Here is a 72,089-nt window from a genome sequence, read left to right on the forward strand (position 1 = left end):
TGAGGATTTCTGATTGTTCAATTAAAGATTAGGGCCCCAAAAGATCAACCTCGAATACTAAGTAAGACCAAAAGTGTTAAAGCAAAATTCAACCCACTGATTTTAACTTTTTCCAAAACAGTTATATTTAAAGCAAGCCTATTAGGCATGGCTATTACAACTGCTATTGAGCTTAGGTTAGTCCTCAAAACACACATGTGCAGCACCATGGCTAAAGATTAAACAGAAGCTAAGAAGGCAGCTTCCTTGGCTGTAATGGATAGGAGGGTTTTGTTTCACTCTAAGCTCTGTATTTTCATTTGCATATGTTCACTGTGTGTTTATACCGTTCCTAAAGCAATGTTCTCAGACTTATTGATAGTTGAGACTCAATTCTTAATTCTTACCAAATTCCTCCATACACTAACTTGCTATTGTTGCCATGATAAGAAAATGTACAAAGGCACACAGGACAAGAATAGACCTTAAAATGCCACTTTCAATATGCAATAAAAGCAATAGTTCAATAATTCACAATAGTAGGAATCAATTTCAAAACAGAGCCTTCTTCACTGTATAATATGTACTACTAAAGTACAGGTGCTCGTATGGTTTGCCGAAAGTGAAGCATAGTTAAAAACCCAGTTACAACCCATCAAAAGTTTTCCTAAAATTGCTCAAATGTGGCTAAGTTATCTGAAGAGGCTAAATCACTTGTATAAAATATGACTTACATTATATATTACTAAAACTAGATAGTGGTGTTTCTTTATAGATTATGAATAGTGACTGCATAATAGGCCCTCATGAAATGTTTTATCAAAAGGAATTTATCATCATCTCTTTCATTAAAATACATATGCAAACAGTTCAAAGTTGCCATGATATAAAATAGGGGACTACAATGCATTATTCAGACAGGTATAGCGTAAGCAGAAATGAACTGCAGGCATAATACATTTTATATATCCACCTGGAAGTGCTCTTGTACTTTCACAGCTACAAAGCAATAACTTAAAGTATGTACAACTTAGCTTCTGACCTTTTGTTCTGAAACCTGTGGAAATAGTTATCAAGGAACATTCCTTTGTGAGTAATAATGCAACACTCATATAACTTTAACAAAAATGCAAATTGGAATCCTGTTCCTTAGTCTTGATGTTTTATTCTTTGGAAGAGACATTTTAAGTGAATGACCAACAAGAGACTATTTATGAGGCTGTCTCTTGTGTTTTATATAAAGATGGGAATATATGCCACGACAGATGGTTAAGGCATTGAGATTGTGATGCACCAATCCTACAGCGTAATCAAGTCGGTTATGAATGTAAAAGTATTTTTGCAGATCTGGGATTTCTACAGTTGGCCAGCCTTTATGGTATGTAGTCAGTACAATAGCTTGGAGCAGTACAATTTGATATATATATATATATATATATATATATATATATATACACACACACACATATATACACACACACACACACACACACACACACACACACATACAGTGTTCAGACCCCCTTAATCATTTAAGTTAATTTTTTTTCCTCATTAATGTACACAGCACCCCATATTGACAGAAAAACACAGAATTGTTGATATTTTTGAAGATTTATTAAGATTACCTCTCTCACCAAGGCTCTTCTGCCTCGATAGCTCAGTTTGGCCGGACGGCGAGCTCTAGGAAGGGTTCTGGTCATCCCAAACGTCTTCCATTTAAAGATTATGGAGGCCACTGTGCTCTTAAGAACCTTAAGTGCAGCAGAAATGTTTTTGTAACCTTGGCCAGATCTGTGCCTTGCCACAATTCTGTCTCTGAGCTCTTTAGGCAGTTCCTTTGACCTCATGATTCTCATTTGCTCTGACATGCACTGTGAGCTGTAAGGTCTTATATAGACAGGTGTGTGGCTTTCCTAATCAAGTCCAATCAGTATAATCAAACACAGCTGGACTCAAATGAAGGTGTAGAACCATCTCAAGGATGATCAGAAGAAATGGACAGCACCTATTTACATATATGAGTGTCACAGCAAAGGCTCTGAATACTTAGGACCATGTGATATTTCAGTTTTTCTTTCATAATAAATCTGCAAAAATGTCAACAATTCTATGTTTTTCTGTCAATATGGGGTGCTGTGTGTACATTCATGAGGAAAAAAAATGAACTTAAATGATTTTAGCAAATGGCTGCAATATAACAAAGAGTGAAAAATGTAAGGGGGTCTGAATACTTTCCGTCCCCACTGTATATACACATACGCATACACAGTATCTCACATTTTTGTAAATAATTTATTATATCTTTTCATGTGACAACACTGAAGAAATTACACTTTGTTACATGTAAAGTAGTGAGTGTACAGCTTGTATAAAAGTGTAAATTTGCTGTCCCCTCAAAATAACAACACACAGCCATTAATGTCTAAGCCGCTGGCAACAAAACTGAGTACACCCCTAAGTGAAAATGTCCAAATTGAGCCCAAAGTGTCAATATTTTGTGTGGACACCATTATTTTCCAGCACTGCCTTAACCCTCTTGGGCATGGAGTTCACCAGAGCGTCACAGGTTGCTGGTGGATGTTAGAGACCTTGCGCTCCTCCACCTTCCGTTTGAGGATCCCCCACAGATGCTCAATAGGGTTTAGGTCTGGAGACATGCTTGGCCAGTCAATCACCTTTATCCTTACCTTTTTTAGCAAGGCAGTGGTCATCTTGGAGGTGTATTAGGGGTCGTTATGTTGGAATACTGCCCTGCGGCCCAGTCTCCGAAGGGAGAGGATCATGCTCTGCTTCAGTATGTCACAGTACATGTTGGCATTCATAGTTCCCTCTATGAAACGTAGCTCACCAGTGCCAGCAGCACTCATGCAGCCCCAGACCATGACACTCCCACCACCATGCTAGACTTTGTACTCCTCACCTGGTTGCCGACACACACTCTTGACACTATCTGAACCAAATTATTGGTTTATCGTTTATCTTGGTCTCATCAGACCAAAGGACATGGTTCCAGTAATCCATGTCCTTATTCTGCTTGTCTTCAGCAAACTGTTTGCAGGCTTTCTTGTGCATCATCTTTAGAAGAGGCTTCCTTCTGGGATGACAGCCATGCAGACCAATTTGATGCAGTGTGCGGCGTATGGTCTGAGCACTAACAGGCTGACCCCCCAAACCCCTTCAACCTCTGCAGCAATGCTGTCAGCACTCATACGTCTATTTCCAAAAAACAACCTCGGGATCTGATGCTGAGCATGTGCACTCAGCTTCTTTGGTCGACCATGGCGAGCCCTGTTCTGAGTGGAACCTGTCCTTTTAAACCGCTGTATGGTATTGGCCACTGTGCTGTAGCTCAGTTTCAGGGTCTTGGAGTTCTTTGCCATGAGGTGCCATATTGAACTTCCAGTGACCAGAGAGTGAGAGCAATAACACCAAATTTAACACACCTGCTCCCCATTCACACCTGAGAAAATGACTAATTAGGCCCAATTTGGACCTCTTCACTAAAGGGTGTACTTACTTTTGTTGCCAGCGGTTTAGACATTAATGGATGTGTGTTGAGTTATTTTTAGGGGGCAGCAAATTTACACTGTTATACAAGCTGTACACTCACTACTTTACATTGTAGCAAAGAGTCATTTCTTCAGTGTTGTCACATGAAAATATATAATGAAATAAAATGTGAGGGGTGTACTCACTTCTGTGAGATTATCCATCTATCTATCTTTCTTATCTCACAGAAGTGAGTATATATATATATATATATATATATATATACACACACATACACACACATACACACACACACATTCCTATATACACATACACACACTGTATATCAATGAAAAGCAGCACTGAGCCCCAAGCTAGAGAGCACAAAGAGAAGTGGTAAACTGAATAAAGACTCCAGTATCTACATGAACTGTTACTGGAATCTCTATTCACATGAATAAACCCTGTACCAGGGTATGCACTAGACCAGGGGTCTCCAAACATTCTAAACAAATGGCCAATTTACTGCAGATTTTGAGAGGGCCTTTATTTCAGGAGGAGCTGTATACCCATATAGCCACTTGCCGACCAAGCCTTTTCTGGCCCTTTGTGTTTAGCAAGTTTAAATCAGTATTTTTTGCTAAAAAATTAATTCGAACCCCCAAACATTATATATATATATTTTTTTAGCAGAGACCCTAGTGAATAAAATGGCGATCCTTTCAATATTTTATGTCACTTGGTATTTGTGCAGCGGTTTTTCGAATGCAATTTTTTGGGGGAGAAAATACACTTTAATGAATAAAGAAAAAAGAAAAACAAAATATATACCCCGATTTTTTTGTAAAATAAAAGATGATGGTAGAGTAAGTAGATACCTAACATGTCACACTTTAAAAAAAAAGCGCACGCTGGTGAAATGGTGACAAACTAATATACGTAGCCTCCCTGGCGGTATTCCCGAGTGTGGCTCGGGGTTAAAATTCAGTACCATTAGCGGTAACCCCGAGCCACACTCGGGATCGCATTGCAGGATCCTGGGGCGGCGTTACTTACCTTGTCCCCGGGATCCTGCGATGTCCCCCGCAGTGTCCGAGGGCTCCGTCCTCCTCCGAAGCCTCTCCGTGCCAGGCTCCGTTCCCTGCGAGCGGCGCGACGCACGGGGGCGGAGCCTGGCGGCAAATTCAAAAAACTGTCAAAATCATAACACATACAGTACTGTAATCTTACAGATTACAGTACTGTATGAAATGATTTCACATCCCTTTTGTCCCCAGTGCTCTGGCCCATGCCCTGCATGCAGTTTTACATGATATACACTGTTCTTTCTGCCTGGAAACTGGAGATTGTCCATAGCAACCAAAAAGTGTCCCTTTACGTCAAAAGTGGCTTTAGACCAGCTAGAAAACAGCGATAGTAAATTAGAACATTTGCAGAATTGAGCGATAGTGAATTGTGGGGAAATTTATTTTATTACTATTTTTTTAAATTTTTTTTAATTATTTATTTTTATTTATTATATTATAATTTATGTTTTTGTGTTTCAAACTTTATCATACCCGGGATATCTACTAGACTCTGGTTTGGACAGATTTAAGTGTGTTATTGTTAAGAATTACAGACCTACAATATAAAACGCCAAATTTCCATGCAAAATAATGGTACCGCTTTCAGCACCTAAAATCCGAAATAATCATACCGCCAGGGAGGTTAAAAGTCTCCATAAGCATCTCTTTAAAACATTTTTACAGGTTACCTGTTTAGAGTTACAGAGGAGGTCTAGCTATACCTTACATGTGTGGTGCGAGCACCGTTTACGTATGTGTTTGCTTCTGCATGTGAGCACAGAGGGAAAGGGGCGCTTTAAATTTTCTTTTTTTTCCCAATTTATTTTACTTTTTATTTTTACACTGTCCCTTTAGTTTTTTTGATCACTTGTATTCATATTACAATGAAGGTTAAATATCCCTTGCAATAGAAACAATGGATGACAGGTCCTCTTTATGGAGAGATCTGGGGTCAATAAGATCCCAAAGCTCTCCTCTACCTTTAAAAGCAACAGGTCAAAAAAAAAAAAATTCTGATCTTTTGCTTTAAATAAAAAAAAAAAGAAGTAAAGTCATGACTTTCTTCCGGTCCACCAAGACCATAAAGGTGATCAGAGATAATCTGGTCTCTGAGAACCACTATGGACAGCCACATGACCCGTCAGATTATTTCTCGGGCACGCCGGTAAAAACAGAAAGCCCGAGTGGTGGGGGAATGGGACATCCCCTTCCGCTGCTTCTGCAAGCGATTTAAAAAATACAGAGATTGTGGCTGATAGCTTCAACCATAACCCCGGTAAACCACTTGCAAACAACTATGTATATATGCGTATGGCGGTCGACAAAGTGGATAGTAGGGGTGCTGAAATTAATTGTTGCATCGATGCATCGCGATTCGGGTGTCCCCGATGTGGCATCGATGCATAAAAACCCGAAAATCGATGTTCGGTGACGTCATTAGTAGCCCCGCCCCTCCCAGGAAAGCGCTCGAGCAAATTTTTAAAACGTCTTTATTTTAATAAATGTGTTACAATTGATGCTGTGCCCCCGCTGTATGTGCTTTTTAAAAAACAATGTCACTTCATACCGAACTTCGCCGGTATACGATCATGTGACTCCCGGCCCGCCCCGCCCCTCTCCGCTCTCCTCTTCGCTCTCCGCTTCCGTCTCCTGAGTTCTGACGTCAGCGGGGATTTCTCAGTCCCGCCCGCCTCTCTTCTGATACGATAACTATAGTCAGCGGGCGGGACTGAGAATTCCCCGCTGACGTCAGGACTCAGGAGACACGTGAGCGGAGAGCGGAGAGGGAAGAGGAGAGCGGAGAGGGGCGGGACGGCCGGGAGTCACATGATCGTATACCGGCGAAATTTGGTATGAAGTGACATCGTTTTTTAAAAGCACATACAGCGGGGGCACACCATCCATTGTAATATATTTATTAAAAAAAAGTAATTGTGGGGGGTCAGTGATGGCTGCATTTAATGGGCACAGGTGGCTGAGTTTGGGCACAGGTGGCTGCGTTTGGGCACAGGTGGCTGAGTTTGGGCACAGGTGGCTGAGTTTGGCGGGCACAAGTGGCTGCGTTTGGGCACAGGTGGCTGAGTTTGGCGGGCACAAGTGGCTGCGTTTGGGCACAGGTGGCTGCGTTTGGGCACAGGTGGCTGCGTTTGGGCACAGGTGGCTGAGTTTGGCGGGCACAAGTGGCTGCGTTTGGGCACAAGTGGCTGAGTTTGGGCACAGGTGGCTGCGTTTGGCGGGCACAAGTGGCTGCGTTTGGGCACAAGTGGCTGAGTTTGGGCACAGGTGGCTGCGTTTGGCGGGCACAAGTGGCTGCGTTTGGGCACAAGTGGCTGCGTTTGGGCACAAGTGGCTGAGTTTGGGCACAAGTGGCTGAGTTTTGGCACAGGTGGCTGAGTTTTGGCACAGGTAGCTGAGTCTGGCGGGCACAAGTGGCTGCGTTTGGGAACAGGTGGCTGAGTTTGGGCACAGGTGGCTGAGTTTGGCGGGCACAAGTGGCTGCGTTTGGGCACAAGTGGCTGTGTTTGGGCACAGGTGGCTGCGTTTGATGGGCACAGGTGGCTGCGTTTGATGGGGGAGGTTCAGTATTTTTCAGTTTGTTTGCGCCCCCCCAAAAAATTTTGAGCACCAGAGACAGTACAGGGAACTTCACAGGGCTGTTTGTCATCTGTGGATTCTTTCCCTTTTGACCTCCCAGCAGCCGTGTGTGTGTGAATCTCTGTACCTTGTAGTGCACCGGATTACTGCACTTTTTAGGGAGTGAGGTTATTTTTAATTCAAAGCGGAGTTCCAGTCAATTTTTTGTTTATTAGAAGTCAGCAGCTACAAAAAAAGTGCATCTTCTGACTTTTCCTTGTCAAAAGAAGTTTATTGAGTATACAATATTATAAAGATACATAAAGTAAGTTTACAAGGATCTATAAAGTAAGCTCATTGTTTTACAGTAGGGTTTATATAGGTAAATATCATGAAATTTCAAATATTAAACATTGGGTTCACGTAAACCTAAATTAAAGATATATATCATTTCCTTAGTTACTTTTGTAGGTATTTAAATGATTTATATCTACTATACATATTGTTTACAGGTAGAGTGTATATAGGTCAAATAAATTCTGATAATGAGCTTTAATCGTAAGGTGGAGAAAAGGAAAGAGAAAGAAGAAAAAGGGTAGAAAGGTAGAGGTATGGTCCACAAGATTGTTCCGCTCGTCAGTTTATTATTCTTTTTAGTTCTCTTTGAAGCCTTAGAATGGGTGTCTCTGTAAGTCATTTAATCTGTTACCATGGCAACAGGACAGAGTCATTGAAGTTTGACAGGAATTGTTGTTTTATCCAAGGATGCCAAAGTTTTTCAAATTTTGGAATTTGATTTTGATCGATGGCTACCATCTTAGCATGGGACATTGTATTATTCATTCTGTGAATTGTTTCTGCTAGTACCAATGTAGGAGATGTCCATGCCTTGGCCACTGTTTGTTTTGCAGCCATTATTAGTTGGATCATAAGTTTGAATTGAGAGAGTGTTAACCATTCCGGTTTTAGATTAAGTAAAGTTATATATGGATCTGGTTGTATTATTTTTTTAAATATTTTAGATGCAATCACGAAGACTTCCTTCCAGAAGGTTTGGATTACTGGGCACGTCCACCATATGTGTAAATGTGTGCCTATTTCTGGGCATCCTCGAAAACAAAGAGCTGAGGCATCTTCTGACTTTTAATAAAAAGACACTCACCTGTCCCACAATCCAGCGACGTGGCCACCCAAACCCTCCCTTCTCTCCCCCGCCTGTCCACAGCGCTGGCAATACTACTGTGGGCATCCGGCTGTGACAGCTTGCAGCTTCACAGCCGGGTGCGCATGTCTCACTGCGCTGTCCTGCATAGCCGGGCAATCTTTTGGGAACTGTGTTGTGTTCCAGAAGATTGCAGGGTGGAAGGGCCACCTAGGCGGCCCAAGCGGAAGTGGGAGCTCGTCGGTAATCGTGATGCATCGCGGAATCGAATCGTTGACCAGGTAATCGAATCGTGAGACCAGTGAAGATGCGCAGCCCTAGTGGATAGTGCATGCATGGTGTAGAAGGGCAACAGTTAATGTATTTCTTTTAACCCCTTGGTCATTTCGTCTGTAATGGCAAAGTGGCCCTGCACCCTGAGCAGCATGCAGCTAGATGCACCAAATGGGTATGGCAAGTGGAGGGGGGCAAACTCAAACCACACAACAGAGGCGGGGGCCTTTTGTCGCTGCCAGAAGTATATAGTCAAATGCCAGAAACAAGTACAAAAAGCTTCCCTTTTGGTACGTTAAAGAAAAACTAATACTTGAACCATGTAAGTAGAAATTCAAATCTGTATGACATTTTGTAACTTCCCTGTTTAACCTGTGTTAGCTATATAATCAACAAATGGTCAGTTCTTAAGTTTTTGTTAATTAAGATTACTGTACAAGTCAGCTGTGTGGCTGAAGATATTACCCCCCCCCCCCCCATAACCCCGTAATTTAAAGTATTTTCTGTTTTGACAATTTCCTGATGCTTTTACATTAACCATCTCTATCAATGCAATTAATATATTTTAAATTATAAAATGAAAAGTATGTAATTTGTGGCCCTTAGAACTAGCAAAGCTTAGAGTGTCAAAAGTCCCTAGTATAGTATATTATAGGAAAAAAACACGATCCATTTCTAGGACCTGTTATTGGCTGCTTATAGGCAATGGCTCCTGCTGCTTTGGCCAAGCCTGTGAATGGGGAGAGAGGAAAGAGAATTCCTGCAGATGGGAACAACGCTGGATCGATACAGGACTTAGGTAAGTATTTAGGGGATGGAGGGAGAATCAACTGCTGAAAGGTTTTTTTACCTTAAAGAATAAGTTCACTTTTTAGAAAAAAAAAATAAATGCACATAGAATGCATTAAGGTAAAAAACGATTTGACTTTAGAACTACTTTCAGCTTTAAGGATGTCACACACTTGTTGGCTACCATTAATAAATGCTCTATAGTTGGTAGCGACTTTTAGGTACAGTATATGAAAACTTTTATCCTGCAAGAATGAAAAAATGGTCCTTCGTAGATGAATTCTGTATGTTTTTTTCACATTCTATCAAATAGGAAAAATGGATATCATATATCGCTTGCAAATGCCTAGTGCAGGTGGGAGAGCATAATTAAGTGTTATGAAATTTCAGTAGTACAGCACATATTCCAGTAACCATTATACCAGATCTCACATTCTTTGCAAAAACCAAAATGAACACACAGGATCCTGTTTCTAACATTGTAATCTTGTTGTAAGTGGTTATCCGACAAAGTTACACTTCCTCCCTTTTTTTACTTGTATTTTACCAAGAACAGAACATTTTTGAAACATAATTGATTAAAACATTTATCAATATTTTATTCTTGCCAGCATTTAAAAAAATACTTGCAAATGTGTGTATGCTCATAAATGGGTTTGTTTCAACTTTATGTTTTTTTGGCCTCTGTTATGCAACACTGTCCAATTGGGTAATATTTTAGCCAGACATGTAGCTGGAGAGTATAATGGGCAGATCACTGGGAAAAGAGGCAGAGCGAGAGCAAGCTGTGGTCTATGGGGTAAGAAAAGCAACACAGAATGAAAGATGATTATGGACCTGAACTTGACAGCTTCTCTCTAAATGTTGTTTGGGTGGCAAGTGATATAGCCAGTTTACACAAATTACACTCAGTGACCTTTTTATTGGTACACCACTCTAGTACCAGGTAAGATTCCCTTTTCTCCTACAGCCTGCATTCTTTGAAGCTCAGGATGAGCAAATCTGCCTGGATTCAGTTCAAAGGAGGTTTGGCCAGTGTAGCATGACATCCGCAAACCCCAAACTTAGCGGCAAACCACACTGAGCTCTATGGAAGGTGATTTTTGATATTTTTTCTGGACAATCTTTAGACTAATAAGCAAATCACATTTTTTTTAATAGAAAGGCATGGGAAACTGGGTACTGACATGGGAGGACATGTACCAATGCAAAAAAAAAAAAAAAAAAATGTTTTCAAATACGGTCATGCAGCTAAGGGGTCAACATTAAAAATATACTAATCCTTTAACCACTTAAGGACTGGAAGGATTTGCCCCTTTAATGACCACTGCCAGGACATTTTTTGCGATATGGCACTGCGTCGCTTTAACTGACAATTGCGCAGTCATTCAATGCTGTACCCAAACTAAATTTATGCCCTTTTTTCCCCATAGATTGGTATTTGATCACCTCTGCGGGTTTTTATTTTTTTGCGCTATAAACAAAAAAAAGACCGACAATTTTGAAAAAAACCAATATTTTTTACTTTTTGCTATAATATAATAAAAAAAAAAAATGTAAAAAAAAACAAAATTTCCTCATCAGTTTAGACCAATATGCATTCTTCTACATATTTTTGGTAAAAAAAAAAAATCACAATAAGTGTATATTGATTGGTTATAGCGTCTACAAAATAGGGGATAGATTTATGGCATTTTTATAAGTATAAAGTAGTATAATGACGCCGGCTGGTCAGCAAGTGGTTAAATAAGGGGGGATGCCTTAAAGCTACTTGTGAGGTTATGGAGCAGTACAATTTTCCAATTTTTACGGAGAGCATTAGGAAAAAAAAAAAAAAGGAAAAAGCCGTTGAATTCCCCTTCAAATTCCAACTAGACCCTTATCCAGGAATGCACCCTGGGTGGCCAGAAAATATAGGGCAGCAAACAAGTATCTCACCTTCCTGTACCTGAAAAAGCCACATGCTTTTTAACATTGGGGACGTAACTTACATGGGGGGAGCAGCAAAGCAAATGTTGAGGGACAAGGGCCACTTCCATACCCTGATGCCCTAAGAAGGAGGTTGAATAATATAGGGGGACCAATAGTGGATTCTGGAATCCTCTTAAATTGAGGGGCCCCTAGATACCCTCCCCTCTCAGAAGTATATTAATACTCCTTACCCATTCTCACAAAGCGTTAAATGTAAAACACACACACACCTGGTAAAGGTCCTTTATAAAACAATACAAAAGAAAACAATTAAAACTTTTTAATGCCTATGATCCACATGAGTCATGATGTCCAGCGGTGTACTTACTTACATTTAGGGCAGTAGGTGCCCATGGATGAATGCCTGGAACGCAAGTAGTCTGCAATACAGGCATTCATCCCGGGAGTATGCTGCCCTAGATATTTGATGCACTTATTGCAATATCCAGCCCTGTCCAGTCACAGCAACTGTCAGCCTCTCTAATGCCGTGTACACACGGGCGGACTTTTCGGCATCAAAGGTCCGACGGTCTTTCCGACTGAGTTTTGATGGACTTCCGACAGACTTTCGAACAAACGGACTTGCCTACACACGATCACACCAAAGTCTGATGGATTAGTACGTGATGACGTACGATCGGACTAAAATAAGGAAGTTGATAGCCAATAGCTGCCCTAGCGTTGGTTTTCGTCTGTTGGACTAGCATACAGACAAGTGGATTTTTCGACTGGACTTGAGTCCATTGGAAAGATTTGAAACATGTTCTAAATCTAAAGTCTGTCTGATTTTCTACCAAAAGAGTCAGCTGCAGGTCTGATGAAGCCCACGCACGGCCGGATTGTCGACGGATTCGTCCTGTCAGACCAGTCCAGTTGAAAAGTCCACCCGTGTATACACGGCATTAAACTTTTACAGGTTGCTGAAAGCGGGACTGGACAGTGAGGCCGTACCTTCCAGCTACACGTAAATGCCAGAGCCTCATGCATCAGGGCTAAACACCCAGTGTGCATGAGGCTTTAAAGGAGTTGTAAAGGCAGAAGGTTTTTTATCTTAATGCATTAAACCTTCTCCAGCGATGTCCATGATCCCCTCAGCCATCCAGTACATTCTTCCTGATTGGCTGAGACAGAGCAGCGATTGGCTCCAGTGGCTGTCAGAGTCAGTCAGCCAATCAGGGGAGAGGGTGGTGGGGCCAGGTCAGGGCTCCATGTCTGAACGGATACACGGAGCTCTGACTCAGCTTGGGTGCCCCCTATAGCAAGTTTCTGGCTGAGGGGCACTCAAAGGAGGGAGGGGCTAGGAGTAGCAAAGGAGGACCCAGGCTGCTCTGTGCAAAAACAACTGCACAGAGGAGGTAATAACATGTTTGTATTTTTTTTTTTTTTTTAAATAGCAATCACTTTTGTATTTTGTACACAACTGTATTTTTATCAAATTCTCATTAACAATTAAGTAACCACAGATGATACAGCAAAGTTACTGGCCAGCAGTAAGACATTTTTAATGAGGGAGATCCAAAATGTACTGGAGAAAAAGGAGTAGGCAGGTGTTTTAGTACAATAATTAAGAGCTAGCAGATTACATGGCAGTGTAGAAATGGCCAGCAACAGGACAGTTTTAATCAGGGATAATAGTCCTAACTGGTGATGAAGTAGATAGAACTGCCCAAAACATGTCCCTGCAAATGATCCAAGAGTGACATGACATCGGAGAGTGATTTCCACTGGACATAAGCCAGCCATACGTGGATCTAAATTTCAGTTTGGCAGAGAATGGACAAATTTTAACCCATGTATGGGCACCCTGTAAAACCAGCCTGCTTTGTTTAATCAGTCCTGGAGCTACTACACTTTTATTTTAATGGATAGCTCTGCTGATAAAAAAAAGGAAGTTTACCCATAAATAAAAGCCCTAGCAACATATAATAAAAACAATATACCCACATAGTAACCCCCCCCCCCCCCAAATAATACACCCCTGAAACAAAAAGGGAAGATTTGCAGAAAAAAAGGGTTATTACTGACCTCAAATTAACCAAAAATGTAAAAAAGCCTCCAGTAATAAGAAAAGGACAAAAATAAGTAATGGGTTGATTGCCCAAAGAGCTAACATTCAGAATTAAAGTGGTTGTAAACTCTGTTACACCACTTTTACCCACAGGTAAGCCTATAACAAGGCTTACCTGTAGGTACTGTGAATATCTCCTAAACTTGCACAGTTTTGGAGATATTCAGTATATGCACTGCTGCCAATGTCATCGGCGCATGCGCACTGAAGAAACGGCTCGCTGGTGCCGTTTCTTCAGGACTCGCGCCGTGACTGGCGGCTCACGCGCAGAAGTGACGTCATCGCAGCTCCAGCACATCACAGCGCCGGAGCCGCGAACCCGCAAGTAACTCCGGTGCAAGATTCAGGGCATCGTTCTGGAGGTATTTCATAATGAGCTAGTATGTGATGCTTACTAGCTCATTATGCCTTTGTCTTTAGATAATCACAACTTTAGTCACGATTTGTCACTATCCATTACACCCAGTCTCAAAGGTACTATACTGGATTGAGATCTGGAAAAATGCATGGTATTGGAGTACACTGAGGTCACTGCTCTGTACCTAGAACCACCTTGAGATGATGGGGATATGCAATACTATATCATATGGCACTGATTAAGATCAACTTATTGTAAAATTGTTGACGTCCTGAGATTTATCTTCTACTTCTACTGGGGCAGATCTACTACCTGGATTGGCACTTTTTTTCAGTTTTCTGACATACTTCCTTCACCACAAAAGGTCCATGCAGTTGAACTAGATTTGGGCTGGCCCAGAACATTTGAGTGTGACGGTCTCTTTCCAAGATACTACATAGAAAGAGATGCTGATGTTTTAAGGTCCTATGGTCTCCCGCGACCTCACCAGATGTGTTACTCATTCTGCACCAATTTTCTACTAATAAGCATTTATACTAACTTTACTATGCTAGAAGGGCATTTTTGCCTTCACTCCGTTTTTTATTTTTATTTTTTCCCCTCTCTGCACAATCTCTCATGTACATATACTTTTAAAGGATAAAAAAAAATACCCCACTAAATCACCAACAAAATACAGGTAAGCCTAGACACTTAAATGCTGTTAAGTTGATTTTAAGGAGCTTTATGTGTTCCAAAAAAGCATTGCATATGCCACCAATCTAAACTGATGGGATGCATTATTATTTAGTATTCTAATGTTCGACTGGATAACAACTAAACATTTGGGCGATAACTGAATGAGAAGCAGCCATTTGATATTGAAACCTCTTTTTCTTTATATATGAGCTTCCACCCATCAACCCGCCATCAAGTAAATTTAATGTCTACCTTTTTTTTACCTAATTATTGGTAGAATGTCTATTGAAATGCTTTTTTTTTTTTGGTTCAAACACATATTTGACTGTGAAGTTTATGCATGGATATCAAAGTTCCTATAAATATGGTTGTAATACAGTATTTCAAATGCTAGAAATCTAAATGACCCTATACCAAAGCAGAGTATGCAGATTATAAAGATACAGCTGATAAGAGTTGGAATAATTGGTTATTTGCAGTATGATGTATCAGAATTGTATGTTCCCATTTGTAACTAATATAATGTTAATGAAAAATTGAATCATTTCTACTCTAAAGGAATGTTATTATGACAGCTATACAGTGTTAAATATAAGTATCTGGGCTCTGATTGCAACCTGTTAAAAGCATCATTGCAGCCAAAAGGCTGCAGCTTTCTGATATCTCAAAGGATGGCAAATGGTTTCCGGATGACTGGATTTTGGGCTCATTTTGCAGATAAGAAATGTTAAGTCCTGTGACTGAGCTACAGATTTTAACCTCTATAATCCAGAAGAGATTTCCCTGGAAAGTATTCTATACAGACACCTAACCATGTAATGGCATGTATGAATGAATAAAATATTACAATACGAAGGGGTTTCTTAATAGTCATGCTGGAATAGACATCATGCCCAATATCACCATTTAGAAATAACTGCCTATATTTGAATTATTCCTTGTAAGAGGCTACTCTAATTGGTTTCTCTCTGTGCATTAATACAACCTAAATGGATCTTGAAAACGGGAATCGCTGACCAGAGTATCACATAGATCACATACAGTGCAGAGCATATATGTAATTTTGCAGTTCTTGACATCCATCTTGGTGTGTCAGTGTCACAACGAAGACACATGAAGGCTGCTGGCAAGTAAAAATTCCATATAGCATGGGCAGTGTCAAACAGGAGGCCGATTTATTTAAGTAGTTAAAGGGGTTGTAAACCCTCATGTTTTTTCACCTTAATGCATCCTATGCCTTAACCACTTGCTTACTGAGCACTTAAACCCCCCTCCTGCTCAGACCAATTTTCAGCGCTGACGCACTCTGAATGACAATTGCGCGGTCATACAACACTACACCCAAATTAAATTTTATCATTTTTTTCCCACAAATAGAGCTTTCTTTTGGTAGTAACATTTGGAAAAAAAAAATCATGTTTCATAGTTTGTACATACAGACTGTAAAAATTAAAACTCGAATCGAGTGACAATTAAAACATCAATGCGGCGCTCCCATCAGTCAACTAATATAAAACTGAAAGGCTAGTACAGGGTCACTACTGGATACGTAAAGATTTAAAAGCGAACAAAACAAAATAGGAATGAAATAGGAGTCTCTAGTGGATATTTAGGGTGTAAACAGCAGATAGTTGATGAGTGCACCGTCCACCAAACACTTTTCCACAGCGTGCACCAGAACCCGGAGGTTATCATGTCTCAATCAACATCCTATGGTCTGTTTGCTCTATGCAGCGTTTCGTGATAGGTCACATCGTACGACGTGGCCTATCACGAAACGCCGCGTAGGGCGAGCGACGCGCTGACGTCACCACGTGTCTTCCACTGATCGTTCAGCAGGATGGGTTAGTCTGTGTGCTACAGCCGGCGCACCAGATGAACAAGGCTTGCTAAAATTTTAATTGATGTAAGTGTTCATTTTACTTTACCTATTTAATAAACCAAGAGATTTTACACTATGGAAGCGCCTGTGTTCTCTCTTACTATGTACATCTATGGTTGAGTCCATCTTTCTATGAGGAGAGCTGGGAACATCAGGAGCCTTACAGAGGAGGTCTAGAAACAGCTATCACCATCTCTAAATTAGCCCAGCAGTTGTCTCATTGGTCATACTCTGCAGGAGTTTTTACATACCAGCTTCCCCTGATCCTCTGTAGTGGGGGATCATGGGGCTCCGGTAAGCAGTCACCCCTTCTTTACCGGTGGCGGATTTCTTCTTCTCAAGACCTAATTGGCACAAATCACTTTTATTTAAAGGGACTTTTTTATTCACGGGACCCAAACCCCTTGGTTTTTCTAATATTGTTTATTGGATTTAAATCAGTTTCTCACATTTTGCACTTTTTATGGCACAGCACTGTGACAATACACATGAGTGAGTGGGTTGTTTTAGATTATATCACTGTATTTATTATATGTTTGCTCATATATATTTATCTCATAGTTCGATTTTTCAATTCACATTCGATTATTTAATTAGCGCAATTCTATTGTTTTCCTTATATTCTGCACTGGACTTATGTTATTCACGAGAATTGCTGCTGTCTATGATTTTGTTTACTTATTCACTTGTTTATTGGTTTATGGTTTGGGTTTCTGTTAGCGCAGTTTGATCCCCTTTTTTCTTAGCTGAAATCGAGACTCATCAGACCAGGCAACCTTTTTCCAATCTTCAATTGTCCAATTTTGGTGAGCCTGTTCTTAGCTAACAGGAGTGGCATCCGCTGTGGTCTTCTGCTGCTGTAGCCCATTTGCTTCAAGGTTCAATGTTTTGTACATTCAGAGTAGGTATTTTGCATACCTTGGTTGTAAGTTACGAGTGGTTATTTGAGTTACTGCTGTCTTTCTATCATCTCAAAACAGTGTGCCCATTCTCCTCTGACCTCTAACATTAGCAAGGCCTTTTAGTCCACACAACTGTCGCTTACTACATATTTTCTCTTTTTTCTGACCATTCTCTGTAAACCCGAGAGATGGTTGCGTGCGAAAATCCCAGTAGATCAGCAGCTTTTGAAATACTCAGACCAGCCCATCTGGCGCCAACAATGCCACGTTCAAAGTTACTTAAATCCTCTTTTTTCCTCATTCTGATGCTCGGTTTGAACCTCAGCAAGTCGTCTTCACCACGTCTGGATGTTTAAATGCATTGAGTTGCTGCCATGTGATTAGCAATTTGTGTTACCAAGCAATTGAACAGGTGTACCCAATAAAGTGGCCGGTGAATATGCTGTTCAGCTTTATTTTCTTATTTTAACATGTATTTGTGGCGCCTTACCATAAAAAAAACCAGAGGGTCACATGTTCATCCTTGGTCTTTTCATTTTGTTCTGCGCTGGCCTGTGGGAATAGACAGGTGGAGCCAGGACATCACTGCAGTAAAAGTAAGTCAGAATCATATAACCAGAATCATTTTTCTGCTCCTTCCCTGCTGTAAAGGACAACTGTACCTTTGACAGTTGTCCTACAATAAAAGCAGCCCCAATTGAGTGCATCCCAACTATTCTGATACTCAACTTTGCTCCTGATCCAGCCATCTTTATTGCGTGGCCCCACTGGGCATCGCACAGCCTTGCTTCTAAAAGCAAAAAAATTATGCCGCATACACACGGTCGGACTTTCTAGAAAGCTAGGTCCGACGTACTTGCCGCCAGACTTCCGGCGGACTACCGCCGGACTTTCTGAACGGCCGGACTTGCCTACACACGGCCGGACTTTCCGGAATCCGGTCTTCCCGACGGACTCCCGCCGGACTTTCAGAATGAACGGACTTTCCCACACACGGACAAGTCCGTTCATTTTGAACGTGACTTGGGTACGACGGGACTAGAAAAGGAATTCAATCTCGCCGCTTTTTTTGGCGAGATTGAAACCTTGCGAGCCCCGTCGCAGGCCCTTAGGTCTGGTATGGAACTTTAAGGGGAACCCCCTACGCCGAAAAACCGGCGTGGGGGTCCCCCCAAAATCCATACCAGACCCCGATCCGAGCACGCAGCCCGGCCGGTCAGGAAAGGGGGTGGGGACGAACGAGCGCCCCCCCCTCCTGAACTGTACCAGGCCGCATGCCCTCAACATGGGGGGGTGCTTTGGGGGAGGGGGCGCCTTGCGGTGCCCCCCCACCACAAAGCACCTTGTCCCCATGTTGATGAGGACAAGGGCCTCTTCCCGACAACCCTGGCCGTTGGTTGTCGGGGTCTGCGGGCGGGGGGGCTTATCGGAATCCGGGAGCCCCCTATAATAAGAGGGCCCCCAGATCCCGGCCCCCCCACCCTATGTGAATGAGTATGGGGTACATGGTACCCCTACCCATTCACCTAGGTAAAAAGTGTCAATAATAAAACACAACACAGGTTTTTAAAATAATTTATTAAACAGCTCCGGGGGGGGGTCTTCTTCCGTCTTCGGGGGTCCCTCTGGTTCATCTTCTCCCGGCGTCCGGTTGGTTCTTCTCCGCTCTCCGGCCTCTTCTCCCGGTGTCCCAGGTCTTCGGCCGGCCCCTCCGCTGTCTTCAGGTAGCTCTATTGCCAGCGGAGGTCCAGACTTCTGGGCTTCTTGGCTTCTTGTGTTCTCTTCTCTTCCCCCAGATGTTGACACGACGCTCTCTCCGGCTGGACTGGTCTCTGAGGGCTGCGTTGTGACTTATATAGGCGGAGACCCTGCCCCCATATGATGTCACAGTCCCTGGGCATGCTGGGACTGTGACGTTTTAGGGGGCGTGGTCGACCACTGACAGCACAGTTCGGTTGGTTACAGGCTGGTTGGAAAGTTGAGCTAGGAATTTTTTTTTTTGGTTTTGTTTGACTTGCTTCTGAAAGCATCCTTGCCCGGTGCCCTTCAACCTGTGCAAGTATGCACATCAAGGCTGGGTTCACACTATCGCCACAGCAGAGGTTCAATGCATGCTGATTCACCGTTTCAGGTCCGATTTCAACCAAAATTTTTGGCTGAATTCGGACCTGAGACGGTCCAAAAGACACACAGGGCTCCTGTTCAAATTTGCGCCGGAGATAAGTGCACCGGGTCCATAGAGAGACGGTCAAAATCTCCTGCTATTGCGAACTGGATGCGATCAAACCGCATCCAATTCGCATAGGTGTGAACCCAGCCTTCAGTAGATAAAGAGAAAACATATTCTGATTATCTGATTTTGATTTACATTACAGCCATTGCAGGTTTAGAAACTGACAAATTTGTTAAAGCTAAAGAGAGATTTAAAGACCTCAACAAGATTTTCACTACAAAATATAGAAAATATTTAAACTATATTTTGAAACATACTAAATTGGCACCATTTTATTAGTAATTTCTTATACAACTAGGGAAAGCACTTATTGTTTTAACAAAAATGTGGGGAAAAAAATTCACAAAAGCTCAAAGAGCAGAGCTGATGTAAAAACATATCCCATTATATAGTTAGTTTTTTTTTTTTTTTTTTTTTGAGTTTAAAGTATAGAATGTGCCTCTTTACTGCCCTGGCTGCTGCTTTGGAGGTTTGGTCAGGTTTGTTTTGGCTCCAAACACCCAACTTTTCAGATTGCTGTTCTCATACATGTATCCCTAAGTGTATCCACAATAAATTAGTGTAATTAGTATGATTACTGAAAATAAAACACAGAAACTTTCCACAAAGTCAGACGGCTGGAGCCGAATAGAACCCAAATGAATCTCCAACTGCTGACAGCTGAATAAAACAGCTTCTGCAAGCTCAAGTTAATGGAGGATAAGGACATTATTAAAGTGAAACTGTCATGTTCTACATATCACGTAATAAACTTGGTAGAGAGCCTAATGGATCACTAATGCTGCATATTAAAAACACTTACTTATATACAGTATATGTAAAAAAAATAATTAACTTTTTTTTTCAGACCTCATGACAATGATGCTGCCATGCAAAAAAAAAGGGCCTGATGTCACTGGCAAATAATAATTTTCATGTCTGAGCCACTGGTTCTCTCTGTGGGAGAACGAATGGATCTAAGGCTGGTCATACAATAAGCAATTTTATTTCCTTCAACCAACCCATGTTGATGAGGGAATCCCTCACACTGCACTATTGTATTCTGGCGGTGGGAGGCTTCCACGTCATCAGAATACGATTACCGCTGCCGACTATAGCCGACGGCAGAATTTGCATGAAAAAACCTGACAGGTAGGTTGAACTGAAATGAAATCAACTGACTTCCGTACAAACAGTCTGCCAATAGATGGATCGAAATTCGTCTAGTCCCTACTGGGTGGCTGTGAACAGAAAATGTTGACCCGAACAAATGGTAAAACATGCTTTTTCCAATTAAACCACTGGCATCTGTCACAATTTTTCTCCTTGATGTCGTGCAGGTGGTTAATTCAAGGTTCGCTATCTCTACAAGGCCCTCCTGTAGGCATAAGTGATGTCTCTGGTACTGTTGGCTCTTTCATGAGCACATGTTCCCTGAGCAAAGCAACGATTTGCTCTTATTCAAAGATGAGTGTCTCAGCCTCACATTTGCATTATATGTTCTCTCTTTGTATACATTCCTGTATCAAAAAGTGGCTTGGCAAATAAAAGTGTTTATACCAAAAAGGATGGTGCTAGGATTTGTCAAGCCCTACTTGTAATACAGCAGTGAAATTCCCAAGGGGGAAGGCTTATTCTCTTAAATATATTTATCCTTATTGTTGCATTGTGGTTTTAATAGACTAAATTAATTTTTTTTTTTTTAATTCTGAAGGATTTCTTGTGTGCTGTTGCTTTGGAGAATACCCTGTGCTTGGCAAGGACTTCAGCAGCATCTTGCACTGAGATATTTAACATAATTTCTTTTTGATGCACTTGGGATGATTTACTAAAGACAAAAAGAGGCTGTTCACTTTGCAAGGAAAGTTGCACTTTGCAAAGAAGTTTTCCCTAGAGCTTTGTGGATGTGGTGAATTCCACTTTGCAAAGAATACCCAATCACATTCAAGAAAAATAACAAAATAAAAAACTGCATTTTTGTTTGCATGTGACTGATTGAGGCTCTGCTGACCTCTGCCAACCATATAATTCTTGGAAAAATTCCCTTGCAAAGTGCAATTGTAAAGGGAACAGTCTATTTGCCTTTGGTAAATCAACCCTGTTGAGAGAGGGGATTGCGCTGTCAATTGCTAAAGAGTCACTGACCCATCACTGCTCTCACCTGACATTTCATATAGGGGTCTCTCATTTCACTTACCTTTTGTTTCTATCTCTTATACCACTTGATTGTTTGGAATGGGTGCACTTTCCTACAGTCCTATATACTTGTTGTACACGAAAAAGACTATACAGTATGTGCATGTCTTTGGAGCATATTAAAGTGGATTTCCAGCACAAAAAGTGTAGCTGCTGACTTAATAAACACACACTCACCTGTCCCATGGTCCAGCGATGCGGCCGCCCAAAGCCTCGGTTCTCTCCCTCTGCTCTACCCTGGTATCACTACTGTGGGCACCCGGCTGTGACAGCTTGTGGCGTGAGTCACGCTGCACATCCTAAATGGCCGGGCAATCTTCTGGGACCTGGGACGTGTCCCAGAAGATTGCAGGGAGGGAGGGGCCGTCCGAGCGGAAGTGGGAGCTGGGTACCTGTCAAAACTAGGTACCCGCTCCCCCCAAAAAAAAGTCAGGGGGTCAGGATTCCTTAAAGCGGAAGTTACACTTTTGGGTGGAATTCCGCTTTAAGTATTGTATTACCATTCCTTGTTATATTTATTATGTCATGGGAGGTGATGGCCTTCATAAAGGTCAAAAGATGACCACCTTACCTTTCTGAAAAGGAAAAAAAACTTCAAACTACTTTGTCCTCTGAGCTGAAAGGAAAGATTGTATCTTTATTTAAAAAAACTGATAATTGGCATGTGCGTATGTATTCACCCCTTTGTTATGAAGCCCATAAAAAGCTCTGGTGCAAACAATTACCTTCAGAAGTCACATAATTAGTGAAATGATGTCCACCTGTGTGCAATCTAAGTGTCACGTGATCTGTCATTACATATACACACCTTTTTGAAAGGTCCCAGAGATTGCAACACCTAAGCAAGAGGCACCACTAACCAAACATTGCCATGAAGACCAAGGAACTCTCCAAACAAGTAAGGGACAATGTTGTTGAGAAGTACAAGTCAGGATTAGGTTATAAAAAAATATCCAAATCTTTGATGATCCCTAGGAGCACCATCAACTCTATCAAACAAATGGAAAGAACATGGCACAACAGCAAACCTGCCAAGAGACCACACACCGCACACCAAAACTCACAGACTGGGAAAGGAGGGCATTAATCAGAGAGGCAGCACAAAGACCCTGGAGGAGCTTCAGAGTTCCACAGCAGAGACTGGAGTATCTGTACATAGGGCGACAATAAGCCGTATAGAGTTGGGCTTTATGGCAGAGTGGCCAGAAGAAAGCCATTACTTTCAGCAAAAAACAAAATGGCACGTTCTGAGTTTGCGAAAAGGCAAGTGGGAGACTCCCAAAATGTATGGAGGAAGGTGCTCTGGTCTGATGAGACTAAAATTTAACTTTTCAGCCATCAAAGAAAAAACTATGTCTGGCACACCATCCCCACAGTGCAACATGGTGGTGGCAGCATCATGTTATGGGGATGTTTTTCAGCAGTCGGGACTGGGAAACTGGTCATAGTTGAGGGAAAGATGGATGGTGCTAAATACAGGGATATTCTTGAGCAAAACCTGCACCACTCTGTGTGTGATTTGAGGCTAGGACATAGGTTCACCTTCAAGCAGGACAATGACCCCAAACACACTGCTAAAGCAACACTTGTAAATGTGTTGGAATGGCCTAGTCAAAGCCCAGACCTCAATCCAATAGAAAATCTGTGGTCAGACTTAAAGATTGCTGTTCACAAGGGCAAACCATCCAACTTGAAGGAGCTGGAGCAATTTTGCAAGGAAGAATGGGCAAAAATACCAGTGGTAAGATGTGGCAAGCTCATAGAGACTTATTCAAAGCGACTTGGAGCTGTGATCACCGCAAAAGGTGGCTCTACAAAGTATTGACTTTAGGGGGTGAATAGTTATGCACATTGACTTTTTCTGTTATTTTGTCCTATTTGTTGTTTGCTTCACAATAAGAAAAAATCTTCAAGGGTGTGGGCATGTTCTGTAAATTAAATGATGTAAATCCTCAAACAATCCATGTTAATTCCAGGTTGTGAGGGTGAATACTTTTGCAAGGCACTGTATTTAGTGGCATTGTCCCCCAAAACAGACGTACTGGTCAGGGATCATAGATCTTATTTACCTGATCTGTAACATGTTTTTGCCATTGACCCTGTGGGTGTGTCTTCCACAAAACAGCCTTCTCCATCTGCACATACCGACAATCGATTTAATACTGCAAAAGGCCTCATCCCTACTTACTGGAAAATAGCTAAATAAACTCTGATTGCTGACTGGTTAAATAAAATTGATAATATCTGTTTGATAGCAGAACTGACAAAAACAAAGATACAACTGAATTATGAAATCTGGTTAGCATTCAAACAATCTCCCCCTATACTCAATACATTCATTTTTGCTCTACCCTGTGAACTCAAGTACACCACCCTAGGAAAATCATCAGGACCACAATGGCTCTTCCAAGACCTGGGGACACCACTCTGCTTTTCCTCCACTGCTTAACCAGTTCCCGCCTTGCATATGGGGGAATGACACCGCATCTGGCCTCTTGTCGATATGGGTGGATGTCCTCCCGGATCAGGCCACGGAGCGGTACGATCTGTCACAGGCTGTGATACAGTCGATGGCTAATCACTGTACTGCTGCCTGTACCATGTGACCGCTGTAACCAATCACAGCAGGTCACATAACAGTTATAAACAATGGATGGCTTCCTTTCAAGCCATCCATTGTGTACAGACATGTTGCTACCTGTGATTGCTCACGGTGATTGCTGTGGCCAATCGCAGCTAATCACAACAAAAACTGAATGAATCGATTTCATTCAGTAAAATGCTTGCATGCAGCACACATAATGGGGGCGATTTACGAAACCTGTGTGCCATCAGTAGAGGCACACGGCGAGGCACAACGCACATTTTCATATTTATGAAACGGTGCGCAGGTAACAGAGCTTGAATCCCCCATTTACTATAGCGATCTCGGCACAGGGGAAAATGCAAACTGTGCGCCACTATGGACATGACGCACGGCATCTCCAATTCAATATTGACAAAAGATGGAGGTGCCAATATTATAGGGTGATGTGAGGAAGTTTAGTAACAACTACCCAAGTAACAAATATGCCCAAAATAAAATTAGAAAGTAACTTTTTTAGAGAAAGCCTGCTGTGCCTGCAAGTACATTTAGAACTGCGTGAGATCAATGTAAGCAGTGTGCATGCGCAAACGGCTCCTGCACTCGTTCACATGAGTGTGTTCACTACGTAGCCAAAATCTTAGTAAATATTAAGCGACGTACATGCAATTGCACGGGTTGAACGGCGCACCTCTAAACTTGCCATTTTTTTTTTTTATGCTGGTTCAGCTTTATGTATTTTTTTAAGGAGATTTGCAGACAGGTCATGTTAGGATGTTACGTTGCCAACATGTGACATGCACCTTGTTAAAATGATGTAAAAAGACTCTTGCTCCACTAGCTCCTCCTAAAAGGGCATTTAACCTTTTTTGCTTTTAAAGGAGAACTCTACACTCCATTCTCCAATACGCTTGCTTCTCCGGGCTCTCCTGTGCCATCGGGGACCCGGAGAAATTATCGGCCGCCGCCGGATGACGACCATAGAGATTTCCGGTGACCAGATGGTCACAGTTATCTCTATGACTATCAAAGGCCTGGGCGCGTTGTTATGATGTAACGTCTGGGCCGTGGATGTAAACAAAGCCTCGATCGCGGCTGGTAAGCATGAGATCATGGATTTTTTTTCCCGATCTCCCGATCCAGCCTGGAGGAGAGATGTGGGGTCTTACCGACCCCGCATCTCTCCATAAAGAGGACCTGTCACAAACGATTCCTGTTACAAGGGATGTTTACATTCCTTGTAATAGGAATAAAAGTGATAAAAAAAAATGTAAAAGAAAGTGTAAAAATAAAAAAACAAAGTAAAATTTAAAAAAATTATTTAAAACGCCCCTGTCCACGGTAGCTTGCGCTCAGAATCGAACGCACGCCCCGCCCACATATGTAAACACCGTTCAAACGACACATGTGAGGTATCGCCGCATGCGTTAGAGCGCAAGCAACAATTCTAGAACTAGACTTCTTCTGTAACTCTAAACATGTAACCTGTAAAAAAATTTAAAGCGTCGCCTATGGAGATTTTTAAGTACCGAAGTTTGGCGTCATTCCATGAGTGTGCGCAATTTTAAAGCGTGACATGTTGAGTATCTATTTACTTGGCGTAACATCCTCTTTCACATGCAAAACAATTGGGCTAACTTTACTGTTTTGTTATTTTTTAAATCATGAAAATGTTTTTTTCCAAAAAAAAAAAACGCGTTTGAAAAATTGTTGCGCGACTACGAGAGATAAAAAGTTGCAATGACCGCCATTTTATTCCCTAGGGTGTCTGCTAAAAAAATATATAATGTTTGGGGGTTCTGAGTAATTTTCTAGCAAAAAAATGATGATTTTTACATGTAGGAGGGGAGTGCCAGAATAGGCCCGGTATGGAAGTGGTTAAAGTGATATTAAACCCACTTCCACAATTTTTGCTATATACCTGGTATAGTATTGAATCTGGTTGTCTGGCTCACAGTTTTTAAAAAAAAAAACAACACATTCATTCTAAATAGCTTTGTAATGCCTTGTACACCGCAGTCATGTGACTTTTTTTTCACTAGCCCCAAACCATAATGTGCAATTAGTGGGCGGAGCTAACTGGAGACCTCAGAAGCAAACTGCAATGTCACTGCGATACACGTTAATAGAATAGCAGTCAGGTGACACAGTGATGCACTATTTTTGTAGAGGACTTCTCTCTCTGGTTTACTGGTCTCATGTTTCACACACAGCATAGGCTTTGTGTGTGTGTAAACAATGAGACGATGAGACCGGTAAACCAGGGAGAGAAATTCCCTATCAATCATAACTACTACTACTGCTGTCCCGCAGTACTAACTTAGGAGCCGCCCCCCAGCTGACATGAAATATCAGGTGGGGCAGCTAGAACAGAGGAAAGTGGCACCGAAAAGACATTGTGGAGTGGCAATTCAGCAGCCACAGAATCGGCTGCTATTGCATTGACATTAATAAGAGGGAGGATATTAAAAACTGCAGGATTAACCAGGAATTTATCTAGATAGAGTTGGGAAAATAATTATTTGATCCCTTGTAGATTTTGTACGTTTGACCACTTACATAGAAATTAAGTAAGTGTCTATAATGTTTATCATAGGAGTATTTTAAATGACAGAGACAGAATATCAATAAAAAATCCTGAAAAATACATGATACAAATGTTATAAACGGAGTTCAGTGAGTAAAATAAGCATTTGATCCACAAGCAAAACATGACTTAGTACTTGGTGGAGAAACCCTTGTTGGCAAGCACAGAGGTAAGATGTTTTTTGTAGTTGGTAACCAGGTTTGCACACATCTCAGGAGGGATTTTGGTCCACTCTTCTTTACAGATCTTCTCTAAATCCTTAAGGTTTCTTGTCTGTCGTTTGGCAACTCAAAGTTTCAACCCCCACCATAAATCTTCTATAAGGTCTGAAGACTGGATAGGCCACTCCATGACCTTAATGTGCTTCTTCTTGAGCCACTCCTTTGTTGCCTTGGCGGTATGTTTTTGGTCATCGTCATGCTGGAAGACCCATCCATGACCCATCTTCAGCGTTCTGGCTGAGGGAAGAAGGTTCTCATCCAAGATTTTACAATACATTATTACATCTATTGGCTCCTCAATGCGGCAAAGTCGGCCTGTACCTTTAGCAGAGAAACAGCCCCAAAGCATAATGTTTCCACCTCTGTGCTTGACTGTAGGGATGGTGTTCTTAGGGTCATAATCAGCATTTTTCTTCCTCCAAACACAGAGAGTCGAGTTAATGCCAAAAAGCTCCATTCTGATCTCATCTGACCAGAGCACTTTCTCTGAAACATTTAGATGTTCATTGTACACGTGTCTTCTTGAGAAGGGGGATTCTGTAGACAGGTGTCTTTTATACATATAACGAGTTGTTGCTAGGAGCACCTTCTTAAAGTGGTTGTAAAGGATTTCTTAAAATAAAAATAAACAAACATATTATACTTACCTGCTCTGTGCAAGGGTTTTGCACAGAGCAGACACGATCCTCCTCTTCTTGGGTGCCCCGCTGGCGCTCCTGGCTCCTCCCCTTTAACTGGGTGCCCCCCTCTCCCAAGTCCTGCTGCTGTGTCCATTGACACAGACAGTGGGACTGGACTCGGCCCGGCCCCCATGTCAGTGGATTTGATCGACAGCAGTGGGGGCTAATGGCTCCTTCTGCTATCAATCTGCCCAATGAGATGAGAGCCAGCAGCCGCTGGGCTAATGCACGGCCCTGGAACAAATGGGCTCTGGTAAGAAAAGAAAAGGGGGGGCTGCAGCAAAGAAGGTTTTTCACCTTAATGCATTAAGGTGAAAAACTTTGTAACTTTACCATACCTTTAAATTGACAGGACTAATCTGTGTACTACATGAAAGAAGCAGGATATTCCTCACTTTAGAGGTATTCGGGTAGTGAAATATCCACCATGGTACACAGATGACACAAAAAAAATGTTGGATGTAATAAGCTTCACTAAGGCAGGCCAACCACGGGTTGCAGGAAAGAAATTTGCACGATTCCCCCATCAACACAGGTAGTGCTGACCGGGGAATCCCTCCTACCGAGCCATTGTCTACTCCTAGCAGGGGGCGGGAGAAGCCATCCCCGCTGAGAGGATTCCGGCAAGCTGGTTGTACCCAAGTTGATGGATCGTTCAACTTGGTACATTCAGCCTGCCCATTAACGGTTCCAATCTCGGCCAGTTCCTGCTGAACCGGCTGAGATTGGAGCCATGTATGACCAGCCTTACTCTATCTAAAATTTAAAAAAAAAAAGTTTTGCCTTTAGTTCTAATTTATCTTCCAACTTTGAATGGAAAGTGATCGTTAGAGGATTTCAGAACCCCCAGACTACTGGACCAGCTGCATAGGTAGTGACAGCTTAGCATCCCTGTAGGTAAGTAAAGGGTTGCTAGAGAAGGGGGCAGTGGGGAGGGTGTACGGCGTTACTTCATTCATCTTTTCATTTTTTTTATGCAAAAGTACAGTTGTACTCTTATAACAAAAAAAAAAAAAAAAAAGTGATCAACTCGGGGAAATCTGTTCCCCCAGCAGATGGTGCTCCCCAATGTTCTGGAATTGGACTGTCCCTCAGTGTCATCACGCCCCCTGCAGGACTATGGACCCTAATTTGGCCTATACCTAAACAAGCAATTAACCCTTAACCTAGAGTTGGGTTTTAAGGGTTCCCCCACCACCCTCTTAGCTAGCATTCCATAAATCTTATTTCAGATGCAGCACAGTCCCCCTTTACACTACCTTATTTTCCACTGTGCTGGGCAATATGACTACAATTTCAAAAGAGATAATTGTAAAAGCCCAACTCGGCAGAGGAACCATAAAGCATCCAAGGTCTGATTTTTAGTATACTAGCCTGGGGGGAGGGAGGGGCGGTATACCTTTTTTTTTTTTCACATAAAAGGTACATTAGTATTTAAGTATATGCAAACATTTTTTTCATTGGATTTTTCTGTCAGATGTAACTTATATAGATCATAATACCGTCAGGCTCTCTCCCTGTCCTGCTAGGAATATGCTGCATTGGCTGCTATGACTACAGTTATGCCCATGCAGACAGGCAAAAGGAACTATACTTTGAGTGGGAAAGTAGAAAAGAAAAGAACCAAAGTCTTTTAAACCTACTTTACATCACTGTGCTTGTACTGAATATGCACTTCACTGCTTTGCCACATTTCAGGAAACATTAATTTTTAACCTCTACTTTCCACAATTTTACAGCCAAAAGGCAGAAGTAAATCAATGTTCCTTTGATAGTGAAAGACTTATCTGAAAGGACTTCCCAATTCCACTTTTGTGCCTGCACATATATGTAACAAAACCAGCCCCCATGCTTAAATTGATAGCCGGTGTAAGGCAGAAAGGAAGGCAGCCTGATTACTTTACGGTTCTTTTGCAAAACTGATGAGACAGCAAATGCTATTCAATCCCATTAACAAGACTAAGCACAGCTTTTCCCCTCTCCCTCTTTTACTCCCTCACAAAAATATCCTCACATTCCTTACATGAGGATGGTGTGATACGCTTCCACAATTCGGGGAGATTGGAAATTACAGGACATCTGCAATGAAATTGGTTTTCTGTGGAAAACAGATGAATCACTTACTGCCAATGACTGGAAGGAAAAAGTACTTGTTTATGCCCTTCCGTAATGAATTTTTATGAGGTACAGTATGAAAAACCTTACTGCACACTTAAAGCTTCTAAAGATATAAGGTAATAGAATTCTGAATACTCCGTTGGAATTATTGAAAAATAACGCATTCACCTGCATAAAGGCAAAATGCCAGGAACGTTATTTGTTTTCCTGCAACAAAATTTTAAAAAATACCTTTACTGAGCTAGACAAAACAACAGGATTTACAAATACATAAACGCAAACAGAAATTCTGTAAAGTCCAGAAATTCTTAAAAATTATCCTAAAAAATAATTTGATGTCATTAGTAATATTGCAAAAAAGAAACTGTTTAATTATGTGTTTAGTACCAATATTGGCGGAAAACAACATTAATCATCAGAAATATCCACTGAAACAAAGTCAGGTCATTTTATTATAATTATTAAATAAGGAAAAACACAAGTTGGTTAAAGTGAGTTTTTAAGCACACCAAAATCTGCATTTAGTATTATTCTTTAAACCTTAAATTAAAAGGGTCCTTAACACATCTTGAAATGCACCGGATTGTCTTTTAGGTTTGTCTGAATGGAATAACCATATCTGGTGTGGTGCTGCTTTCTTCCTATAAAGAGATGAATCATCCACAAGGCAACCTAGGCAGGATCCTCGGGTTTGGTGGCTGTCCAGGGGGACTTGCTAAAATGTTCCTACTCCTGCAATAGACTAGAGGGATAGCACAACTGGTCAAAGTTGTGAACCTGTTATTGATTCACAAGGAGGGTGCACTTGTAGGTTGTCCGTTTCAGAGCCTATATTTATTAATATCAGTTGAAGAGATTAGGGACAAGCTACTACTTTGCCCAGGGCTCCATTCTGCTTTAACCTGTCTTTGCCCCTATACTCCCTGAATTACATCCAAAACACCTCCTATAGACCCCCTTTTGTGTATTAGAGCTGCCTAACTATAACCAGAGCCACTGCACTATACATGATATATCTCTATTCCTTACAGCAAAATCAAAGCAACTTTTGGATTCAGAACCTCTTACTTTCACCTTTTATAATAAAAACCTAGCCAGGGTTGCAACAGATCCCCACTCTATCCAAGGTTAACAAAACAAATTAAATTTTGGCTTTAGATATTCTTTAAATTTAACTTAACCCTGAAATGTAACCCTTGATCTTACCCTTAACTTTACCCTAACCTTACCCTCACACATACACTTAAAGTGGAAGTTTAGGCAAAAACTAACTTTGATCCTGCTCTCTGCCACATTCTAGGACTAATCTATCTAGCCCTATAAAGCAAAAATCACCGTTCTTACCTTTTCTGCAGGGGATCCGGTCCAGTCTTCAGGAGAGAACCGACAACGGCTGTGAAGTGCCAGGGAAGTGACGTCACCCATAGAGTTAGTATGGGGCTTCCGTTGTCGGCTGCCTCTCCTGTACATGCCTACACACTGGAGCCACCGCTGACAGCTCAGCATTGGACTGGACCAGAAGGCGTGCAGAACAGGTAAGTACAGCAATTTTTGCTTTATAGGACTAGATAGATTAGTCTTAGAATGTGGCATAGAGTAGGATAGGAGTTAGTTTTTGCCTAAACTTCCACTTTAACCCTTAACACTTACAACCTTTCTTTATTATTATTTTAGATATAGTATAGAGCAGTAGGAATTTCTATTCAGTTTTTTATTGCCATTTGTGTCCCAGCTGGGGGGGGTTCTCTTTCATATCTTGTCCTGGTAACATGGAGCCACAGAGGCAAGAAGTGATAGTAGATCTCTCCAAAGGCGGACATAAATAGCAGAAACATGTTTTTAATGTAGCTGGATAAGGTTAGAACTTCTGTATTTTATTTGGGACATCTGTGCCTTTCTGTCCTGTGACCCACATTATCCTCATTTGTGTACGGTTATCATAGGCTAGAAAAGTGAGGAACAATCTCCTAAATAAACTACAGAGTTTCTAACCCTTTTCCACTTCATTTAGCGTAAGGAAAAGATTTCAGGTGGACTTGGGATTAACCATAAAACATAAGTAGATAATTAGCCCCCTAAATTTCATCTCTTAAACTTAATTTCTAGCCCTAACTCCTTCTAATCTGTGCTTATCCTTTCTTCTCAAAATCAATCCCTTCTGCCTGTCTCTAGGACTCTCCCCCAAGCCCTCACCCATACCAAACTCTTCATCACAAATGAGCCTGACCCACATTGTGAAGAAAGCACATTGGATCCTTCAAGTGTGGAAGACGTTTGTAAAGACAAGCTTATTTATGTTACTGTATATGTCCAACAGCTAACCACTCTACCATTTCTAATTTTATTAGATTAAGTTGAGGGAGTAAGGGTATGATCACTTGTGGAGCCTTTATCAATCTCCTTTCAAGGGATTTGCCCATCAGGGCAGCAGAACAGGCGTATTTAGCATGGTGGCAAGTGGTGTTTATGTTCTAAAAATGTTTCCTTCCATGAAAAAAAGATTCTGATAGTTTAAACAGCTTCCACCAAAATTGTCCATACTTTTTTTTCTGTCCCTGACAGGGGTTAATGTGTTCCTATAAAGTTCCATGAGAAAACAGATTCATAGGGGTAAAACAAAATACAAAAAATTGTATGGCTTTGCAGGTCACACAGGTCAACCATGTAACAGTTGGCATCACACCACTGCCTTATCCAAAATCTGCCCAGTATGATCCAGGAGCCCAGGAATTCAAAGCGCACACAGTATGCAAATCCTGGCTGAAACAGTCAGGAATCCCACCTCTACCCACAACGCAACAGGGCAACTTAAAGACATACTGTATGGAGAGGTGAGGTAAAGTGAAGGAATCCTTGGTTGTCACCAGAACTAATATTCCCAGTGGAAGATTTCCCCTCTATTCCTGTTCTAGTGTCACTCTTAGTGATAATGGTAAACAAGACAAACAGAGAGGGTACATCTTCGTAATGGGGGAACAGACAGTTATAAAAACCTGACAGGTGTTCTAATCCCTCTTCACTCTATCCAAAACTTGAAAAAAAAATAAAAAATGCCTTTAGTTATCCTTTAAACAGAGTGTGGGGCAGAGCTGTGAATGACATATTTTGCATGCTCTGAATATTAAAAAAGTCATTTTGTGCATTTGGAGGGTTTTTTGACAAGGCAGTTGTAAGTACTGACACTTTGTGGCGGCTTCTATTTTAACACTATTCCAGTTTGTAAAGTGTCACCTAGTTCATGATAATAACCGTCTATTAAATCATATCTAACTTCAAAAAAGAGCTCAAAAATGACTAATCGGGCTTCTTCTTAGTGCTCAAAATGACCAATCAGGCTATTTTTGAGGGCAAGTGGAAAAATGTGGTCTTTCTTCTACATTGTGAAGAAAATCCGATCAGTTAAATGTTTGAAAATAAAAAGACAACTCAGATAAAAACGCTGTTTGATTTCAAGGAATTTAACTACAAATGTCACAATTAAGGGATTCCATAAAAAAATGGCATTTCAGATGTAGAGTGGAGACTGGTTGGCTGAATCAACCATAGGCTTCATCTATTTCTTGGAACTAGTTTCCTTGGGTCTGTTAGTCTTCATATTTGCTTTTGAAGATGACATAAGAACTCAACCCTAACGTTTTCACCATTGTAATCCAGAGAACATATGAAAACTGGGAGACATCACTGTTCAGTAGTTCACGGTGAGTATCGTTTATAAAGTGTGAACTTCAGAAATTTCGACTTTGAACTCAAGGGGCTGCAGACTGTGTACTTGAGTGCTACATTTTGGGCATGTGAAATACATATCAGCCATGTAATTACTTTTAATACAGTAGTAGCAGAAGACATGGCTGCAGCCAATGGTATGTGGCATAGTTGGCCATTCCCCACACAAGCAGCATTCCTTACAAAGGACCACTAGTGATGGATCAGTAAAAGAGAGCCCTTTGACTGGCTTAAACCAGGAAAACATCTTTGATTTCAGTTTTTGTGTGTTGATCAGAGGCAAAAGAAAGATCAGAAATTCGGCAAATCCATGCCACAAAATTTCTCTATTCATGTGCTCAAACCCAACCTGCCGTATAGTTTGAGGCTTGCTGAAAACTGACCGGATTCCTAAAAGGCGTTCAGCCAGTGTGGCAAACTTTCCTTGCTGCAAGAAAACCAAAAAATTAAGCAGTCCACAAATCTTCAGGAGGCCAGACACAACATTAATAAAGTACTTTGTTCTCTGAAAAGATGACCCAAATGGGTGATTACTAAATAAATCATAGGACCTTTCTTCCAGCCATTTTCCTCCAACTGTAAAAAGTGCAAACCATAATTTCTGCTGTTTATTAAGTGGCCTGTATGTTTTAGTTTGAGATAAGTCATTTTTGTACTGCATGTTCAAAATCGACTGACCAACAGTAGTGTTTTTGGAGTATACTGTATATCTCCATAAGAACAGACATAAAAATGCTTTAATCTCTGGTTCAAAGCGACTCAAAAGTCCTGGTTTGAAGCCTTGAAAACAACTGTTAAATTGAGACCAGATTAATTGCTCCAATGCCTTGTTTAATTCAATAGCATCCAGTTGACTTATTCTTAACACAGGATTTATGTCTTCCATATTGTTTTCTGCCACAGCCATTTCTCCTGCTGGAAAATAAATCTGGTTATTTAACATGCAGAATATTTATCTAACCAATAACGAGAGCTTCTAATTCAAAGCACTAAAGACTTGTAATAACTAACATCTATCTATTCTCATCAGGAATATCTCTTATTAAAAATAACCAGCTTAAGTCTGCATTATACAGAGAACATGAAAGGTAGTCTTCATATACACTGAACCTATAAGTTACTGTAAACCCTTTCACTGTAAAGCAATTCACAAAATATAGTCAAAGGGTACATTTTGTAAATATAAGCCCTGTTAAAAACACACTGGTTTCATATGTACTTGCTAGTGAAGTGCATGTAGGATTTACATGTGTTGTTAAGTCCAAGGCCTAAATCTAAATACAAGGGATCATTTATTAAGCAGAAAATTTGACACGCAGCAAACATTCACTGCAGATGAATCTTACTAGTGCAAGTGTTTGAAATGATAGCAATTGATTCACTACCAGTACATATTTGGTAAATGTCACAATCACTGCTTTATAATTATGATCCCACTTCTGTCAGCTACCCCTTTACCTAAAACTATTTCTTGCTGGGTCTAACAGCGCAGTTTGGGTAAAATAGAATTTCTGGGCCCGGTTTTTCGCAGACTCACCTACTCATCGTTCCAACGCCGGCCCCTTTTCGGTTGGAATGATGGCCAGCATTATTTAACCCACTTACTGTGAGCCAATGTTGCAATGAGGGCCTTCTGCATTTAGGATCCATTTACAGCCATGGGAAGAATAAAGTGAAGAGGACCTGTGTGTCCATGAACTAAAGACAATGGAAAAAAAAGGCATGTATACAGATTTTATTTTAAAAGAGAAGTATGGAAACAAAAAAATCATAGTAAGATGGCTACGGCACAGATCCTAGCTGCAGCTGTCCCCCACTGCCTCGAAGACCAAGAACTGAGCAAACATCACTGATTGCTCAGCTCTCAGTCCTCAGGGTGCAGAGAAATGGTGACTGTCAGTCAGTGGCTCTCTGCTCTGCCCCACCAGCACTCACTGGAGCGCTGGGCTGTGGAGGAGGCGGGAACTGGCTGGCTCAGGTTTTTAGCCACTCACTGAGAGGCTGAGCCAGCTGTTGGTCTGGGCTTCTGGAGGAATCCTGATCATATGGTGGCATCTTCTCAGAGCCTGGACTAGCTGCACTCCTGTAAACCACAGGAGAAGTATAGCCAAAAAAGCTTAGATCACCCATTTTGTGTGAATGTTCCAACTCCCTTCATGCTGTTCAAACTTTCCCGGATGGCATTTTTTCCTTCAAAAAGCTGTGCATACTGATCAGTCAGGATTAGAGGTCGACCGATATGGGTTTTTCTCTGGCCGATGCCGATGCCGATATTTAGAAATCGTGGTGGCCGATGGCCGATATGTGATGCCGATTTTTTTGGGCCGATATATTTGGCCGATTTTTTTTTTCCTTTCTTTTTTCCCTTCATCTCATAAAATCTAACAGTTAGACCCCTTTCACACTGGGGCGTTTTTCAGGCGCTTTTGGGCTAAAAATAGCGCCTGTAAAGTGCCTGTAAAACGGCTCCCCTGCAGTCTCAGTGTGAGATCCCGAGTGCTGTCACACTGAGGCGATGCACTGGCAGGATGTAAAAAAAAGTCCTGCAAACGGCATCTTTGGAGCGGTGTATACCCCTCCTCCACCACTCCTGCCCATTGAAATGAATGCGCACCGCTGCCGAAGCGCCTGCAAAGCGTTTTGGCAGCAGCGCATTTAACCCCTTCCTCGGCCGCTATCTGGGTTATAAGCGCCCCGCTAGCAGCCGAATAGCGCCTCTAAAATGACGGTAAAGCGCCGCTAAAACTAGCAGCGTTTTACCATCAACGCCTGCCCGCTCCAGTGTGAAAGCAGCCTTAAGTAATACAGAAATTTTTTTTCATTTAAACATTAAACAAAACAAACCTTCAATCAGTTCACTTGTATGTATAATTTAGAAAAAAAACCTAAAAAAAAAAAAAAAAAAAAAAAAACTATCTTAAAATTATAAATACACAAAAACAGGTAATCAAAACTTTTGGACGAAAAAAAATGGGCTAACTTTACTGCTTATTTTTTTTTTTTAATTCATTACTGTATTTTTTTTTTTAAATTGCGTTTGAAAGACCGCTGCGCAAATACCGTGTGACATAAAATATTGCAACAATCACCATTTTATTCCCTAGGGTCTCTGCTAAAAAAATATATATAATGTTTGGGGGTTCTAAGTGATTTTCTAGCAGAAAATACAGGATTTTTACTTGTAAGCAACAAGTGTCAGAAAAGATTTAGTCTTTAAATGGTTAAACTGAAAACTTCTACACACGGAGTTCAGTCTATTGATAAAAAGAACCTGAAAGATACAATGTATCTTCTTATCGTACTTGGCAGGCTGCCCAGAGGAGGGGAGAATCCTCTCCACAGATAACTTAGGGAAACTTGCATTAACTTCTATTACAGAAGTCATTTGCAAGTCATGGCTGAAGTTATAATCGGCCTTTTTTATCAGCACAATCGGCCGATGCCGATTAAGTAAAAAACGCCAAATATCGGCCGATATATCGGCCGGCCGATATATCGGTCGACCTCTAGTCAGGATTGCCCTTTTGCACTAATCAGACAAACTGCATTGCAAAAACAAATTGCTCTGTCTGACAATGTGACCAATTTGCACTAGGAATTATGGCAAAGCCCAGAGGAGAGGATGCATGCCAATCCAGGCAGAAATGTCAGGGTTTGTTAATATAGCACGCGTATAGATTTTGGGGTGCCTGGGATACAGCACGTTATTTGCAGGTACCCTCAATAAAATGACACCTATTCAAAACTTTGTTGTTGTGACAGGTTCAATTTAATATATGGAACAATTTAAAAAATTTGAGATTTGCATTTTAAATAAGAAACCCTACTTTAACAGTAATAAAATGAAAAACCTTCCCAAATACTTTCTAAAGATGGTACAATATTTGTACAGATTTTAAAAAGCAAGTCAAAACACACCCAGACTGCTAGCTGGCAAAAAAAAACAGAACATTTTTCCAGTACCAGCAATAGTTGGGATCATTTCTAAAAAGCTCAGCAGGTGCACAGTTTTTAAATGTCCTACTCGTATTTGCCTGACTTCCAAATTTTGACATGATTTTATCATCCCCTGTTCAGAACAGCCACAGCTAGCTGACCCAATGCTTGCAGAGCCCAGCAAAAACAAGTAACAAAAGACCATCTTCTGCAGGTGGGCTTAGCTATTGTACTGCGATTATCTGATAAAAGAAAAAACTGTTTGGTGGGGTAACTCAAGGACTATTTATACAATCCTCCACTCTCTGCTACCTATTGACATTCACTCGACGTCACATGAATATCATGTTGTAACAAAGAATGACCCCAGATCCACAGACAAAACCTGAGAACAAAGCGAGGTTCCCTCTCCTGAGGTCACTGCACGAACAAAAAGAAGAGTCAAACTACTGAAGCCAAATTGTACACATGCAGAAAATGGAGAGGCGATCCCAATACAGCCAAATGCCGAATTGTATTCCCCCTAGACCAATTTAAGTGAGCACCCTGCAAGAAAATGCTACGCAACAGAATGTTTGCTGGATTACATTCTCCTTTATGTCGTAAAACCTTTGTTCAGAGATGTATATAAAAGAAAAGAAGAGAAAATTAACTATTACTGTGACTTTATTTGTTTGGGGGTTTACTGGCATGTCAGAAAAAGTGGGCCAATGTAAAGATTAAATCAATTAAACTGTTTTGCAAAAAGAACAGCTCGAAGAACAAATCTAGAAATTACACAAACTGATTTGACACCAAAAATCCAACTAATAAAAAAAAAAAAAAACAACTTTTAAAAAAGGTTACATTTGCCTTTTTATTTTTCTACATTCCAGCTTCCTATGTACCAATAAACACTACAATTTCCAAAAGTATTGGGACGCCAAGCTTTACACACCCATGAACTTTAATGGCACCCCAGTCTCAGTCAGTAGGGTTCAATATTGAGTTGGCCCACCCTTTGCAGCTATAACAGGTTCAATTCTTCTGGGAAGGCTGTCCACAAGGCTTAGGAGTGTGTCTATGGGAATGTTTGACTATTCTTCCAGAAGCGCATTTGTGAGTTCAGGCACTGATGTTGGACGAGAAGGCTTGGCTCGTAGTTTCCACTCTAATTCAACCCAAAGGTGTTCTATCGGGTTGAGGTCAGGACTTGGGCAGGCCAGTTCCTCCACCCCAAACTCGCTCATCTATGTCTTTATGGACCTTGTTTTGTGCACTGTTGGATCAGGAAGGGGCCATCCCCAAACTGTTCCAATAAAGTTGGGAGTATGAAATTGTCCAAAATGTCTTGGTATGCTGACGCCTTAAGAGTTCCCTTCACTGGAACGATGGGGCCAAGCCCAACCCCTGAAAAACAACCCCACACCATAATCCCCCCTCCACCAAATGATTGTGTAGGCCCAATACTTTTGGCAATATAGTGTGGATGAGCACATTTGGAGTGGAGGAACTTGACTGGCCTGTACAGAGTCCTGAACTCAACCCAAGAGAACACCTTTGGGATGAATTAGAGTGGAGACTGCGAGCCAGGCCTTCACATGCAGCATTAATGCCTGACCTCACAAATGCACTTCTGGAAGAATAGTCAAACATTCCCATAGACACACTCCTAAACCTTGTGCACAGACTTCCCAGAAGAGTTGAAGCTGTTAAAGCTTCAGAGGGTGGGTCAACTCAATATTGAACCATAAAGACTAAGACACCATTAAAGTTCATGTAAAGGCAGGTGTCCCAATACTTTTGGCAATATAGTGTACCAATAATGTACCTCTCCTGCAGAAAAGGAAAAGCTTTCTCTGTCTTTTAGGACAGGCCCCACCTTCTAGGGTAGCCTCCAGTCTCCTGTAGAAAAAAATCCTCCATTACCTGTCCTAAAATGTATTTGGAAAGGAAAAAATGTTAAAAGGAAGTACTTCACCAGCTGACACAGTCTGCACCTGCCCTCCCTCTCCAGGGGACTGATGCCGCCCTCCTCTGCAGTTACATGCTTTACCAACGTAATCATTATCAGTCTGCACTGTTCTCATTAAATACACAGCCATCGATAGTTTTGAACTTGATCTTCCTCTTGCATAGATTGTTCATTTGGCAGAGTGTACAGGAGCTGAGGGATCACATAACAGCCTATGTGGATAGAGCTGTAGTATTAAAAACAGGAAAAACGTGTCCCTGAAAGTCTGTACAGGTCACCATACAATATACAATCGAATTGTACAATGTCCAATTTAATTGTGCAATGTTCTTTAGATCTACTATCAACTATGCAGTGCAAGGGCCTGTCTGATTGGATACAGAGTGATTGGATAGATGGTGTGTCCTCATATTATATAGTTTTGTACCTAAAGGAGATCATACAGAGATTGAATAATCAGATTGTGTAGTGTATGGTCACCTTTAAACACCTAAAATGAACTACTCATGCTTTTGTGCCAATTATTGTTAAAGGCACACCAAATGCAGACCCAAACACACATTTTCTTAACCACTTCAATACCAGGCACTTAGACCTTCCTGCCCAGACCAATTTTCAGCTTTCAGTGCTGTCGCAGTTTGAATGACAATTGCGCGGTCATGCTACACTGTACCCAAACTAAATGTTTATCATTTTGTTCCCACAAATAGAGCTTTCTTTTGGGGGTATTTGATCACCTCTGCGTTTTTTTTTTCTTGCAAAATAAAAAAAGACCGAAAATTTTGAAAAAAATAAAAGTTTTGCTTTTGTTTCTGTTTAAAAATTTTGTAAATAAGTTTTCTCTTTCACTGATGGGCACTGATAAGGCGGCACTGATAAGGCAGCATTGATGAGGTGGCACCAATGAGCGGGCACTGATATGCGGCACTGGTAGGCGACACAGATGGGTGGCACTGATGGGCATTGATAGGCGGCATTGATGGACACTCATGGGTGGCACAGGTGGGCACTGATAGGCGACACTGATGGGCACTGAAAGGCTGCAAAGATGGGTTCTTATGGGTGGCACTGATGGGCACTGATAGGCGGCACTGATGGGCAGTGATACGCGGCACTGATGGGCATCCCTGGTGGCACTGGCAGTGGTAGGCATTGGAGTGGGCACTGATTGGCAGCTGCCTGGGCATTGATTGGCAGCTGTCTTTGCACTGATTAGTATTTCCCTGGGGGTCTAGGGGGCATACCTGGTGGTCCAGTGTGGCTGGTTTCCCTGGTGGTCCTGGGCGGCTTCCCTGGTGGTCCTGGGCGGCTTCCCTGGTGGTCCTGGGTAGGATCCGAGGGGGGGCTGTGCTGATAAACAATCAGCACAGATCCCCCCCTGTCAGGAGAGCAGCCGACCGGCTCTCCTCTACTCGCGTCTGTCAGACGCGAGTGAGGAAAAGCCGATCACCGGCTCTTCCTATTTACATTGTGATCAGCCGTGATTGGACACGGCTGATCACATGGTAAAGAGTCTCCGTCAGAGACTGTTTACCTAGATCGGTGTTGCAACAACGATCGCCGCGATGCGCGCCCCCGGGGGCGCGCAGCGGCTCAATATCCTGCGGACGTCATATGACGCCCAGTCAGGATATTGAAACCACTTTGCCGCCGTCGCAAGTGGTTAAATGAAAAAACAAGTGATAAACACAGCAAAACATGCAGCAAAAAAAACAAAAAAACATGCAAACCACAACACGCCTAATAGTACCATGAGCTACTATGCCACGTGTAGGGCGGCCCATTAAAATAAATGGCTATGTGTGTCACAGCAAAAATTTGCCAAAAAAAGTGCACTCTCACAATGCTAGATGTGAATGGGGATGATCATCAGTGCCCGGATTATCAGTGCAGCCCCATTAGCACCGCCTGTCAGTGCCCATCAGTGCAGTCTCATCAGTGCGCATCGGAGAAGGAGAAAACATGCTTATTTACAAATTTCTTTCTTTTGGTGGTATTTAATCACCAATAGGTTTTTTATTTTTTGCTAAAAAAAAAAAAAAAAAAAAAAAAAATGTTCTTAGTTTCTTTTATAAATTTAGTAAATAAGTAATTTTTCTCCTTTGCTGAAGTGCGCTAATGAGGCGGCACAGATAAGGAGGCACTAATATGCAGCACTGATGGGCACTAAAAGGCAGCACCGATGGGCACCGACAGGCATCACTGATGGGACTGCACTGATTATCAATGCAAATGTCCCCACTGAGAAAAGCCACTTATCAGCTCTCCTTTCCTCACACATGATCAGCGTGAGGAGAGGAATGCCAATAACCGACATTTCCTATTTACACTGTGATCATCAGTGATTGGACACAGCAGACCCCATGGTAAAGAGCCTACGTCATAAGCTCTTTACTGTGATCGGTGATGTGGTGTGTTCGAGGGACACACCACATCACTGATCGCTGCCCCCCCCAGGGGTGCACAGGAGTGGCCCGTCCTGAAGGATGTCATATGACATCCAGTCAGAATGGTAAAGCCCCAGCCTGGCCATCAATCCACTATAGGCTGGGAGGGAAGGTGTTAAAAACCCTCTTTTCTTTTACTGGAAATGTATGCCCTTCCACTGCAGTGCTCTATGCTGGCATTGATGAGTAACAGCCGCACCGCTCAACACATCTATCTTCACACAGATGTGTATTGCTGTAAAACAAGAAGTGTGTCTGCCCAGGTCTATTACCAAGTATACAAGGCGAGCTTTGGAGCCTACTGTACTGCACAGTCACATTTAGACATACAGTGCAACTGCTGGGCTTTATAGATTCAAACTCCTGTGCCATCATCCTAGTTCACCACTTAAAAAGTTACAGTATGTTTAATGGGGTTTTTTTTTTTTTTTTTACCCCTACAGAAAAGTCTTACCTTTACTAAAATAACAGGGTTAAAAAAGGAATCCGGAGGACAATCACTTCTTTAATAACAGACCTGAAACAGAAGGAATATTCAATATGATAAAACATCCTTATTGTGAAGGGTGGCGAAAAAATTTCCTTCCAACTATTTGGTGCTAGTAATTTCCAAAAATGTTGTGACATTTATATTTGGCACCTTAAGAGTTAATACTTTTGGTATAATTTCTATAGCACAGTTACATTGGGCCAGCTTGCACCAAAGTTAGTATGCACAACTCATACCTAACCAATCCTAGTGGAAGCAGCATATCACTGTATTAGCCAGCACTACTACAGTGATAGACAAAGTTTTCCAGGTCCAGTGTCTCCATTTACAGAATGTATTTTGTTTTTTTTATTGAATATAAGGAGCTCTCCGATAGGAGGAGATGGAGATTTTGACATCAACATCCTACCTCTCCACCTTGTCCAATCACAGAATGCCTTGTATTTGTTGAACAATTACAAGGCGTTTTCAAAATAGCGGCAGTGCCAAAGTTGGCGGCCCCTTGTGGTTACTATACAGGAGAGCAGCAGCTCGGCAAGTGACCCGGGAGATTGCTGCTTTCAATGTAGTAGCAGTGAATACTACAGCGACTTGCAACCTACTTCAGCATCAGAGAGATATATGATATACATACAACCCCAAGTTGGGACACTGTAAAATCTACATAAAAAACAAAATGCAATCATTTGCAAATCTCATAAACTCCTACTTTATTCCCCATAGAATAGCACGTCCCCATAGCAAAACCTCTCAAAAAGTTGGGACAGGGACATGTTTACCACGGTGTAACTTCCCCTCTTTTTTTAAAGTGGTTGTAAACCCTTACAGACCACTTTGACCTACAGGTAAGCCTAGATTCAGGCTTACCTGTAGGTCCAAGAAATATCTTCTAAACCTACATTGTTAAGGAGATATTTGCAAAAAGACAGGCACCGCTGTCTACTCAGTGCGTAGGCGCACTGAGCATGCCGCTGCTAACGGCAATATGCCGTTAGTGGCGGCTCCCGTGCGCATGCGCGGGAGAGACGTCATTGCGGCTCCGGCCAATCACAGCTCCGGAGCCATGATAACCAGAAAGAAGATGGACGCTCCATAGCAGAGGGGAGCAGTGACATCACAGGTTCCTGTGTCAGGTAAGTGACACATAATGGGCTACTAATTATGCTTTACTTTTGCAGGGAAACAAAGAGGAAGTAAACCCATCAGGGGTTTCCTCTTTAACAACGTTCTGTAAACATCTATGAACTGAGGAGACCAGTTGCTGAAGTTTTGGGAGAGGACTGTTGTCCCATAGGATTCCAACATTTTTGGAATTGAGTTTGTACATACTTACATTGGTCCAATCTGGAACAATATAACTGTGCTATAGAAATGATACCTAAACTTCAGCTTTAATCCCAACCCCAAGCAAAAATGAAATTTAAATAGTGTATTCCAAATACCTCTAATAATAAATGAAAGTCAGCGTTTCCTCTGTCACAAATGTTCATTTCCCACCCTGGGGATCAGGGATTTGTCCCTGTTCATTACCTCCTTGATCACTGGTCCCCTCACTGCCCCCATGAGTTCTCCTGCCTCTGAAGCCTATGAGAGAGGAACTGGCCACTGAAAGTGTTGTCTCTATCAACAGGTATCCAGATCATGTAGCCAGTGATGTGGACAGAGTTTAACAGAACCATGGCTTCAGGTAATTAACATGGGCATGGATAGTTTTTTTTTTTTTTTTCATACCAGCAGTTAATTAGCGGAGGGTGGGTTAATTTAGGTTCTTATTACTTTTCATTTTCCGGTCTGCATTGCTAACTTCCTAAGGGCTCATTCACACCAGCAGCTGCGTCCTATCATGCCTGCTACTCTGTGCTCAGAACTAAACCGTGGCAATGTACAACTCATGCATTTTTTTTTTTTACAACTTTATTGAAATGGTACAAAGTGACATTTCATAAATTTTATTCACGTCAGAGTATTGGGACGAGGGTGTAGTGCGTCACAGTACACTGCAGTGAGAAATAAGTAGTGCATGTTCTAATTTTTACAGTGGTGTCAACTGAACACCTAGAGCAGTGGTCACCAAACCTGTCCTCAGGACACTCCAACAGGCCAGGTTTGCAAGATAACTGAAATCCATCACAGGTGATATCATTTGCTGCTCAGTGATTGCAGTATTCTAGTCTGCATCTCCCCAAGGTAATACATAAAACCTGGCCTGTTAGTGGACCCTGAGGACAGGGTTGATGACCACTGACCTAGAAGACCCAAGTCAATTTGCCTTATACAAGGCTGCCCAGCTGCCCTGGTGTGAATGGACCCTTACTCAGGGTTACCTCATTAATACTGTAAAATTGGAGATATCACCATTAGGCCCCTTTCACATGGGGCGGATCTGTTTTGATGGACTCCGCTTGCTCAGCTGGGATTGCTCCGTTGATCCCCGCTGAGAAGGCGGATGACAGGTCCGTCTCTGCTCACTGTGCAGAGCTGGACCTGTTAGAGTCCCGCTCTTCTCTATGGAGAGAGTAAAGAAAACGGTCTGACCCGCTGGACGGATGGCAAACGTATCTCCATCCGTCTGTTTCCAGCGGATTCTGTTGGATTGGATGTCAGCGGACATCCGCCTCCCCATAGGGGACAATATGTCACAGATCGGGTCCACCCGAAAAACAGAGAGGCAGACCCGATCGGTCCGATCATGTGAAAGGGGCCTTGTGTCTACAGGTCTGGTGCAGTGTTTACATCTTTCCTCATTCTGTATACTGTTACTAGGAGCACTAATTTAGAAAAGCCTGTACAGAGTCTCTACATAATGGTATTACACAGTGATCCCCGTCTCTTATTAATATAAGATCAGTGATAAGTTCCATAACATCTTGCTGGTATTTTTTTTTTTTTTTTTTTTAGGGAAATAACTTTTTTGTCAAAATCCACAAATGATTTTCTCGTGTTTGACTAGCATTAGCCTTTATCTATAGAAACACAACCAAATTTTTCTTCAGATTTGCATACCATGTGACTGATATAATTAGGACTTTGCTACAAGGGCAATCAAATTGATGTCACACATTAAACTCTTTAATTAGTGCCGCACAGTAAGAGGAGACCGTGTGATTCCTGTGTCAACACAGTTCCTGCTGTCTCCAGCGTTCCCCAACAATGCCACATTATGGTAAAATCTAGCAGAAAATAAATGTGACGCTATGTACACCCAGAGCACATGTGCAGCACATTAAGGCCGTTTTCACACATACTGCGGGGAGCTACGTTTAGCCACACTGGATGAACAGTGCACTGCAGCCTGAAAGTGCGGTGCAGTGATATAATACAGAAATTCTTTACAAATTCTTTATCTAGAGATACTGTTGTATGAGGAGGATTTGGATTTTGTGGGAATTTCAGAGACCCGTTTCAACAGCTCTCATGATTGGCTGGCAAACATTCAAGGGTATACCCTTTACCGCAAGGATAGGGAGGATAAAAAAGGGGGAGGGGTATGCCTATATATCAAGAATAATGTACAAGTGAATGTGAGAGATGACATCACTAAGGGAGCTAGGGAGGAGGTGGAGTCCTTATGGGTAGAGCTCCAAAGGGATGAAGCTAAGGGGAAAATAATACTGGGAGTATGCTATAGGCCCCCTAACCTGAGGGAGGGAGTGGAGACAGATCTCCTATCACAAATTGGATTAGCAGCAAGGATGGGAAGTGTTATCATAATGGGGGATTTTAATTATCCAGACATAGACTGGGCGGAGGGAACCGCGCATTCATTTAAGGCTCGCCAATTCCTTAATGTCTTGCAGGACAATTTTATGGGTCAGATGGTAGACGCACCAACTAGAAATAAAACATTACTGGATCTACTGATTACCAACAATACAGACCTGATCACGGATGTGGAAATACGGGGCAATTTAGGTAACAGCGATCACAGGTCAATTAGTTTCAGTATAAATCACACAAATAGGAAACAAAGGGAATACAAAGACACTGAATTTCAAAAGAGCCAACTTCCCTAAACTACAAACCTTGCTAAAAGGCATAAACTGGGATAAAATATTAGGAACAAAGAATACTTTAAGAGCATATTAAATAAGGGCATTAGCCAATGTATCCCATTGGGTAATAAATTTAAAAGAGCGAACAAAAGTCCTGGATGGCTTAACTCCAATGTAAAAATGCATATAAAAGCAAAGCAGAAGGCCTTCAAAAAATACAAGGTTGAGGGATCATCCTCAGCATTCAGACTTTATAAAGAATGCAGCAGGAAATGTAAGGGTGTAATTAGGACGGCGAAGATAGAACATGAAAGACACATAGCGGAGGAGAGCAAAAAAAATCCCAAGAAATTCTTTAAGTATGTAAACAGTAAAAAAGGAGGACAGACCATATTGGCCCCATAAAGAATGAGGAAGGACATCTGGTTACAAAGGATGGGGAGATGGCAAAGGTATTGAATTTATTCTTCTCCTCAGTCTTCACAAGTGAATCAGGGGGCTTCAGTAACCCTAGTGAGTAGTTTGGGTTTAGGTTTTTAGCCCTATAGTGCATTACCTTACATTTCTCCACATTAAACCTCATTGAACACACACAGTACATATGAACTTGTTTTTATTATTTGAACCCTACAGGTGGTAATTACAACTCGGACAATACGGGCCCCAAGATACAGCTAAAATCATTGTGATTTCTTAAAGTGGTTCTAAACTAAAGTCCAAACTTTTTTTTACCTTAACCACTTGCCTACTGGACACTTTCACCCCCTTCCTGCTCAGGCCAATTTTCATCTTTCAGCGCTGTCACGCTTTGAATTGCGCAGTCATGCAAAACTGTACCCATATAACATCTTTATCATTTTTTTACACCAATAGAGCTTTCTTTTGGTGGTATTTGATTACCACTGGGTTTTTTGCTAAACAAATAAAAAAAGACCGAAAATTTTGAAAAAACAAAACAAAATTTTTTATAGTTTGTTATAAAATTTTGCAAACAGGTAATTTTTCTCCGGCACTGATGGGCACTAATAGATGGCACCGAATGGGCGGCACTGGTTGGCACTGATATGTGACAATGATGGGCACTGACGGGACTGCACTGATATTCAGTGCCCTTATTATCAGTGCTGATGTCCCTTTAACACAAGCCAGTTATTGGCTCACTTCTTCTCTCCTCGTGCTGTCAGCGTGAGGAAAGAAAAGCCGATAATCGGCTTGTGTTTACATCTGTGATCAGCTGTCATTGGACACAGCTGATCACGTGGTAAAGGGCCGCTGTGATTGGCCCTTTACCCTGATCACAGAGCATTCTGCTCGGGTAGCGCAATCATGGGAGGACGTTTATGTAAGAACTTCCGGCAAAGTAAGCCTGTGCTGTAGCCATCTTTCGGCTATAGTGCGGGCAGGAATGCATTCTCTGATTTAACATTCAAAAATGCTCTACTACCTGTTCTAGTCCCCCACCTCTAAACACTCATCTGGCTCCTCTCACTTCTCGATTTCACAGAAGGAACTGAGGGCAATGGGAGCCATAGGTTCCTACTGCTGTCAGTCGAGGTCCTGTGTGGAACGGGGGAGTGGCTTACTGGCTGTGTGTGTCTATGGATGCACCCAGCTTGCTAAGGAGGCTTTCAGAGGAGGGAGGAGCACAGGCAGGGGACTACCCAAAGAGAAGGTAAGGGACCTTTCTGTGCATTATTGTTGCAGGGCAGAGCAGGTAAGTATAACGTGTTTTTTATTTTACCCGAAAAAAAATTTTCCTTTAGGATCACTTTAATGCACTTTTCCGGGCACCAGCATGGTAGTGTACATGTGCTCAAGTATGCTGCCAAGGATTGGCACCAGAAGAGGACAATTATGGGTAAGCATGATATAATTTTCTGTTTTTCTGGCACCAGCATGGCAGAAAACATGTGTTAGTAAACCCACCTATTTCTACCCACAGGACCAGTGCTGATGCCCACACAACAACCCATTTGCTGTAAAACACTACTAATTGGCTCAGTGAACCTTACTACATCTGGCTTTGACAGCAAGGAGCTTCCTGCTTCTATTTCTTTTTGAAACAGAATTTGCTTGAGCTCCCTCCCTCTTAGATTGTAAGCTCTACTGCAATAAATTGTATTGTGATTGTACGCTCTGCCCTTAATGTTGTAAAGTGCTGCGTGAACTATTGGCACTATATAAATCCGGTATTATAATAATAATAATTATTATAATAACTACCCTCTGGTAGCTAGCTATTGGTCTACCACATATATCTTACATGTTAGCACCAGGAAAGCAGAAAAATGTATCAGGCAACACTGGATTCACCGATGGGGTGAGTATAGTTTTTTAAAGACAACCCAACAGACAAGGCCAGATGACACAGAAAAAATGCATGGTGGGTATGTTGAGTGAAGTTCCTCTTTAATATTGATTGGTCTCTCTGCTAGAAGGAGAAACATAGAATAGTGATGGCAGAAAAAAGACCAAGTAGTCCATCAAATCTGCCCTGTTTTTAAATACATGTTTTGTATTTTTTTTGTTTAGTGAGATATAAAAGTACAGGTGCCAAAGTCTCCAATTTCCATTAGCAATAGAAGCATGAATATGAAAGGGAATAAACTTTCTACATCATCTCGACCTGTACTATAAGACCTCATGCACACGGGTGTAGAGCATGACAGAAAAAATGGCTCAAATGTTGCATGAGTATGTGTGTTTGGTGTTGAGCGTGAATCCATTCTACTGGCCAGAATATTAATTTATATATATAAATTTATTCTGGGCATTTATGCTTATACACAAGCATCTGCACATAAATCACAGAATGGACGTCAGATACAATCACAGGGGGACGTCATATGACGCCCTCCCAGAACTGGCGAACATTTTACTATAGCGTGGTCGGCAAGTGGTTAAAGATGACTGATGATGATTGATTGCTTAGAGCTTGTATGGTCAGATTGTAACGAGGGATGAACTCAGGCGTGTTTGGAACCTAGTTTGAACCCACAGTAATGGGCAAATCATCTGCGGCTGGGGCATTCCCTGCCACATATATACCAGAGTCATGGATATGTGAGGCTGCGGGGTGGGGAATGCCTCGGCCGCTTATGATTGGCCCAGTACAGTAACAGCTTCCTGGCGGGATAAGTTAGGAGGGTTATGCCGCATACACACGACCGGACTTTCTGGCAGAAAAGGTCCGACGGAATCATTTCATTGGATATTCCGATCGTGTGTGGGCTTCATCGGACTTTTTCTTTAGAAAATTCTGACGGACCTAGAAATAGAACATGTTTTAAATCTTTCCGACGGACTCAATTCCTATTGGGAAAACTGTTCATCTGTATGCTATTCCGACGGACCAAAAACGACGCAAGGGCAGCTATTGGCTACTGGCTATTTAACTTCCTTTTTCTAGTCCCGTCATACGTGTTGTACATCACTGCGTTCTAAACTATCAGACTTCGGTGTCATCGTGTATACGGAAGTCCATTTAAGTGGAACTCCGTCAGAAAAAAAAGGTCCTGTGTACGCGGCATTAGGGGTAGAATCCAAACACACCCAAGCTCACCTCTATGGCTGCTTCCACACTGGTATTTTTAGCAGCGCTTTACCGTCGTTTTTAGCAGAGATTTTCGGCAGCTAGCGGGGTGCTTTTAACCCCCGCTAGCGGACAAAAAGGGGTTAAAACGACCAGCAAAGCACCGCTATAGCAGCGCTTTGCCAGCGCTGCCCATTCACTTCAATGGGCGGGAGCAGTATATACACCGCTCCAAAGATGCTGGTTGCAGGAGTTTTTTTAACGTCCTGCCAGCGCATCGCCTCAGTGTGAAAGCACTCGGGCTTTCACACTGAGACTGCGGGGGAGCCGTTTTTCAGGCGCTATTTTTAGCCCAAAAGCGCCTCGGTGTGAAAGGGGTCTAATTGTAGTGTGTATAGTGAGCCATAGTTTCTAAATGTGAACCTAGATGTTGTTGCAGAATAGGGAAGGTTATATAAGGTATATGCACAACACATACAAGTTCTTCCCCAAAACACAATACATCCTGGCCACTTTCTAGAACATACGCACGTTCCTTAGGATCTCTGAATGAACAGCTGTCAGACCAGAAACCAAAGCAATGCCTGACCTCCTGCGACTGCGGTGACAGCCAACTCAGGACTCATATACCGACATAAACAACCCCTCCCCCACTGCTGTTGTCTCTCCTACATCTTCATTAGGGGGTCATTTACACCACAATCTCTGCGTTTCCCGTGCATTTCTGCATGCACGTTTGCAGTGCATTTGTAGTGTTTATTGATTTCAATTTATTTTACTTACGAAGTGGCATTCACAAGCGACTGTGTATGTTCATACGCATTCTTGTGCACAAAAATGCAGCATGCTGTATTTTTTTAAAATATGCATGAAAGCACTGCAGTGGTGTAAACTAGGCTCACTGGAATACATACAGTGATCTGGCATAAGCATTTGTGCTGCTTTTTGCTTTGTTTAACCACTTAGCACCCGCCTGCATTGTACTGCGGACAAGCGGTAGCTGTAGGCAAAGCCACGTACCTGTATGTCGCTGCCTATTTCTGGGATAAGGGTGTGCCCCCCGGCCGGCTCCTGCTGTGATTGTACACAGTGGAAGCCTGTTGGCAAGTTTCGACCACTTATTCATGGTTGGGACCTCCTGATCGGCTGTGTACATTGACAGCCCAGAGCTCTGTGTTGACATTCAACACAGAGCTCTGTACACAGGGAACCATTTCTGACGTTTCAAACTTGGAGATCAACTAGTAAAAACAGCACACATTACTCATAGTTAAGCATATATTTATCCACTTGATTGCCCGAGATGTTAAAGCGGAGTTCCACAAAAAGTGGAACTTCCACTTTAAGGAATCCTTACCCCCTGACATGCCACATTTGGTATGTCATTTTTTTTGGGGGGGTGGGGTTACCTAGTTTTGACAGGTACCCAGCTCTGACTTCTGCTTAGGCCGCCTAGGCGGCCCCTCCCTCCCTGAAATATTCTGGGACAAGTCACAGGTCCCAGAAGATTTCCCGGCCATTAAGGACGCGCAGTTCGCACCCGGCTGTGAAGCCGCAAGCTGTCACAGCCAGGTGCCCACAGTAGTGATGCCGGTGCTGCGGAGAGGAGAGATAACGTAGGCTTCCGGCGGTCACATCGCTGGACCATGGGACAGATGAGTTTCTGTTTATTAAAAGTCAGCAGCTACACTTTTTGTAGCTGCTGACTTTTAATAAACACAGAAATGGTTGCAATTCCACTTTAACCCCTTCCCAGCCAGTGTCATTAGTACAGTGACAGCGTATAGTATTATCACTGATCACTGTATAAGTGTCACTGGTAATGTCAGCGGCAGTTAGTTCCCACCCATCATCAGTTAGTGTCAGGTTGCCCACCGCTCTGTCGCAGTCCCATTATAAGTCATTGCCACGATATACACTTGTTGGCATTTTCTTTTTTTATCAAAAACATGTAGCAGAATACATATTGGCCAAAAATTATGAAGAAATTAGATTTTTTTTCTTTTATAATGGCAAAAACTAAAAAACCCAGTGGTGATCAAATACCACCAGAAGAAAAATCTATTTGTGGGAAGAAACAATATAAATTTGTTTGGGTAAAGCAATGCATGACCGCACAAATGCCAGTTAACCACTTAAAGGATAGGTTCACCTTTATAGAAAAATCTGTAAGGTAAACTTACACAGGTCCCCCTCCTCACCCCCCCCCCCCCCCCCCGTCCCGCTGACCTGCAGCGCGGCAAGCTCCCATTCTGAGCCCTGCTACTGCCGCCTCATCGGACTGGGGCTTAGAAATCCCCTTGGCTTAATCTTTAAAACGCCCCCCCCCCCCCGTCAGGAGGTACGTTTTGGAGCATTATAATTGGTCGGCGCCGACCAATCACATCCCGTGTTGCCCGTCCTCTCAGCAGGGAAGAAGTAGAGAGAATACCAAGGGGATTTCTAAGCCCCGGACCAGTGAGGCGGCGATAGAACGAGAGATTGCCGCACTGCTGGGGGGGGGGGGGGGGGGGGGGGGTCGGGGTGAGGGTCCTGTGCAAGTTCACTTTACAGGATTTTTCTGTAATGGTGAACTTACAAAGGACTGCCCACTGCATATATACTGTAACAGGATGGCCCTATTGCGTGAAACAACGTACCTGTACGTCATTTTGTGCACAGGATACTGTGGGTGCGGCGCCGGCTGCACAGCGGGGGGGTACCGATGCGCGGGTCCAGCGGCCGTGATGTCCGCTGGCCACCCATGATCGCTCGTCGGAGAGGCAGAACGGGGATCTACCAGTGTAAACAAGTAGATCCCCGTTCTGAAAGGGGAGTACAGTGTGATTGTCTGTTCCTAGTGATCAGCGATCTCCCTGTACTCCCAGTCAGTCCACTCCCCCCCACAGTTAGAAAGCACTAACCAGGACACACTTAACCCCTTGATCGCCCCCTAGTGTTAACCCCTTTCCTGTCAGTGTAACTTATACATTGTTCAGTGCATATTTTTAGCTCTGATCACTGTAATCATGTCTCGTCCCAAAAAAGTGTCTAATCTGTCTGCAGCAATGTCACAGTCCCGTTGAAAAAAAATAAACAAATCGCTGATCACCACCATTACTAGTAAAAAAAAAAAAAAATAATAAAAATGCCATAAATCTTTCCTGTATTTTGTAGACGTTATAACTTTTGCGCAAACCAATCAATATACGCTTATTGCAATTTTTTTTTACCAAAAACCATGTAGCAGAATACTGCTACATATATTGGCCTAAACTAATGAAGAAATGTGTCTTTTTATATATTTTTCTTGGCTATGTATTATAGCAGAAAGTAAAAATTTTTTTTTTTTTATTTCAAAATTGTCGGTCTTTGGCTGTTTGTAACGCAAAAAATAAAAACTACAGAGGTGATCAAATACCACCAAAAGAAAGCTCTATTTGTGGGAAAAAAAAGGACATCCATTTTATTTGGGTACAGCATCACACGACCGCGCAATTGTCAGTTAAAATAACGCAGTGCCATATCGCAAAAAATGGCCGGGTCACGAAGGGGGTAAAACCTTCCAGTCCTTAAGTGGTTAAATTGCTGCATTGCTGAATATCAAACCCTGGCTGGGGGGAGGGGGAGGTAAAAGCTTCCAAAGTTTAATTGGTTAACCAAAAATGTATTCATTATTTATAAAAATGAAAACAGTTTTCCCTCTACAATTGCACAAAGAAGTAAAAGAGGAAAGAAGAGGAATAGAAGATTATTTTCAGAGCTCTGCCTTATATAAAGTACAGCAGGTGCACAGGGAAGGGTGCAGGCAGCACATACAAGGCACACAATGGACACAACACATAGCTATACATACCACAGTAAACAGGAACAGCTCTCAGCTAACAAGGAAGTCCAGAAAACCTCCTCTCAGACCAGCTATGATTAAAGTCCAATCACCAGCGGAGGCAGGAGTGAGGCGTGGAACGCAGCCGTCTACAGAGATTGTATAGTGAGAGAGAGGCTTGGAACGCAACCACAGCAAAACGGGCGGTTTATACAGAAAGCAGAACACGCATTGAGCATGCGCAATGTTAACCAATGAAAGCGGGTCCTGCTTGCAAAGAGCCCAGCAGCGATTTGACACACAGATGACAGCTATGTAGGACAGTGAAAGGCGGCTGACTCTGATCAGACATCTGATTATCATGCCGTGTCCTTTGCTTTGAATCTTTTCGTGCTAAAGTAATGACTCTGGCAATTCGTATTATTCTTGTTACTCACCTTGAAATAAACCTTCTTTCTGATCCTTTGATTTTACACAATGGTTACATTTCTTATTTTGTTTAATATGTTGGAAGACCTACAGTATACAGTCTAGCCTTGGTTCACACCAGTGCAACTTGCCATGCGACTTGACAGTTCAAAGTCGCACTCCATTTGCAGCAAATTAGCCGTTTAAATTGCTGTGACCTGAGTTGGAGCAACTTTGAAATAAGGTTCCTGCACTATTTCTGTGCGATTTCAGTGCGACTTGCATTGTCATCAGTCAAAAGAAGTCGAATATGAAAACACACTGCTTCGAAGTCGCCCTGAAATAGCGCAACTTCAAAACTGGCTTACAGACAGGGAAAGTGTTTTTTAAGGTACGTTCACATTGGAGGTGGGTTTGAAACCCGCATTTCATTGCAAGTTTGGGGGCGATTTGAAAGTCATCTGGGTTCATGCACGGGTGTCTATTGAAATCGCCCCGGAAGTCGCCAAAAGTAGTGCAGGAACTACTTTTGGAAATCGGCGTCGCATCGATTTGGACGGTGCCGTTGCTGGCAATAGGCTGCGATTTGGCATGTGAAATCGCCCCAATGTGAACAGGGGCTTAAAGCTGAACTCCATCTTTCGATACACTTTACATACACTCACCGGCCACTTTATTAGGTACACCTGTTCAATTGCTTGGTAACACAAATTGCTAATCAGCCAATCACATGGCAGCAATTCAATACATTTAGGCTTGACGTGGTGAAGACAACTTGCTGAAGTTCAAACCGAGGATCAGAATGGGGAACAAAGGGGATTTAAGTGACTTTGAACGTGGCATGGTTGTTTGTGCCAGACGGGCTGGTCTGAGTATTTCAGAAACTGTTGATCTACTGGGATTTTCACTCACAACCATCTCCAGGGTTTACAGAGAACGACCCGAAAAAGAGAAAATAGCCAGTGAGCGGAAGTTGTCTGCAGGAAAATGCCTTGTTGATGTCAGAGGTCAGAGGAGAATGGGCAGACTGGTTTGAGATGATAGAAAGGCAACAGTAACTCAAATAACCACTCGTTACAACCAAGGTATACAGAATACTATCTCTGAACGCACAGCACATCGAACGTTGAAACAGATGGGCTACAGCAGCAAACACTGGATGCCACTCCTGTCATCTAAGAACAGGAAACTGAAGCTACAATTCGCACAGGCTCACCAAAATTGGATAATAGACGATTGGAAAAACGTTGCCTGGTCTGATGAGTCTCAAGAATTTCGAGACATTTTGATGGTAGTGTCTGAATTTGTCATAAACAAATATGAAAGCATGGATCCATCCTGCCTTGTATCAACCATTTAGGCTGGTGGTGTTATGATATGGGGAATATTTTCTTGGCCGACTTTGAGCCCTTAGTATCAATTGAGCACCGTTTAAACGTCACGGCCTACCTGAGTATTGTTGCTGATCATGTCCATCCCTTTATGACTGCAGTGTACTCATCTTCTGATGGCTCCTTCCAGAAGGATAATGCACCATGTCACAAAGATCAAATCATCTCATCACTGGTTCCTTGAATATGACAATGAGGTCTCTGTACTCCAATGGCCTCCACAGTCACCAGATCCCATTCCAATAGGGGAGATTGGCATAATGGATGTGCAGTCGACAAATCTGCAGCAACTGTGTGATGCTATCATGTCAATAGGGACCAACATCTCTGAGGAATGTTTCCAACACCTTGTTGAATCTATGCCACCAAGAATTAAGCCAAAGGGGGTCCAACCCGATACTAGCAAGTTGTACCTAATAAAGTGACCAGTGAGTTTAGTTCATTTAGGCCAGTTTGGCCCACACAAACCATGTCCCTCATCAACATGTGAGGCCATTGGATGTGTGGTATAAACTGTATGTAGCTGAGGCTTTCAAGCCGAGACTTCCAGTCTCATACCCGGAACACAGTAGAGTCTAGCACAGTGGGACTGAGCCATTCAGAGAAAGCAATGTATTCTATCAATAAATCACAACCTCTGACTCAGCCAATCAGAGGAAGCTTTATATTCATTTATAGAATACATCACTTTCTTTGAGTGCTGCTGTGATAGACTCTACTGTGTTTCGGGTATGAGACAGGAAGTCTCAGCTCACACCCGGAACACAGTGCGGTATGCTGTAGATGGCCTCGCCTGTTAATGAGGGACATTGTTTGGGCCAAGCTGGCCCAAGTGTATCCAAAGATGGAATTCAGCTTTAAGGCTCATTCACACCAGGTGCGTTAAAGTGGAATGATACCTCCTATTCTCCAGCTCTGTGAGCTCCCCACTGGCCCCTGATATCTTCAGCCCAGTGGGTTCTGGGTATCGATCCCTGGCCATTTACATTGGCTGGGTCGAGGTGACCTCACTCCCACACATAGTATGGAGTGAGGTATAGTCATATATAGTATATATATATACTATATATAGTATAGTCATTTCAGCATGGCTGAAATTCTCACAATGAGCTGTGTACAGGCAGGTGAGTAACTTTAATAGCATGTCTCTTCTGCTCTAAAAATTCTGCCTGTAAAGGAGCGATCAGCTTCTAATGCCTCTGCAGTACAAAGCCTCAAGACTTTGGAGACAGCACACAAATGCTCCACTACAGTTAAAACCCTCTCGGTATTTACTTCGGCCGCTCTCAACTTAGAGAATTATTCTAATCATTTGCCCTGATGTTTGCTGATAAGCTAGAGCTGCATCAATACAAATTCCGGGACAAATGTGGTCGGTCGCTAGCCCATACCCTTCATCCCAAACAATCTTCCACTTTCATACCGCATATACAGTAGAGGGTCCCCATGGCGATGTTCTCTCCTCACCCTCGGAGATACCCTTGGCGTTCAGGGATTTTTATCAGTCCCTCTATGATATTCCACACAATCTAAAATGACATTAGAAAAGGAAATTATGTCTTATATTGAAGAAACTGCTCTTCCTACTTTAGATGTTGATACGATCGAGAACCTTGAGGACCCTATCTCTGAGGATGAGGTTGCCAAGGCTATTGCAAGCACTCCCACTGGGAAGAGCCCAGGTCCTGACGGTTTCACGCCTAAATTCTTTAAACACTTTGCTTCCCTTTTGACGCATTTTTTGACCAAAGTATTCAACTCTTTGACAGAGGGTTTTAGGTTCCCTACACAAACACTTGAGGCACATATATCTCTCTTTTCCAAACCTGGTAAGGACCCCTCTAGTTGTGCAAATTATAGGCCAATATCTTTGATTGGCGTTTATTTGAAGATCTTCGCCCAAGGTACTTGCCAACAGATTGTAGCTTTTACTGCCCCACTTGATCCATTAGATCAGGTCAGTTTCATGAGTGGGCGAGAGGCCAGAGACAACACTCGGAAAACCCTCCTGCTGACGGATTATGCACGCACTCACGCTGCTCCCAGGGGCGGACTGACCATAAAACCAGGGACAGTATGTAAAAATCTGTGTTTTTTTAAAAATCCCAAGATTATAGCTGCCCCGCCTCTCCAGTACCTTTTCTGTGTGTGTATATTGTGTGTCTGTGTGTGTATACTGTGTGGCCCCATAATCTATTGCCTGGGGGCCCCATAATCTCCAATTGCCTGAGGCCCCATAATCTCCTATTGCCCGGGGGCCTCATAATCTTCTCCTATTGTCCAGGGGCCCCATAATCTCCTATTACCCGGGGGCCCCATGAGTTGTCAGTCCGCCCCTGGCTGTTCCCTTGTGCCTTCTTATGGTCAACGCAGAAAAAGCATTTGATCGAGTTACTGTAGTTGGCAGTTCCTTCTCTTATCTTTACAACAGATAGGCTTGGGCCCGTACATGGTCTCGAGAATAATGTCTCTTTATTCATCACCTTCGGCCCTGATCAGAATTAACGGTTCGCTATCTCCTGTGTTCTCTATTCACAACGGTACGCGACAAGATTGCCCCTTATTACCCCTCCATGTTCTTACATTGGAACATCCAGCAGTTGCCTTACGCCAAAACATAGCTGTAAGTGGCATCTCGGTGGGTCCCCTCCACAATAAACTAGCCTTATTTGCAGATGATCTGCTTCTATTTGTCATGCAACCTCTAACCGCCCTCCCCTTGATTTTGGCAGAATTTCAAAGATTTGGCAGAGTCAGCAACTTTAAAGTGAATCGTAACAAGTCGGAACTTTTAAATATTTCTCTCCCACCAGCGGTCCTAAAACAAATTTCAAGCTCTTTGCCCTTTCCAAAACTAGATCTACCTCTATCCGCTATTTAGAGATACAGATACCTCTTAAATTTTCTCCCACTCCTACATAAAACTAAAGCGGACTTATCAGTATATGCTACCAGGAGACTTTCGTGGCTTGGTAGAATTAACACATTGAAAATGGATGTCCATTCAGTACCTGCCAGCAGGAAGTCTGTGTGTGTAACCAGAAGACTGCGGCCTATACAGCGCCGAGCAGGATCGCCAGCCTCTGAGGGACTTCAGAGTACAGCCCTGCCAGCTTAGCAAGCGGATTGGTGTGCAGTGCCAGGACATCTGGAAGTTTCCTGCATCTTTGCTGACTGCGATCAAAAGAGCGTGGTTTCACCTTCTGACCCGGAAATGAGTCATTGTATGCGCCCGGAAGTTCCTGTGCTGGTCAGGATCTCCATCTAGGTGGACATGGCGAGGTCTCTTTAGCAAAGAGGAGGTGCTGCTGATTTGCCAGAAATACACATATGTGGATGCCTGGTCCGGAACTACGTTGAGAGACGAGACAGTGGAGTCCTTTTCTCCGCCCGTGGACGGTCTTGTACAGGGGGTCCCCTAGTTACAAACATCCGACTTACAAACGACTCCTACTTACAAACGGAGGGAGACAACAGGAAGTGAGAGGAAATCTACCCCTAGGAAGGGAAATTCACTCCTGTAAGAGTTATTATGGGGAAAAGGTACCTCTACTGATGCTTTATCACCAAGGCTTGTTTCCACAACAACCCAAAATTTTCAAAATACAATTGTCATTGGGACAGAAAGTAAGGTGAAATCTTCTGAACAGGGGCACACACAGCAAAACAAATGTTACAGGGGTGTTAAACCTTCCCTATGCTATCCAAAAAGCTTAAAAATAGTTTTTTTGGCTGGAGCTACACTTAAAAAATGTACCTGTTCTGACTTACAAACAGATTCAACTTAAGAACAAACCTACAGTCCCTAACTTGTTTGTAACCCGGGGACCCCCTGTACTTTGAAGCTAGGAACGGGAGGATTACTGCAACCCAGGGACCGGGATTAACACTTCACGCTTGTACCCCTGCAGGGGTAGGGCGCTCTGGTGAGTGCAAACACATAAGGGGAACACTGTCACCTATGTCAGCACTTCTTGTTCATTTTTTAATTTTAAAGAAGATTTTCACGAATTGGATGGAGCACTATGTCACTTTCTATGGACACTTAGTTCTGATTTTTATGAGATAGTATTAATATGTTTATATATGCATTGCGCAATTTTGTCAGTGATGACTGATGAGTACTTGTAACACTTGGGGAGTAATATACTCATCGATTGTGTATTCTCTACTCGTTTATTGATGTATATTTGTTGTTGCATTTTTTGCACATATTTATTTGTAGCACCTGTCACTTTATATCCTCCTATAATAGGAAGGATTAGCTCTTGCTGGCTATACACATTTATTACACTGTATACTCATATATATGCAAATTAATTGCTCACAAAACAGCGCCATTCCCTATTTTTCGTTTTTACAGTTTTCTTGGGTTTCACCTAGGTGATACCTCTTTCATAGGGAGGCAGCAGTTTTTAACGTCCTAAGCGCGGATTCTCTTGATATTTATTATTATCCCCCCTACTGATTGGCTGAAATGTTTCACTTTAACCCATAAACTCTCTTTGGCTACTAAACACCAGGAAACGGGATTCAAGGTTACCACCCGATTGTATAGGTGTCCATCTGTTATGCACCATTTCAGTTGTTCCACACCCGATACTTGTTGGCACTGTGGTTCCCCCAAGGGTACTGTGATCTACATATGGTTGGAATGCCCCTCCATCAGATCCTTCTGGCAGCATATCTTTGACCTTTACTGCAAATTGATGGCGACCTCTGTACAACCCTTACCTGAAGTAGCTCTCCTGTCAATACTTCCTGGATCCTTCAAATCCATTAAAAAAGATGTCCTTCAACATTTCTTATCCACAGCTAGAATGATCATATCTTCCACTGGAAGACGACCGATATACCTTCTCTTGGGGAGTGGTCCATGGAAGTTGACTCAGAGACCTTGAACAACTGTTGGCGCAGGAGGCTAATACAGAACAGTTTTTACTAACCTGGACCTCGTTGTCTATGTTCCGCTACTCTTCAGAGTTTTACACCTAGGCCTCGGGTGATCCCATACATACCTCTTTTGGACCTTGACGGAGTGTACAGAACCTCTCTCTAAATTATTGATTCTATTTTGTATCCCTGTCCTCCCTGCTATTCTTTTTTCTGACTCCTTTTTTTGTCATAAAACAAAAAGTGTCAAAAATGTGCTATACACCTTAATGCTCTCTACAACATATCTATGCATAATACATTTAATCACGCAGGGTAAAAGTTCCTAATTTTTACTATGTGTTCTATTATATCCTGATATCACCCTAATTGTTACCTTGATAACTGATAACTGTTATGCCCCGTACACACGGTCGGACTTTGTTCGGACATTCCGACAACAAAATCCTAGGATTTTTTCCGAGGGATGTTGGCTCAAACTTGTTTTGCCTACACACGGTCGCACAAAGTTGTCGGAATTTCCGATCGACAACAACGCGGTGACGTACACCACGTACGACGAGACTAGAAAAGGCCGGTTCAGAACCAAGCGCGGCACCCTTTGGGCTCCTTTTGCTAATCTCGTGTTAGTAAAAGTTTGGTGAGAGACGATTCGCGCTTTTTCAGACTCGTGGCTTTCAGATCGTTTTCTGCCGTTCAGTTTGTGCTTGTGGGTTTGTATCTGCTCTTCAGTGCGTGCAGTCAGTTCGTATCGGAGTTTTCTGTGCGATCTTGCCCGCTCGTTGCTGTTTTTCAGGTCGCTCTTCACAGGCCTTGCTGTTCTTCAGTGCGTTCTGTTACTTCGTTCTGAGCAGCCGACCGTTTTCTAGCCATGTTTCGTATGCGTACTCCTCGTAGAGTTCGTGCTGTGCGGGGGCTTGGTGTTGGGGTCCTGACCTTGACACAAGTCCAGTCCATGAACAGGGTGGGGAGGAGTTCATGGACCAAGAATTGGTTGCTTCAGCATGACCAGTTCTCTCATATGCCTTTGCTCCGTGAGATCCGTGAGAATAATCCTGATGATTTCAGGAACTTCCTCAGGATGACGGACCCTGTGTTTCACCGTCTGTTGGCTTCGCTGACCCCCTATATCAGCAGGCAGGATACCTGCATGAGGCAAGCCATCACTGCGGAGCAGAGGTTGGTCGCTACCTTGCGGTATTTGGCCACAGGGAGAAGTCTGCAGGACCTCAAGTTCTCGACAGGCATCTCCCCCAGGCTCTTCTTTGTGGACATTTACTGCTTGTGTTTGTTTTAGCTGACCCTGACAGAAATGTGTGGAGTGCAGAAAATGTCGTGATTGTGTAACCTTATACAAAGCACTGTTGGCTGTTATTTACTAAATGCAAAGACACTTTTCACTACAAGTGCACTTGCAACTGCACTGAAACTGCACTTGTAGTGCAAAGTGGATTTGCCCTTAGGAAATAACCCCCATTTTCTCATAAAACAACAATTACATCACCCCAAAAGTGTTGTAGCGTTGAGACAATAATCCACACATTCTTGATGAACAATCTTTTTAATACCTACACAATCACATGTGCATTTACCAAAGGTTTTTCTGATAAACCAACATGTTTGTTGTATAACAATTTTTGTGGTGTCCTTATCCAAAATCAAAATGTGCATTTTATAGAAAACAGGCCTGTGTAAAACCCACAAGAAAGACAAAAATCTTGATCTTACAAAGTTCACATTAGGTAGAACTTGAAGGCAATATCAGACATGAGTATTTAGGAACTGTGTTTGATATTGCGTTCAGATGGGGGAAATCACCCCAGGAAAAGCCAAATTTGGAAGATGCACACAAATTTCACAATGTCAATATGTGCTATCTGCCATCACGGGGGATCAAGGGACGTGTTTTGGGGGAGAAAGCCCTTCCTCACCGCTACTTTATTATTGAGGAAGGGGTTGCACCCCCAAAACGCGTCCATTGATCTCCCGTGATGGCAGATAGCACATGTTGACACACTGTGTGCATCCTCCAAATTTGGCTTTAGGAAAAATCACAAAAACATTTCGCACATTGTAGCACACAAAAGAAGAAAGTGATTTGGAGGGGTTTTAAACTCGCCCCAAAACATCAATGATGTTTTTATATTTTGGAATAACATCATTGATGTTTTGCTTGATGTTTTCCAATTGTAAATTACACCCCATGATCTCCCCGATCACGATCTGGGCACTTTCTGATGTGAAAGGATCTTCATCCACAACCTCACAATCACCTAAAAAGAGAGGAAACCCAAAATAAATTAGGTCTAAAAAAAATGCCGCCATCCATCTCTTATCGGAGCCTGTGGTCGCAGACACTGAATACTGAATACTTCCACCACGTCTTCTTCCTCCTGCTCATCTTGTGTTGGGTGGATTTCCCCTTCTTCCAGAGGGGGGGGGGGCTCTGGTCTCCTTGGATGAGGGGTGTCCTCTGAGTCTTTTCTCCCCTATGTAAAACAAAAATTGTATAATTAGCACACAGATATTTGATGGCAGAACTATAAAGATGAAACATTGCTTGGAAGTGGGGTACAATGATCCGAGTTTCAAGATAGAGCTTTTTTATTGGCCTTTGTCAAGCTGCAATACTTTACCTGTTTTGTACAAGCTTCACAGATGTAGCCCCCCCTATAGTATACACTGGAGCACCTGTGTGGGCCCCCTAATAAAAAGGGTGTTCTTTTGTCCCAAACTAGTGCTCCAGTGTCCAGATGTGAAAACAGCTGCTCAGTGTCCTCTCCTTACACACAATCTAGTTTGCATTTCATTCTAGTAACAAAGCCATCTACACAACCCAATTCTTTGAAGACAAGTATAGGGCCTCAAAATGGTGGCCAAATGCATATGGCCTAAACAATGGTATTTTATCGTCCGAAATACAATGTGTGATCCGAACGAATAATGTGCCCATGAACATGAAAGTTGCCATTTTAAACTGTACAACAGTTCCTAAAAGCACATGGAGCAGCACGAACGTAATAAACACAAAAAGAATAGGAACACAGCACAACTACTTACTTTTTTGCAGCACTCTCCGGATCTTTCTGTACTGCTCATGTTCTCGTAATTTCAGGTCCGACCACCGCTTCCTGAGCTGATCTTTCGATCGTCGTACCCTGAATTTCCGGTGCAGACTTCTGACCACTTTCGCCATGATCTTGGCCTTTCGGACATTGGGGTTGGGGTAAAGCCCATACTTTCCATCATAGTCGGCCTTCTTCAGGATGTCCACCATTTCCAACATCTCCCCAAAGGACATATTTGAGTCCTTTAATCTCCTTCTGGATCGGGACGTTTCAGGCTCCGGCCTTTCCTCCTCCTCCTCCTCCACGTTGCTGTACTTAGCACGATCCTGCTGTCTATCCGCCATGTGCTCTTCCTCCACTGCGCCGAACGAAAAGGGGCGGGGAATAGAATAGAAAGAACGTCAGGGGCGGGCGGAGTTATACGCATGCGCAGGGTGTATAAATCGTAACGCGCGCGTCTTACGTACGATCTGTGAGCGGACGAAGGAGCATCGGAGACGCCGATCGTGCTAACGAAGGTAGGATCTAAACTTGGGCCTATACTGCTTCGAAATGGAAGCCTATATTGTAACAAGATTAGGGGAGTTTGGCCTGACATTAGGGTTTGTCTTGTGTTGTGTCTTGCAGAGAAAATGGATGGGTTCAACGACCACAATTTCCTGCCCCTGTTTATTGACAAGTACAGGGATCTGCCCTGTCTGTGGCAAGTGAGACACCCCCACTATAATCACAAACAGAAGAGGCAGGCAGCGCTGGAGAAACTGCTGGAGTTGGTGAAGCCGGTGGTCCCCACAGCAACCATCCCCTATTTAAAAGCTAAAATTGGTGGCCTGAGGAGCACTTATCTCAGGGAGCGCAAGAAGGTCACAGATTCCCAGAGGTCCGGAGCTGCAGCAGATGACATTTATGTCCCCAGGCTGTGGTACTATGAGAGACTGCGATTTCTGTCAGACCACACTGAAGTCAGGGAATCCCTCTCCACTCTTCCTTCCACTCTTCCTTCCATCCCAGCTGAGGCTTCCGATGTCCAACCTGGGCCTTCCAGCCAGGAAGAAGTGGAGGAGCCCAGCTGGAGTCAGGTATAGCATTCTTCTACAGATTTCTGGGCAATAAAGAAATGATGTTTACTAGATGTTATTATTGATCATTAATTGCTGATTAAAAAAAGTGTTTTACATATCAATAGACAGTAGTGGGCACCCAAAATTGGGACAAGAATGCAAAATGCTGGGCTCAGAAGGATAGTCTGTTATATTTGTTAACATTCAATTTGCAGCAGTCAGGAGGTGAAAATTGTGTGTGATTGATGTAAAAAAAACTAAAACTATGTCCCTTTTTCATACACAGGAAGACCTCAGCCAGGAGGAGGCTGTGGAATGTGGCAGTCAGGAGGAGGCAGGGATTAGTGTCAGCCAGGAGGAGGCGGGGATTAGTGGCAGCCAGGAGGAGGCGGGGCTAAGTGTCAGCCAAGAGAAGCCTGGGACAAGTCGCAGCCTGACTGAGTCTCAGGTTCCTCCCCTCCACCTGCCATACAAAAGGGCCAGGAAGGCCACTCCCAGTCCCGTGCAGGATTCAGCATACAGGCTGATCCAGGAGGCTTCGGTGTCCCTCAGAGCCTTCCCCAGTCCTGAAGAGGCCTTTGCCTGCATGGCTGCCACCAAATTACAGGGCATGCAGGAGGGCCAACGCAAGATCTCTGAGGACCTGATTTATAAAGTCCTACGTAAGGGGAACTGACACACAAGACGGATGTCATTGAGATCGACGATCCTCCTCCTCCTCCTCATCCTGCTGCCACAACTCCACCACCACAGCCAAAGGCTGGAAGGAGGCGTGGAAGGAAGACCAAAGAGTGATGACCCTGGGTTCAGTCTGGTCTGACAAAAGCTGCAGTCTCTCGTATGACCACAGCCTGGGGACACAAATGTCATCTGCTGCTTTCCGGATCTCTGGGACTTCTGGACCAGACTGCCCTCCCTTAGATATGGACTCCTCAGGCCACCAATTTTGCGATTAAAAAATTTATGTGTGCCCTGGGGGTCCAAGGCTTCGCCCACTTCTGCAGTTTCTCCAGCGTTGCCTCCCTCTTTGTTTATAGTTGTGACCCCTTAATAAAATTTTTCCGTAATTTTCTACTCTCCTGTGTGTGTTTTCATCCAAAAAGGACAGTTTGTTGGTGACGATTCAGGTACATTTCTAAAAACCTAAAATGTGAAATTAACAAGGGACAACAACACCAAACAATCTCCTACAGATTAAATAGAACAACATATCAATGGTGTTGTGGGAACTTGTCACAAAAAACACACAAACATTTTCGGGAGTACAAATCAAAATCACCAAAAAAAAACATTAAAAAAGAGAAACACAAAAAAAGATTCTACATTAAAGTCAAAAAAAAAAAATATGTTGTCAGATGTGAGAAATCAAAATATATTGAGGGAATCCCGATAAATAGTAACGAAAGAAGTTTGTGAGAAGTGCGTGTGAATATGAGCAGCAAAACGACTTAATTCTTGTCACATTATAAAGAAGAAGAGAGTGCGCTGTATTAAACCATTTTGAACATTGCAGCGTGACGAAAGTGCTGTATCCATTACGAACGCTAAGTTTACCAGAACGAGCTGTCCCATGTCGGAATTTCTTCTGAGCATGCGTGGCACTTTGTGCGTCGGAACAGGCCACACACGGTCGGAATTGACGCGATTGGATTTTGTTGTCGGAAAATTTTATCTCCTGCTGTCCAACTTTGTATGTCGGAAAATCCGATGGAAAATGTCCGATGGAGCCCACACACGGTCGGAATTTCCGACAACACGCTCCGATCGGACAATGTCCATAGGAAAATCCGACCGTGTGTACGGGGCATTACAGTTTGCTCCAATGTGCATGTGTTGCTGAATCAAGTTAATTCTCTTATGAAGCTAAATGACCTATGTAATTGATCCCCTTGTATTTCATATACATATGTGTATTGGTCTATGGTTTGTTATCATATTTTTTTGATACAATAAATTTGAGATTTAACTAAAAATTCTGCGTGTTCTCATTTTTTTTTTAAAGTAAAGTCCTATTTTACGCTGCATTGATTGTCACTGATCAATAGGGATGAGCTTAGGCATTTTTCAGACGCAAGTCCAAAGTGGCCTGAGCTATCTCGTCTCCAATCATAGCTGGTGAAGACTCCCTCCACCCTGAAGTTATACATGTATACATGAAATTGCAGGGAGGGGAATGCCCACATCAGTTATGATTGGCTGGTAGCTTCCTGGCGGGATAGCCCAGGTGGGTTTGGGCTCATGTCCAAACGCACCTGAGCTCATCACTGCTGATCAATACACCATCAATGCAAGGGCACATAGAAAAAAATTGTCTTCTGTTCGCCCTATTTACATCATACTGGTGTGCTGCACTGCACTGTATGTCTGTACTTTTGTCTATACAGCATGTCTGTGCTTTTTTTTGCAGAGCAATGCATGTCACCGTAGCGCACAGCAGTGTTTAACCACTTCCACACCGGGCCATTGTTGACACTTCTAACATATATAGGGACACAACAAAGCTCTTAATTCACTCGCTGGTCATCTCTCGCCTTGACTACTGCAACTCCCTTCTCATTGGCTTACCTCTACATAGTCTATCACCTCTTCAATCCATTATGAATGCCGCTACCAGACTCATCCACCTTACCAATCGCTCTGTGTCTGCCACTCCTCTCTGTCAATCCCTCCACTGGCTTCCCCTCGGCCAAAGAATTAAATTCAAAATTCTAACAACTACGTACAAAGCCATACACAATTTCGCCCCCAGCTACATCACTTGCTTAGTCTCTAAATACCAACCTATTCGCTCTCTTCGTTCCTCTCAAGACCTCCTGCTCTCTAGCTCCCTCATCACCTCCTCTCATGCTCGCCTCCAGGCCTTTTCCAAAGCCTCTCCAATCCTATGGAACTCCTTACCCCAATCTGTCCGCTTATCTCCTACGTTATTAGCTTTCAGAAGATCCCTGAAAACCCTTCTCTTCAGAGAAGCCTATCCTACCCACACCTAACAACTGTACTTTTTTTTTTTTTTTTTCCCATCAGCTCATCCCCCACAGTTATTACCTTTTGTCTCCACTTGACCCTCCCTTCTAGATTGTAAGCTCTAACGAGCAGGGCCTTCTGATCCCTCCTGTATTGATTTGTATTGTAAGTGTACTGTCTGCCCCATGTTGTAAAGCACTGCGCAAACTGTTGGCGCTATATAAATCCTGTATAATAATAATAATAATAATATATGTAAAAATCTACATTTTTTTGTTAGACAATTACTGAACTCCCAAACATTATACATTTTTTAAGCAGAGGCCCTAGGGAATAAAATGGCGGGTGTTGCAATTTTTTATGTCACAGGGTGTTTTTTTTTGTTAAATACACTTTAGTGAATACAATAATATAGCCAATTGTTTCGTAAAATATAAAAGATGCTATGCCGAGTAAATAGATAACTAACATGTCACGCTTTAAAATTGTGCACGTTTGATGAAAGGCTCCAAATTACTGTACCTAAAAATCTCCATATGTGACACTTTTTAAACCATTAAAGGTTACCTGTTTAGAGTTATACTACACCATTTATATATGCATTCCCATGGGCATCCGCAGAACTTTTTTCAGGGGGGGGCATCATTTTAAGGTCACCCATGCTCTGACCCTTTTCGACAAGGTCATTATCACATTATCACGGTCAGAGACTGCAGACATAGTACAGGAGATGGTCAGAGACTGCAGACATGGCACAAGAGACTGTTAGAGACTGCGGACATGGCCCAAGAGACTGTCAGAGACTGTAGACATGGCACAAGAGACTGTAAGATGACTAGAGACTGTATACATGGCCCAAGAGACTGTCAGAGACTGCGGACATGGCACAAGAGATGACCAGAGACTGCATACATGGCCCAAGAGACTGTCAGAAACTGCATACATGGCTCAAGAGACTATAAGAGACTGCGGACATGGCACAAGAGACTCTAAGAGACTGCATATATGTGGGGGGTGAAAGAGAGAGAGGAGTGTGACAGAGAGAGACAGAGGGGAGTGACAGAGAGAGAGGGGGGTGAAAAAAACAGAGGGGTGACAGAGAGAGAGAGAGAGGGGGTGACAGAGAGGGGTGATTGGGGGTCAGAGAGTGCCCCTATGTCCCAGTGGTGGGTGTAATGCTCACTACGGTACCTTGCATGCCAGTAGGATGTCCATGATGGCCAGCAGCTGGCAAGTCCCGTTTTCATTCTGGGTGAGGACAGGAAATGCTCTGTTCCTTCCAGCGGATCTATGGTGTGACATGGAGCAGTCCCTGGCTGCTTGCATTTTCTGCCCATCCTTGTTCTCTGAACCTCCGGTTAGTCTGTCCTCCAGGCCTGGGAGCAGTGAGGAGGTTTAAGGAGTCCAGGGGTTCCAGGCTCTGGGAGGCATTGTGCTCGCTGTTTCTGGCATCTTGCTGCTCTCCTTTCCCCAGCTTCCGTCTCCTGGGCCACTCGCTCACACTATGTAGACCGGTTGATTTCATCCTTCCCACCCCTTGAAGCCTTCACTGTCCCGCTCCTCGCACCAGCTGTCACCGGTTCTGCTAAACTGTGTACAAGTGTGAGCAGGGCCGGCGCTAGGATGAAGACAGTGGGGAACTCCTGATCCGATCCCTGATTCCAGGGTGGGGGGCACTTGCCCCCCCTTGTCCATACTTGCGGACACCCATGTGCATGCCTGACCTACGTATGTGTTTGCCTTTGCGCGCAAGCATGGGGGGCAGGGGCGCTTACATTTTTTAAAATTAATATTACTTATTTATTTTTAATTACACTATATATCTTTATTTATTTATTTATTTATTTGTATTTCTTTTATTGCAATCAGAAGGGATGGACAACATTCCTTGTGATAGCATGGGTCGTGACAGGTCCTCTTTCTGGAGATATTTGGGGTCTATTAGATGCCAGATTTCTCCTCTGACTACCAAAGCATCTAATCAAACCAAGATCGTTTTGATCTGATGCTTGTACAAGCGAGTAATGGCTTATTTACATGGGACAGAAACTGGAAGTGACAAAATCCTCTTTGCTTCCGGTTTTTGATGTCACACAATGGGAGGAACAACACACATTCTTCTCACTGTGTCCCAGGAACCACATGCCGCCGGTTGCATTCTTACCCGGGTCTCTGATCGCACAGGAGAGCCTGGTAAAGGCAGCAGAAGGGGAGTGAGACCCTCTTCCACCACCTTTAAAACGAATCCAGCAGGTTCTTAGCCACTAGGATTACTTTTACATTGAAGGGAATCACTGGCCCTAAAAAATGATATCTCGATTATTGGTGCAGCTGCAGTACGTCGCTGAATGGCAAGTGGTTAAATGAAATCAGTCATTTTGTGACAGTTTGTGAAGTTTAGTGAAATATTTTTCTTTTTTGAATCAGCACCAGGGACAATATTTAGAGTGAATTAAAAGTGTCCCTTGTGCTGGTGGCTTGTTTGTCCAGTGAAATCTTCGATCCTCTGCCCTACAGATAACCCAGCTTTGTGATCTTCTGGTGCTGGAGGGGTTAATATGAGCAGCTGGACCTGTCACATGCACTCATCAAAAATGCAGACTATGCCTGCTCTTTCTACCCCCCTCATTTAGTTATAGATCCCATAAATGCAGCTGAATGTAAGCTCTGCCTCATCCAATCATATAGCACTTTTCATTGCAAGGACCAATAGTACATCTTCTTTTAATGGTAGAAGGAAGCTTAAAGGGCAGCTATAATCAGCACTTTTGACAAGTGCCTCTCATGTTAGCCCCCAGGGCATCTGAAGAACGAGCCTGCAGGGATATCTTACGCTGAGGGAATGAAGATTTCATCAAACAGAGAAGCCACCAAGCACAGGGGACACTTTTTATTCATTGTAAGTACCATCCCTGGTGCTGGTTTTAAAAAAAATTGCCCTTTTCTCAATATTTTTTGCTATTTAGTACTGTGCTACTTTAACTGGCAATTGTGCAGTCATGCAACGTTGTACCCAAGCAAAATTTATATTGTGTTTTTTTTTCACACAAATAGAGCTTTCTTTTGGTGGTATTTGATCACCACTGGGTATATATAGATATCTTATCTATTTATCTATCTGTAAGTATATATAGATAGATAGATATTTATAGATATATCTATATATCTATAGATATATATTTATATATCTATAGATATAGATGTATATATCTATGGATATAGATATAGATATCTATAGATATATCTATATATCTATATATATATTTATATAGGAGAAATGACCGAATAGTTTGAAAAATATATATATATATATATATATATATATATATATATATATATATATATATATATATATATATATATTTTTTTCTGCTATAAAACATATCCAAATGTACAGTATATTGATTCGTTTTGTGAAAGTTAGAGCATCTACAAACTATGGTATATACGCTGGATTTTTTAATATTTTTTTAAAATAGTAATTGCAGTGATCAGCGACTTATAGTGGGACTTATAGCAGCAGGCAATCTGACACTAAATGACATTGAGTGGGAACACTGTCACTGTACTAATGACTGTACTAATGACGCTGACTGGGAAAGGGGTTAACATCTAGGGGCAATGAAAGAGTTAACTGTGTGCCTAACAAGCGTAATATGTGTAATATGTGCTGCTTTTACTAATAGATGTGGCTGATTTTTCTCCCTGCTTTGCAGAGCCAAAAAACAGCCACATTGCTTCTATGTGCACAGAGCCCTGTGTTGTTAATAAACACAGTGCTCTGTACTGTGATTCGCTAAGCAGATCAGCAGGTCCCGGCCTTAAATCATTGGCTGGGACCTGCTGACCGACTTGTGCTGTACCAAATCACAGCAAAGATGGGGCAGCACATGCCCCCTACCCAGAAATGCCGGACTAAATATATGCACGCAATCTGGCGCAGAGCAGTCACCCCAGCACAGTATATATACATGATGTGGTCTGCTAGTGGTTAAAGTTAAAGTGGAAGTAAACTTCCGTCTCTTGCTTTACCTATAGGTAAGCCCATACTAAGGCCTACCTATACTGTAGGTAGTGTAAATATCTCCTAAACATGCACTGTTTAGGAAATATTTACATTACATGTAGCCAGTGACATCACTGGCGCATGTGTTCCAAAGGAATGGCCACCCGTGACCTTTCTTCAGAGCTCTGTGCCATGAACGGCATCTCCCGCGCGCATGTGCGGGAGTGACGTCATTGCGGCTCCGGCCAGTCACAGAGCTGGGGTCCGCAAACCCAGAAGCAAGACGAGTGAAGATGAGAGTGCCTGCAGTACTGACATCTCGGCACTGGAAGAGCTTAGTTTTAAGGTAAGTTTAACATAATGTGCTAGTATGCGATGCATACTAGCACATTATGACATTAACTTGGAGGTACAAAAAAAAAAAATGTCCAGCGGTTTACAACCGCTTTAAAAGAAAGCAAAAAAGTAATCAGTGAGATGCATAGTAATAACACATCACACCGCCCCTACACAGCTCACATCAGTGGGCATACATTGTACACAAAGCAAAAAACACACAGGAGAGCGCAAACACCTTGTGCATTACTAAAAATAAATCTATTGAATCCAAAGCGACAAATGGATGC

At 42.6% G+C, this 72,089-nt stretch overlaps 1 protein-coding gene across 3 annotated transcripts; it reads right to left on the minus strand.

Annotated features, from left to right (window-relative positions):
- Positions 1 to 30,227: 30,227 nt before the first annotated feature.
- On the minus strand, positions 30,228 to 53,801 carry PEX2 (peroxisomal biogenesis factor 2). 3 transcript variants are annotated; one of them, XM_073631838.1, is made up of 3 exons: positions 53,703 to 53,801; positions 42,308 to 42,370; positions 30,228 to 34,428 (listed from the first exon to the last, which is right to left on the minus strand). In XM_073631838.1, the coding sequence occupies exon 3, from the start codon at positions 34,421 to 34,423 to the stop codon at positions 33,503 to 33,505; it is 921 nt and encodes a 306-aa protein (XP_073487939.1). In that variant the 5' UTR covers positions 34,424 to 34,428; positions 42,308 to 42,370; positions 53,703 to 53,801; the 3' UTR covers positions 30,228 to 33,502. The 3 variants fall into 3 exon arrangements, with proteins under 3 accessions (XP_073487939.1, XP_073487936.1, XP_073487938.1); XM_073631835.1 differs by having other exon boundaries at positions 30,228 to 34,431; XM_073631837.1 differs by lacking the exon at positions 42,308 to 42,370 and having other exon boundaries at positions 30,228 to 34,431; positions 53,703 to 53,773.
- Positions 53,802 to 72,089: the final 18,288 nt, after the last annotated feature.

The sequence above is a fragment of the Aquarana catesbeiana genome, linkage group LG05, assembly GCF_042186555.1.
Source record: "Aquarana catesbeiana isolate 2022-GZ linkage group LG05, ASM4218655v1, whole genome shotgun sequence".
NCBI lineage: Eukaryota > Metazoa > Chordata > Amphibia > Anura > Ranidae > Aquarana > Aquarana catesbeiana.

What these genes read in the sequence shown, in the direction of transcription:
- PEX2 (XM_073631838.1), bottom strand. Translation starts at nt 34,423, where the DNA reads ATGGCTGTGGCAGAAAACAATATGGAAGACATAAATCCTGTGTTAAGA.